The sequence below is a fragment of the Parasteatoda tepidariorum genome, chromosome 4 (assembly GCF_982258835.1).
Source record: "Parasteatoda tepidariorum strain Cologne lab strain chromosome 4, Ptep-v5.0, whole genome shotgun sequence".
NCBI classification, from domain to species: domain Eukaryota; kingdom Metazoa; phylum Arthropoda; class Arachnida; order Araneae; family Theridiidae; genus Parasteatoda; species Parasteatoda tepidariorum.
The window spans coordinates 97619237-97691325 of NC_141758.1; the positions used below are offsets into that span (position 1 = coordinate 97619237).

General features: G+C 31.9%; 1 protein-coding gene and 2 long non-coding RNA genes across 3 annotated transcripts; all 3 read right to left on the minus strand.

Annotated features, from left to right (window-relative positions):
- Window positions 1–806: 806 nt before the first annotated feature.
- LOC147812062 (uncharacterized) lies at window positions 807–5576 on the minus strand. Its single transcript, XR_015432887.1, has 3 exons — window positions 5530–5576; window positions 3312–3370; window positions 807–882 (listed from the first exon to the last, which is right to left on the minus strand). It is a non-coding gene; the product is annotated as an uncharacterized LOC147812062 (long non-coding RNA).
- A 6869-nt stretch (window positions 5577–12445) lies between these two features.
- Window positions 12446–30653, minus strand: LOC107439262 (uncharacterized). Its single transcript, XM_087162315.1, has 5 exons — window positions 30292–30653; window positions 24683–24825; window positions 17070–17233; window positions 15886–15984; window positions 12446–12583 (listed from the first exon to the last, which is right to left on the minus strand). Exons 1-5 carry the CDS (start codon window positions 30339–30341, stop codon window positions 12446–12448), a joined length of 594 nt encoding a protein of 197 aa, XP_087018441.1. The 5' UTR covers window positions 30342–30653.
- Window positions 30654–60858: 30205 nt separating this feature from the next.
- Window positions 60859–68881, minus strand: LOC139425784 (uncharacterized). Its single transcript, XR_011636928.1, has 2 exons — window positions 68799–68881; window positions 60859–61104 (listed from the first exon to the last, which is right to left on the minus strand). It is a non-coding gene; the product is annotated as an uncharacterized LOC139425784 (long non-coding RNA).
- Between the last annotated feature and the right edge of the window lie 3208 nt (window positions 68882–72089).

The following is a 72089-nucleotide window of genomic DNA, read 5'->3' on the forward strand; positions in this document are numbered from 1 at the left end:
GCTACAGAGAGTTCGAAATTACAAGGCTTGAACATTAAAAGTCGTAAATCCAGAAAAAAATGGGTCGGCTGTTTAACGACGGTTAGAAAATTAGATAAAACATTAAAGCTGTGAAGGCTCAGCGGATAAAGCGCTGGCTCCAAAAATTCCCCGATGATTTGCTGATACAAATTCTACCTCCAGCTCACACCACAACCACAGTGGTGACTTCAAATACCCATATTTGGTACAGAACTGATTTAGTTCGTATATTCCATAAAGAAAGCGTGTTCCCATACTGTAAATATCAAATTTGATGACATATTTACTTTGTTACTCATACGAAGAAAAACCTGTATCGGTTTAGTAAAAAAACCCATTTTGACTACGGATTTTCTTCGTAAATTTTTAGGGAGAAAATTTTGCTCTTGTATTGTAAAAAATCGTTATGATTACGGATCTACTTTGCAATTTTTATCGCAAAAACGTAAAAATTTATTTTTGGATGTTAACAAAAAATATCGTTGAGACTACGGATCTACTTTGTGCAGACAATCCAGCTCTAAAAAAAAACCAAAAACAATCCAGCTACAGTTTTGAAAAGGCTAATTTTCCGTGGTATTTTGTAGAAAACCTTGTGGTAATTTTTTTGAGGCTAATCAATTTACTTTCTGGCAGTTGATTGAATACGCGAATGTTCTAAGTAGGGGGAATGTTCTTCACTTCAAAAGGAGAGTATTCCAGATCGAAATTCAACTTTCTACGTTCTTGATGACCAAGAGAGGATTTGAAGAAAAAAAAAGAAAGTATAAATGTTTGTGATATACCTGTATTCTAGGAACTGACGTCACTTTCGATAAGATGAATTGATTGAATGTAATCGTCAGGGATATGTTATTATACCTGAAAAATATTTCGAGCTTTTTAAAAAAAATTATTAGTTTTTCAAAAAGAGATTTAATTTTTAATAAACAATGTCCTATTATATGATAATAGTACACAAAACTACTTTATAGATATATGAGAGTCCCATATTGATTTTTTCTGAACCCAAACAGAATTACTGTAAAAAGGGCAACATTTTGAAGTAAAAGAATAAAAAAAGTTGCACAGTATTTATGCTACTCATATGATAATTTCTACTAGTAGCTTCCTCTTTAGCTTTAAAATTTTGCAGTTATATAAAGTCAAATTAAAAAATGAGAGAGAGAGGGAATAATTATATTACTAAAATATTATATAGAACAATGTATTTTTTTTAGAAATATATATATATATATATATATATATATATATATATATATATATATATATATATATATATATATATAATCGCAGTGTTTTTGGGCTACAAAATGATTGAATCTGCTACTCTTGGAGCTCCCATTCGCTACTTTTTAATCTTAAATTCTGGCAAGAATGAGTCAAATGCAGAAAGCATTCCGCGTGTTAGAATTTAAAACAATTGTCATTCTGTTATCACAGAGAAGATTTCATCAGCGTTTCAAACAAGAGTCTCCAAATAGAAGCAACATACGCAGATGGTATAAGATAGGGGTGTCAAACTCGCGGCCCGAGTTGAACATTTTTGCGGCCCAGTCAATATATCCGACGCAAAGTAAAAATAAAATAGAAATGTGAATTGGAAAGGTAACTAGCATATAAAATGATAATATACTTTATTGATAAACTATACGGATAATTTTAAATTGTACGCGCGAAAATGTAAAATTCTAATTGGCTTGCGGCACCTGCCATTCCAGGGATACTGCATCGTATCAAAAATACGCAGAAAAAATTTCAAATCTTAGAACAGAATTTGAAACAAGGTTTAAGGATTTTAATTCTTTGGAAGGCAAATTTTGTATGTTTTCTTCAATTTTCTCAATAAATATAGACTCAGTATCCAGTAATATGCAAATGGAAGAGTCAGTGAGACTCAAATTTGAAGGCAAAATTCATTGAAGTGGGTAAGCCAGAATTTTACAAATACTTACCGCAAGGTTTGAAAATGCTCGAAAATTGGCATAAGAAATTATTTACATGTTTAGAAGTACTTATCAGTGCGAGTAATTATTTTCTGTTATGAATAGAAATAAATCTCCTGTCCGAAACCGTATTAATAACGCTCACGTTGGGTCAATTTTGAAAGTATTGACCCAATATTGACTCGAAATGAAAAAATATTGACTCGGGCCAATAAAATTTCTCCCGAAATAGGAAAGATAGTAGCAGAGAAGAGATGTCAAATATCAAACAATAATTTAACTTTATGTATGTTTATTACAATGTACTATTTAAAATAAAAATATTTGTTTCTATAAACATTGATTTTTTTTTGCCGCCCATCTAAAGTTAAGCATTGCTTATTTGGCCCAAGTTAGCTTTTGAGTTTGACATCCCTGGTATAGGATGTTTGAAGAAACTGGATGTTTGTGCAGAAGGAAAACTATAAAATAATGTATGGCGTGAAAGGGACTGCCGCATAGAAGTTATCCGTGAAATCAAGGGAAGTCGCATAGAAAATATGCGACGCATGTATACAAAGTTTTGAAGTTTTTTTAACATTCTGAGTAAATTTCATATATAAAATTTTTTTTATGAATAGTTAAAGCAGTTTGTAATCGCTATATTTATTTTGAATTACCATGAAATAAAATATTATATGGAGCAACGTATTTTTTTTCTCAATATAATTTCTATTAATAAAATAATTGCTCGGGTTAATTTTCAAAGAAGTTCATAAAAGAGGTATCAATAACTTAAAGGGTCCATTCATATGTTTGCAATCATTGTCAAAAAGTGAGGACAACGGAATAGATTAGGGGGCTTAAGAATAAATATTCAAGCAAAGGGAAAAAAACGTGAATTACTATTGAAATCTGATGATCACTATTGAACTACATTTCTATGTTCCTTTCAATTGCGCTTATTTTATAATAGCTTCAATAGAACCGGCAATCTATTTACTCCCGTAAATATTTAATTTATTAAGTCCGATCGTTGAGACACGGTTCCCAGCAGATCACCGAAGTCACGCATCACTGGCTACGGTCAGTGTGCGGGTGGGTGACCACTTGGATCAGTCTGTGTAGGGACCGAGGGTGTACGGTAATGGTCCTCGTTAAACTGTTCTACCATAAAGTGCTCGACTTCGAGTGCAGGTCGTCGGGCTACCGAAGCAAGGGGGTCAAAATTGTGATGGCAGGTCTTCGGATCATCCTCAGGGATATTTCCTAGACCATCGCCAATAGCCCATTGTGCAGCTCTAGTGCGACGTAAATGAGCTACAACTACAACAACAACATCTAATTTATTAAAAAAAAGCCTACCTGCAATACATTCCATCCAGATCTGCATTCTCGAGTGAGTCAGCTTTCGAGGAGTTACACTGAAACGGAGATATTAATTTAAAGAAAAAAATAATAGCAGTAGAATAAGATTATTGCGAATGTGAATTCCTGAAATTTACAATACTTTGACGATTATTTTATGCAAATAATTCAGTTTATTATGTTATTCAATCATAGCCCTTCCGATGTATGTTTTAAAATCTTTGTTAAGGCTGTTTTTCGAGGACTCCGCCGTAATATGAAATGATGCTGTTTTTACAGCTGGTGTGAGTTTGCAACTGTTACTTATCAAGGTCCGGACAGTTAGGTCAAGTTTAGCCTGTCTAAAGCCAGCGCTGTCTACGCTTATTTCGAAAATGGCGCGAATTGTCGATATAGAGAAAAGCCGCATTTTTGTGAAGATGAAAAGCGTTTGTGATCTACTCATTTTTCAATGCTTAAAAACTTACTTCAATTCTGCACTACCTGGGTTCATAAAATTCTGCAAAAACTTAGTACAAATCTGTGATTTTGATAATTTTCATCTAAGTGGGAAAATATCGTCAAGTTGGCGATTTTTAAAAAAGGTTTAATAACTTATAAAATATAAATTATTTGTCTGTTCAAAAGTCGAGATAATTCTTCACAGCAAGATTTAAATAATAATCATCATGTTGATAAAATCATCATGTTGATAAAATCATCATGTTGATTCTAGTGCAGGGCACATAAACTATGGCTTTTTATTTTTCTTGGAGACTTCGAAATACTGAGCTAATGCTGAAATAGAAGAAATATACGCTATAGTAGTCGTGAATTGACGTATAAGTATTTGCATTTCGATAATATCAGACAAAAACAATATTGAAGAAGGCAGTGTTAAAAGACATCGTCCATTTTGAACTATAATACTGCTTTTTTTGTTGCTTCATATCAATAAAATTTATTAAATTGAATTGGATTGTACGAATCTCCGTTAGCATTTCGATTTATTTTTATGCGCGCATTTTTGTATAAGCAAGTTTACAAAGCATTTCCAAATTTTTTTCTTACTTCATATTTTTTTGTAATACTTTCATTTACACATGTTTATTTTATTCTATAATATGAAAGATTCTACATTAAACCAGAACAGAAATTATTAAGGAATTAGTAAAATTATATTAAAATAAAATTCAAAATAAAAAATAATATTTTTAAAAACCACGTTTTTGTAGTGGAGAATAATAATTTAAAAAAAATTTGAAAAACGAAAAACGTGGGGCGCATGAAATACATAACAGTAATGTTATATTAGTGTGTGTATGTGTGCTCTTGAGAATATGTGTATGTATAACTGTAATTGTAATTGTATCTGAATGTGGATGTGGAATATGATTGTGTACATGCATATGTATGTGGATGTACATGTGGCTGTGCATGCGTATGAGTAAGAAAATGTGTATATATACTGTTATGTATTTCATGCGCCCCACTTTTTTCTTTCTTCAATTTTTTTTAATTATTATTCTCCACTACAAAAGCGTAGTTTTTAAAAATATTATTTTTTATTTTGAATTTTTTTATTTTAAATTATAATTTTTTAAATTTTTATTTTATATTTTTTAAAAATTATTACTTTTCATTTATTATTCTTCAATACAAAAAACGTGGTTTTTAAAAATATATATTTTTATTTAGATTATTTTTCTTAGTCAAGAGTAGTCAAGACTACAATAAGACCACTACTAAAATAATAGAACTTTCATTTTAAATTAGGGATACAAAAAGCTTTATAGAAAAACAATACCTTTACGAATTTCATTAGTTTTATGCTGATGACAACTAAAACAATCTGGAAATGAATGAGGAAAAACTGAATCCTACCACGTGATTTTTCAGCCAATAAAAATACTCCGACAGTAAAAATATTTTCACCTGACACGTAAAACTAATTTGAAATAATGGAATCAACAACAAAAGACAATCTCCAAAAATTTTTTTTTTAATTTTAATTTTATTTTACTTTTTATGTCTTTTTTCTCTTCATTTTCATGCATTGTCATCCAATTCTGAACTATGTGCCAAATTTGAAGTTAGTAGCTAGTCGGGAAGTTAGTTTAAAATCGATTACAAAATTCCACCCGGACAGACATACACGAAGGCAAGTTTATATAAACGTGGTAATAATAATAATAAAATAATAAATAAAATCATAGTGCAAAATTTTATACCATACCGTTATTTGACCTTTGTTTATTAGCTCCACTTCATATGTTTTTTCACTGAAATAAAGGAAATAAGAAACAATTTCTTATTAAAAATAAATGTGTTAATTTTATTTTTGTGTTTTTATGCAATTTTGACTTCTGAAAATTGAAAAAAAAAAATTCATTCAGCATTATTTCACGAAAAATAACTGACGAATCTAAACATTTTGTTATAAAAAAAAAATTGTTAAAATGATGGTTATTTTGTTAAATCATATGCTAATAATATAATTAAAAAATACAGAATTACATGTTTTTATCAAACTAAATAGAGTGAATTCTTAGTAATAATAATAATAAAAGCAAATTCAATTGCTTTAGAATTAAAATTCAAAAAATTGGACATGTTTGGAACGCTATTCGTCTTGATGAGAAAATATCATGTAGTTGAAGAAAACAGGACAGTCGCGAAACAAGAAAAAAAAGCGTAGTAAAATAACTAATCCGAAGAAAGTGAAGCGATGAGATATTACTTGATACAAAAATTTCGTTTTCTTCAAAAATATACTTGTATAAAAAATTTTCATATTTATTTTTATTCACTCTTGGCTACTGAAGTTTACTAAGTTTGTTTCTCTCCATTATTTCCAATCTTTTGTTTTATTTTTATAATTTTATGACCGTCGTTGAACAGCCGACCCAATTTTTGGGTTTACGACTTACTAATGTTCAACTCCGTAACCTTGTAATTTTGATCCCAAATCAGAGGACAAGGGAACTTCTGGATCAAGTATCAGGGAGAAATTTGCCATCGTGGAGGACTTTTTGATGAAACTAACCCGCATTTGCGTTACATGGAGAGGAAGACCACGAGAACCTCCCACGGTTAGCCTGACGGCAAGGGCACTTTCTTTTTTCTTTCCTTCCAGACGCGGATACTTACCTATGATAGTAAAACCCTTACCCGTATAATCCGCGTCCGGCCAACCTCAACCCCGGGAACGCGCTTGATCAGTGGCAATTATTTAAAATTCCAAAAGAATGAAGATTACAATTTTGTTCACAAATATACAGAAATATTCATTTGAATATTGTTTAAACAAGAATTTTCTTTATATAAGTATATAGCAAGGGGACTCTAAGCCATGATCCGTCTACCACTGAGGATATTTCAAGTCAGTACTGTACAAGCCGGATGCGGAATTCGTATCGACCAGCCATCGCCGGGATCAAATCCCGGTTCACCTCATTGTCAGGAAAACTCTCTATCCCCTGAGCCATCGCGGCTCTTTTGTTGGCAATTTCACGTCTTATATTTCAAATTCAGGTCTTGAAAATGAGTGACTATTTTTGAGCGCCTGAAACAGGTTGACGCTTTTATCCAATCTGTATATTTTTGAAGCGAATGGAGTTTTTTAATCAAGTTAAATGCGTTATTGCTAACGAAAACTGAAGGAGATAGAAACTGAGGGGGGGGGGGGGAGGAATCAAATCAAAACAAAATACATTTAATCGGGAGGGGTGACACAAATGTTTTCTTAATTTGCACAGCCGTACCCAATGGCCACCGCGATTCTTTTCTTTTCCTCACTTAATTTATTTTCCGTTTTTTTCTGGAAACATATAGTTTGTCTAAAGTAAGAACTCCCCTAGTCACTTAGCTAGTACCGTGGTGGTGACTATGGTAACGAGGTATAACTATTTCAAGTAGGGGTGTGGGGTAACTGTTTAGAACAGGTTCTGGATCGAGTCGGAGAAAGAATAGGAATCTTTTTCTTAAAATGTGTTAGCTCTAGAGTAAAGAGGAGCTACCCTCCCTGAAATATGTTATTTTTGCTTCTATAACAGAAGACAGCAGAAGACTTTGCGGCGGGGGTAGTTCTTACCGTAGACAAACTATACTTAACCGGTGCTGTTTTCATAAATTATGTGGTTCCATCATGATGAGGAGCGTCGAACAAGCAAGTGTTTTATTTTCAAATTCATTTTCGCTTCAATTTTTCTTGACAATAATTGCTTCAGTGAACCGTGATCACATATTAGTGAGATTGTTCTATTCTCCTTTCACAGTATTGTATATAAGAAAAACCTTTCTGACTCAACCGACTCAAGATCTTAGGGACTCAATACGGCACTTTAAATTTACCATTTCGATTTTACGTATCAATTCATCCTGATCTCATCATTTGCATAAATTCGGAATACTCAAATCAAAATTCTTGATGGTCACATCAAAAAATTTGATGGTTTATGCTGGTTTCAGAGTGATTTACGATGGTCCAGCATAACTAGATTGTCGCCATCATCCAACATTTTACATCATGCGTTCATGGTTTTTGATATGCCAACAAGCTTCCCTCATGGAATGATGGAAAATGACGCTTTAATACTATGATGGTTACCCATCAAGAGAAGTTTGATTCTCATTTACCAACAATCCGTGATGGTCCATGATGATTCTAACTATACATTTTCATCATTTTTTAACTGGACTTCTTGTTGGTTCTCAGAAATGTACCACCGAAATAATTTTTTTACCAATCATAAATCAGTCCGAATTCCTACATTGGAACGATGGTTGTTCATGTTAATTCCACCATTTGATTTCTAAGAAACTATGATTAAAATTTTTGATTGTTCAACATGAACGAACAATCAAAACAAGTTGTTATTCTTATGTTGGACCATCATAAATCAGTCCGCATTCCTACATTGGAACGATGGTTGTTCATGTTAATTCCATCATTTGATTTCTAAGAAACTATGATTAAAATTTTTGATTGTTCAACATGAACGAACAATCAAAACAAGTTGTTATTCTTATGTTGGACCATCATAAATCAGTCCGCATTCCTACATTGGAACGATGGTTGTTCATGTTAATTCCACCATTTGATTTCTAAGAAACTATGATTAAAATTTTTGATTGTTCAACATGAACGAACAATCAAAACAAGTTGTTATTCTTATGTTGGACCATCATAAATCAGTCCGAATTCCTACATTGGGGTGATTGTTACTCATGTCGGTTACTATCAAAAAACATAATGATTCATGAAGGAATTATTGATGGTTAACATCATGATTATATTGTTTCATCAATGGAAAACAATAAAATTTTTTGACTTGGATAGGCAAGCCCGGGAAAGAGTTTCTTTCTCATTCTGTGAATCTTGAAGTGGTTAAAAGAAATACCAATAATCAGTTGTTTAATATTCATTAAACAAATATTGTTTGTTTTTATATCCATTTCCAAGCAATATGTAATTTCTTAAATAATTGATACAAAAATTAAGATTGCTAATTAGTAATACTTACAAACAAGGTTTTTTGCCACACTGATCTCCGCAGCCTTCTTCAAACATTTCCGAATACCGATTCATATCTATACAAGATATAAAATATACAGAATGCTTCTAAAATTTTTAGACTAAATATGTATATCTACCACTAAAAAAATATAAATCCCATTCACCAGTATATAAGACATGTTAACTCAATTCTATGTTGGAGTACCTTTTCAGAGATGAAGGTTGACATTGTCTATATCTACTCTCCCCACATTGGTGACCCGGATGACCCGAACGCGATGTGAACACGCCAACTACGATTTGAACAAACCTACTTCGATGGATGGTCCACATAGATCAATTGACTTGCTACTTGTGGCTGCGACATTATCCACCACCTCGCACTATTGCTACTCAGTCTCGATTACACACAACGTACAAAGTATGTACTTGACTGCTAAAGACAACACAGGAGTGACCACGGCAGTGAAATTAATACACCTCTCACAATCAGCATTTAAAAAGTACGGTGATCTTAATACAGCTTTCCCGGCTTCTCCCAAAACAGCGACCATCTAGTGGCATCCGTTCATCGAATTTAGTCACAGATAAAATTCTGGTGGGGGAGTACTGTAGTGTGTCTACTATTATAAAAAAGTAATTCCTATTCACTAGTATATAAGACATGTTAATTCGGTTCTATGGTAGGGTACCTTTAAATAGATAAAGGATGACATTGTCGATATCTACTTCCCCGACACTACTCTTCCAATCTGAGAAATAAGGCATTCATAAGAATAAAAAATTCATAAAAGTGGAGTCACAATAGCCAGAATTAGGACAATAAAAAAAATTATACATTATTTTACTTGCTCACGACTAATACATTTTCTGGGTGAGACTTTCTACTAGTTTTTGATAGGTATTGACTTATAGGCTTTCACCACAGTTCAAGTTAAGGCAAACAGTGATGATGTTCGATTTAGCTGACTACGTAATCTGCGAGCTAATTCGATCAAAATATGTTCCACGAGACTCTGGGAAAGTCTAGTCTTTCAAAACTAATTTTTCAGAACCGACAATGAGCAAACGTCCCATTTGTTTGAGCGTAAGATTACTAACGTTCGACTCCATACCTTTTTAATTTTGAATTTAATCCAGAAGACAAGGGAAGAAATTCACCTCCGTGAAAGACTTTTTGAAGGATCTAATCCGCATTTGCGTTAAGTGAGGAGGAAAACCACGAAAACCTCTCACGGATAATACGATGGCAAGGGAACTCGAACCCATGATCGGCCTATTTCTGACGATGTTTTACGTCAGCACTGTAGTCAGTACGAGCCGGGTGTAGAATTCTTATCGACCAGCCATCACTGGGATTCGAACCTGATGCATCTCATTGGTAGGTGAACGCTCTATCACCTGATCCTCCAAGGCTCTTGAATACTAATGTTTTTTATTTTATAACCGTCGGTTAACAGCCAATCCAATTTTATAGGATTGCGACTAATAATGTTCATCTCCGTAGCAATTTTGAACTCAATCCAGAAGACAAAGGAACTCCTGGATGGAGTAATGGGAGAAATTTGCCTTCGTGGAGGACTTTTTTTGTTGATAGAGCTAACCCGCATTTGTGTTACATGAAGGGGAAGACCACGAGAACCTTCCTCTGTTAGCCTGACATCAAGGGGACTCTAACCCATGATCCGTCCACCACTGAGAATATTTCATGTCAGTATTGTGGTCGATGCAAGTTGGATACAAAATTCATATCGACTGGGATTCGAACCCGGTTCGTCTCATTGGAAGGCGAACGCTCTATCCTCTGAGCCATTTCAGCTCTGAATACTAATTCCGTCAAACCATGACCTGCTCTAGTCTTAATACTGGAATGGACCTGCCGTCCTGCTAGTAAAGAAATAGGCATTCCCAGAAATATCACCATACTATTGGGAGAAAACCATTGTCCATAATGTGCACATACAGCTCAGTTTATGTATTCCACCACTAGAAACTAAGCTAACCATGATAAACTTTTTGAGGAACTTTAACCAGGAGGTACTATAGTGTCCAGAAATTTTAGCTAGATTGTGTACAACTACGAAAGATGCTCTAAGTCTTGGCCATGCTCATGGATAGACGTATGTATAGACACTGTATGGAATGGATGGCATTACGTGCACAACGTATAGCATTAAAATCGCAAAAAGATTCGTTAAAAACTGAGCAAGATATAAGTAGTTAAGGTAGTTCTTTTATGCTGCTCATGCGCAGAAAAAATTTAATTTTTTTTGGTCTTCATTTTTCAGTGAATTTTATTTGGCAACTAATAAAAAAAAAGTTTGATTTGAATACCTTAAAAATTTTGAAGCAATTTTCTAAGTAGGTTTTGTACTTTTTAAAAGAATGCTCAGAAACATTAGGGGATTTTACAAAAATTTTATTTCGTGTAAAATCCCTTTTTATTTCATAAAACAAAATTTAATAACTGATGATAATACTATACAATAATGGCCCGGAAGCCAAAATGCGTTAGTATAAGGAAAGAAAACATGAGAAAGAAAACATACATTTATGAGGGACTAAAAACATACTTTAATTCTTTCTTAACGTATTTTTTATTTTATTTTATTATTTTCTTTGCAGTTATTTGTTTGTTGATGTGTTGATGGGAAATTGTCAAAATTTCATTGGACAAAAAGAAGGAAAGAATTTCTTGCACCTTTTAGAAACATATATTGGTGTCAAAAATACAACACCTCCATTAAAATTTAAATAAACTAACTAACCAGAAAGAGGTCAAAATTTTTGGTTGAAGATGAATTCTATTTAGTGATGAAATATCGATGCAATTTTCTTTCAAGGTATAAAAGTAGAATTATAAATTACAGAGGAGACTTTTTAACAGCATTTTTTTATTAAAATTTATTTTCTTGTCAGTTTTAGTATCGATTATGCTTTGGTTTTCTAATAGTAAAGTAGGAGAACTACTGATCTGTGAAAATAAATCATAATGCAATTGTAAAAGTATATGAAGTATTCAATTTTCCATAATCTTGAAACTAGTGCAGTATTCTAATTATTATTTCTACAGTAACACCTAATAATGTGTAATACCTAACGTCTAATAGTGTGATAAGTCATGTTATACATGCGGAAAACTTCTAACTACTTTGTAAGGATAATACAATAATAAATGGAATATTGCGTTTTTGAAATATTTTAATAGAAGAGTATGAAAAGTCACGTTATACGCGAGAACAACTTCTAACCACTTTGTAAGGATAATACAATAAGAAGTAGAATATTGTCTTAATGGATTATTTTAATAGATTAATTAACCCGTGTCCTACATTTCTTTTCTACGGTTTTGAAACCATGCTATTAATAAATTGTTAGCATTAGTTTTGTTCTCATGGTTTTTTAACGATACTAGTTGTAAACGGTTTCAAGCATGTAAAGGTAAAAAATGTTTTTTAATCTAAACTTGACGGTTAATTAGATGGACAGATAGCTGCCAGTTATTTTAGAATAAAAATTCTAAGATTGTAAAGTATATTCCATAACAGCTCTATTTAGAAATCTGTTATGTTATAACATATCACTTACTTATTCCTAACTAATAAATATTTGAAAAAAAGTACATGTACCACATTTAAACAAGCATGAAAGCAAAAATTAATAAAATACTTATACATCTGCAAATTCTCTCCTTGTGAGGTAAGGGAAAGTCAATAGGAATGCAATAATTGGCCAATTTTAATGCATCCAAAACACACTTGAACATGCACTCCTGTAACATAAACAAAACAGACTTGCATTATCATTTGTTTATGGCATTATTGTTATTTGAAAGTATTTATAACAATTTCTAGTTTCTTTTAACTTACGGCAAAGCTAACTACAGTCCATGACCAAATTATTAGACATACTATAAGAATCTATGTAAAATCTTAACTATCATGTGATACTATACAGATTTATTGCTTTTACACGATTGAAACCGGTTTGTACTTGTTTACGTTCGTGTATCAATTTGTGAAATTAGAGGATATATAATATAAATTCGACAATTGGATAAATTAGACGACATATTATATAAATATAGAACATTTATTATACCAGGTATTACATTAGAATAATTATAATAATTAGATCAAATTATTAGACGCACTGTAGTGTTTTACTAATTGCATGTTTTGCACGAGTTTATAGGCAATACTTTTATATTTTAACATACATGTAGTGGATTTTTATAAAGAAGAATTTTTATATACTTCCAATTTGCATTTATTTTCAACGTATCGCATTACAATGTTAACCAATTAATACACGAATATAAACAAGTGTAAACCTCTTTTATCCGCGTAATAACACTAAAGTTGTAAAGTATTGCCTGATAATTAAGATTTTACATAGAATCTTACAGCGCATCTAATAATTTGGCCAAAGACTGTAACTATATCGGTTTTAAGTTAAATTTTTTTAAAGGCTAGTTATCATTTTTCAATGTTATTTATTATATTATAGTTAAAAGATTACGAAAGTTCAGATGGCAAAAATGGGCTCTAGTAAAATGAAAATAAAGTCTCATCTCATTTAGTAATCCAGTCAGAGCAGTCGTTGGGAAAGATAGTTCAAAGTTGCAATGAGACAATAATTTTTGAATCGATGACAGCCTGCTCACGTCAGGGAAGACTTTCCTTCAGTTTTTGATTGGTGGCCATTGGAATTGACTTCCAGGCTTCGATCGAAACTGAAGTGAGTGCACGCAGTGAGGATGGTTGATTTGGGTGGCTGCGCAATCTGCATTCCAGTTCCAGAAGATCTGAGAGGGCCAGTCCAGTTTTTGAACACTTATTTCGTCAAACCACATCTGTGTAAACCTCGATGTGTGGAATGGAGCAGTTATTCTGCTTGAAGAGATATGAACCTTCCCCGAAGTATTGTCACTGAGTTTGAAGTGCAGCATTGTCCAGAATGTCCACATACATCTCAGAGTTCATGTTTCCAACGGACTTAGCCCAAACCTTAAGAAACACCTCTAAAACATTAAGCTTCCACCACTGTAACAAACGGGCGTCCGGATACTTTTGGCAAGATAGTGTATTACTGTTGTATCCAAGTGGAGTCGTAGAGCGACCTCGTGACTTCTATAGTTACAGTGGTCTGTGGTAAGACGATATCTTCCACAAACAGTATGCCCTGGTACCACAAGGAAATTGTACATTTTCAATTGTACCCATAAGATTAGATCGAACAGATTATTAAGTAAATCATGGTAACCGAGTTTGGAAACCGTCAGAAATAAAAAAAATAGTGCGTGGAGTCCCTCCGCGCGGAAGAAGTTAAACTTCGCAACCTGCGACGTTAATTGTAGAGGAATCAGCAGTCGTAGAAGGATCACTAAGTCTATTCAACGACTCTTTTTCCTGCTCCACTCGCTTCCGTGCTCAGTAATAACGGTAATATTGTGTATTTTTCCCTCGTGAACCTCTTGAACCAGTGGAAGTGCTTGTGGTTGCCTCATCGTCTCGCCCTGGAAAATGTATTTGTATTAATAATGTATGTGAATGCGTCATAATGTAATTTCAGAAGAGAAACAATCAATTGATATTCACAAGAGACGTACCGTGACATAACCTTAAATCCGTCGCATTGTCCGTGGGATTGTTTTCACTCATTTTTTGCAATTGTTATCCACTAAATTTGAAAATAAAAAATACTACCCTATTAAATTATATGTGTATCAAAACAAACTAAAAAACATATTTATAGAAAAAAAATACTTTTATGACTTTTATTATTTTTATGCTAGTGAGAACCAAAACAATATGGAAATGAATGAGGGAAAACTGGATCCTACCACGTGATTTCCCGGCTAATAAAAATGCAGCGTTAAACGTTTAACGCAACCTTGTTGGAAGTCGCATAAGAAGTATGACTTCAAAAAGATTGCTAACATTTCGTACAGGAGATAGTGGTTTGTTTCCGTCTCGCATGATGCTGGACATTCCATAGAAAAACTAGTAAACTGTGATAAATGGCTTGTATGTTTTTAGTTTTAAAATAGAGATAATTATATTTACATAAGGAGATTTGCATAAATCGTGCAATAATTCTGCAATAGTTTATTTCTATCCCCTTCGGATTTGTTAAACCTAGTTTGATTTCATAATGATATACAATCTCTGCTGAAGTTAACAAAGAGATAGCTATTGGAGTATTTACCCACGCTTTAAAGAGTATAGTTTCGTCTAAACTGCAATAAATGGTTTCAGATGTATGTATATATTTGTTAAACAAACTAATTTCATTAAGAAATATTTTATGCATATATTCAAAATGAATTATTCTAAAATTATGTTGTATCGTGAAATTAACTTGACTGACACTTATGTGGATCGTATCTAACTGTAATTATAAATTTTAGTGATACTGAATAACAAAAGTGATGGAGGATACTTTATACCAATTATTTTTGGTGTAGCTGTAGTTGTCGTATGCCATTAAGGCAAATTGGTGCGAATGTTCTTGTTTTCCTGTGGCGCCATCTATGGCCTAGAATACAACTTCTACCCCTCTCAAATGTCGCTCCCGTTTATGGGGCGGACCCATTCATGCATCCATTCATTCATCCACACATCTCAAATTTGATCTGAACTAGAGAACGTACCCCCAGAGGTATTGATTTATTAAGGGATCATGCAAGACTTTATGATCCGACAGATTTAACGTGCACCAGTCACTATACACGGGGAGTCTTCGGCCGGCTAGATTCAAACTCCCGTTCTCATGAACGTGAGTCCAGCATCCTACCAGCAAGGCCATCCCGGCCCTCTTAGTGAAGTGAGACACCTAAATCTATCAGTTATGTATAGCGTTCCATTATGCCACTTTGGAGTAAAGTAGTTACCACCATTTTTGTTGTTGTCGCACACTAAAACTTTTTACTGTGTACATTTATCTCCAAACTTGGATAGAAAAAATGTTATATGGTTAACCAAATTTCAGAAACTTGTTTCCATTTTCAAAATTAAAAAAAAGAGTATTATGAATATTTCATTTAAAAATTAGGGTTTAAAAATAATGTACCTGAAAATCAAGAGGACCGGTCCCATTTCTCTGCATCCATGAAGACAAATAGTCCGTGCATTTTGTGTCATAGGGAGATGGTAACAGGCTGGTTTGAATCTTCGGGAAAAAATAATCAGATAAATATATATGCATGATATATATTTTATTGAAAATAATACTCGGTCTAACACTAGCTCTGTTTCTAACGGCTAAGTGGGGATATCGACAATGTCAACTTACATCTATGGAAAGGTACCCCAACATTGAATCAATTAAACATGTCTTATATACTAGTGAACTTTGGAATTTTATTTTTGTTCTGGTAGACACACTACAGTACTTCCCCACCTGAATTTTAGCCGTGATAGAATTCGATGAATGGATACCACTAGTTGATTCACTGCTTCTTTGTGAGAAGCCGGGAGAGCTGTATTAACATCACCTTACTTTGTAAATGCTAATCGTACTTTTGAGTGCTGAGCGTGAGAACTGTATCTATTTGAGCTGGCATGACCAGCTCGTGGATCAGCGATGTCGGTCAGCTTTTTAAGTGTCTCACTACTGGCCGCTAAAATAGCTTGCATGTTGGATGGGAGTCAGTTCATCCATAATGTTTTAACAATGTTGTCTGTAATGTTTTTATGTGAATATAGAGGACTTTGTGACTCGACAGATTAAACGTGCATCGATCATCATTTACTACACAGGGAGTATTCGGCCGGCGGGGATCGAACCCGCTACCCCTTGAACATGGGCTCAGTGCCTTATCAACTAGGCTATCCCAGCCCTACTATTTACTCTGGTGTTGTCATTAGGTTAAAATGCCCAGTTCGCATTCGCTGTTTGGTATTTCCTACACTGATGCTTTCTTCAGCCAAACTTCAATAGTCCGGTATTTTAAACATTGATGTTTTCCCAATTTTACCCCAAACGAATATTGTTATAATAATTGCAAAATGCACCCGTCTTATAGCAATTTGTGTTTATAAAAATTGCTTTATTGAATGAAGAAAATAATACATTTTCCTTGATTGATAATTTAGTAACATTTTTTTAAAAGATAAAAATGCGTTCTAATGAGTCCTTATGGCATTAACCATCAAAAATGGGACCATTTTTAATAACCACCTCAAATGGGAATGCTTCAAATGATATTAAACTTGTTATTTTGAGGCAAATTACTATCTACCTCTTTTACTTACCTCTTTCTTAATGTTGTATTCATACTTATTCCCACCGTACAAAATATCTCCGGAATGGAATGGATTTACTATCTTCCTTCTGTCATGAACTGCGATTATAAGTCCTGGCTTCAAAATCGTATTCCCATAGTCTGCAACTTCGGTTAAAAGTAGCATTTCTATCTCTAAATGAAAAGAATAAGTAATATATGAATGATATCAAGACCATGCAACCGGTTTTCCAAAAACAACACTGAGACCAAAAATAACACAAATAGGTTTTCCGAAAATAACAATAACAAAAATAACTATAAAAATAAACTCACCAACTTAAAGCATAACAAAAGTAAAAGTGAAAAAAAATTCTAAAATAAATTATCAAACAGCAGCGGTCGCCATAGCAACACCTGCAATGACGACGCATGCGCACTGTTTACTATTACTCTTGAACACAGTTGAAAAATGTGATGCATCACACCCGACTTAGGCGAGATCATGTCTTTGTATAAATGCAAAAAAAAATTTTTTTTTCCCTAGTGTAATCAACGATATATAAAATAAACTATAAAAACGGAAACAGGTAAAACTGATACATTCTATTTAGTAAATTAAAAATTTTTCTCCACAAGTTTCGAAATAAGTTTCAAAGTTTATTAAAAGCTCTTTCATGAGAATTAATTATCACCAGAATTTCCAACGATATTCTGCATTCCGAGATCAAAATTAACAGACACCTTATCTCTGTTATAGTTATCTGGCGTGCAACGGAAAACATATTATAATTTTATAGTTTTTATAGTTTTTTCATTTAGCAGGGTCATCTGTTCATGAATTTTGGTAACATAAATTCATTGTTTCCTGAATTGCTTCGTGCGCCACTGATATATTAATTATGAATTTGGTTTACGAGTAATCTGATTCGACAAATCCATAATTGGCACTTCTCATCAATACACAGTGGGCCAGAACACCATGATCTTTGGCCAAAAGTCAAAAATTTAATTTCAACTAATATATGTTTAGGCAACTTTAATATCGCCCAAATTAAGTTCATAATATTCATAATCATTCCAGACATTATAATTTACTTTTTGAACCGATAAGAGTACAATTTAGTGAAAAATATGTTAAATTTTTTTTTAAATGTAACTTTTAAATTTAAATTTCAGAAATATATGTAGGAATTTCACCTTACTGTTACATTTTTATCAAAGTAATTAGTCTGAAATTATAGTACAATTTTTCAATTTGTTGGATTAGTTAATACTCTTGACAAACTTATAGTTTATGTCTTATCATTTGACATTTTACAGCGTTTGAATGACTTTCGAAAATTAGTTCCAAAAAGTTACACGAAGTAATTAGCTAAACTTTTCTTTTGTTGTCTTTTTTGATGTTTCTTACTTCGAATAAACCTGCCCCATTTTGCCCATTTGCAAAGGTGGACTAACTATAGCGAAAAAACAGGTTTAAAAAATTATTATTGGGAGTTGAAAAAATTTAAATTCTTGGAACACCTTTCCCTTCCACGACATCCCAGAGTTCCGCGGAACACCATTTGGGAACTTCTGCTACAGAGAATACCGCCCTTGTGGTTCCATCCACCGAAATTCTTTAGGGTATTTCTAAATCACAAAATGAAAAAATGCGTTTAAAAGAAAAATTATGTTTTTTTTTTCTCCATGTTTTCGCTTCATTTTGTAATTAAGTCGCGTTATTTTGCAATATTACTTCGGAAATATAATTAACTCTTCATTTTTAATCTAAAATTACGAAAATTATTATATTTTCATTGCTATATTTAATTATTTAAACGTACTATATATGTATATTTTTTTTGCTGGCCATATTTCAGCCACCATATTGTTTTATTTGTTGGTATTTTTAGTGTAATTCAAAATTTCAAATATAAATTCAATTTACCTGCGCATGAAAACCCTAAATAACCACCAAATTTTGAAACAAATTTTATCGAAATGCTAATTTTGGCCCCGAAACTTGAATGCTGGCCCACTGTATTTCTCAACGGGCAAACAAGAACGCCGCTGACCGTAGTATCTTTTTCTTTTCGTATTTGTCACTTATTTTGTCTTTCTTTGGAATAATTAATTTTATTTTTTTGCAAGAAAGTATTCATTAAATATGCAGAGTGACCTTAATAACTCATGGCAATTAGAAATCTTAGTGAAGTGCAGTCAATTTTTTCATTTATGCTATTTTTGTACAGATCTCAGACATTTTCACGTCGCATATTTAATATTTTCAATCGTTTTCCATCTATGCAAAAGCTATTGCATAAACAGTGACACTTAAATTTGATTAATTGAAAGTCATACAAATATAGCTAGTCAATATATCAAATTATAATCAGGGATAGAACCTTAATTTGCACCAAAAAATATTCAGATTACAATAAAAGTCCACAAGTTTTGAGCTATCTAAAATAGGCACCCATTCTCTAAACTCACCAGACGTTAAATGAAAAACGCAGAATGAAAAATTGACCACAGTAACTTTTGACCTAATTATCAAACCTTCACGTTCTTGGACTCAATTTTAATGGTTTGAGGGAGTAACTTCAAATATGCTAATTAATTAGAGCAGACGATATTTCAAGTTACAAAATCAGACACAAAAACGTACTTTCTCTGAATAAACAAATCTTTTTTTTTAACGAATTCAACAATCATAGTTGGCAATATGGTCCCCATAGTTCGGCCAGGAGAGTAGCCAAAGTTTGGACCCCTTAATGTTAATTTTATTTTTTGCGTATTTCTCAATATCTGGAGCACTTTTTATGTGAATCGAAACCATTTTGCACACAAGTGTAAAACTCGTTTATCCGAGGAAATTCCATTGAAAATATAACTTTCAGTGAATATTTATTATATTTTTATTATTTTATTTCAAAGTAGTAAGTAGTAGTTTTACAACATTAAAAAAAATATAATTTAACGTAAAAAAAATTCAAAATTTGAGGTAAATCGTTCGAATAGCTCCTGAGAAATTGAATTTGGAAGAAGTATTCCTTTTTAAATTCTAGTTTTCTGAAACTATTCAATCGCTTTAACTCAAATTTTGTGTTTTGCCATTTAAAGTTGCATTTTTTAAAATGATGTAAAAATTTATACACTTTACCATTCAAATGTTTTGTGGCCTATATTAAACAAAACAATGAAAAAAATATTACTGAAAGTTATAATTTGCATGGAATTATCTTTGGATAAACGAATTTCATAATTGTGAGCAAAAATTATACAATTCGCTTGAGAAGTTCTTGAGAAAAACGATTTGGATAAAAAACGAGGAAAATGAAATTAGCAGAATGGGGTCCAAACTTCAGACAGCTCTCGTACCTTAACTATTGGCTGCATATTTCCCAGATTAAGGCTTTTAAGAGGCAGAACTCAGAATTCGTCTAAAAAAGGTATATTTATTCAGTGAAAATTAAGTTTTTGCCAATGATTTCATAACTAATTAATTATCATATATAAAGTCACCCCCTGAACTACTAAGACTGATTCCTAGAGAGTGAAGATCCGATCTTTAGATCAAAAGTTGTTCAGGGTATTCCGTTTTATATTTTGCGCACTGAACAAGAAGAAATAGATACTGATTGAAAGATTGCAATTGATAAGTTGACTGACAAATTATGAGGGATTTAATCTGTTTTCCTCCTTCAAGTCTGGCGAGAATGGGAGCTTACCCAAGTCAAATTTCATGACGGTTCCATCAAATCATTTTGATGGTTCATGTTACTTTCAATGCGATTCATGATGATCCTACATCGTTTGATGGTCACCATCATCCAACATTTTCCATTATGCTTTCATGACTTTTGATATGCCAGCAAACATCCATCATTCCGTGATGGAAAATGCTACTATGAACGTTAATCATCAAGAGAAGTTTGATTTTCATGGACCAACAAACTATGATGGTTCCAGCTATGCATTTCTACGATAGTTTAATGGGATTTCTTGTTAGTTCTTAGGAATATACCATCAAAACAATTTTTCATACTGACTCATCATAAATCAGTCCAAATTCCTACAATAGGATGATGGTTGTTCATGTTCGTTCCATCATTTGATTTCTAAGAAACTATGATGGAAATTTCTGATGGTTTAACAAGAGCAAACCATCGAAACAAGTTGCTATTCTTATGTTGAACCGTCATAAATCAGTCCGATTTCCTACATTGGTTACTTATGTTCGTTGCCATCAAAAATGTAAAGGGTCATGAATCATGACCCATTACATTTTTCCTACATTCCATCATGACTCATGATAGAATTATGGATGGTTTCCATCAAGATTATGTTGATAAATCAATGGAAAACTATAGAGTTGAAATACTGAGGTAGTGAGAGTAGAATAACCCCTGACCAGTGGACAAGATGAAGTCACATGACTGCAGAGTACACTTGAGACCGCTTTTATTCCCGTTCATTCGTTTAGCATTGCGATAGTCTGAGGAAATTAACTGTCTGACTTTTTAATTCAGAAATAAGCATTTCAGAAATAAGCATGGTACAAAAGTCTTGAGTATTTTGCTGCAAGGAGAAGTTTTCTAGGAGCTGTCCGATAACTTTTTACAAGAAAGGGCGACATTTTTTTTTCACTTTTTCTATTTTAAAATTGAGTTAAAAATTTTTCCGATACTCAGTCATGCTCTGATAACCATGTTTTACTTTCTTTAATAATCAATTACGTTCGTTTTTGTTCACCTTTTTTTATATTTAACACTAGTTTTTATTGTTTCTTAAACTTATAATGTTTAAGTATCTTTCAATATATACTTTATTTTTAGCTGAAAAAGCTGCAAGCTTTGTTGGTTTCCTTGGCAAGATACTTTAGCGCCAAGGAACAGTTAAGGAAACTTTCGATTTTGTTTTAGTTCTCAGTAAATGTCGATAACATTTTTATATATTCTAAATATTATGTATGTCTTTACCTCTTGATTAGCAGAATTCAATATTTGCCTTGTTCTGAATTGTTTCCCATTAATATATACATTTAAATAAAAAAAATATGGTACATAAGAAGTTGTTTTTAAATTACATAGGAATGCTTAAAAAACAAATTATTTGTACATTCTTATCTGTTTGATGAAGGAATAAAATCTATGAAATATTTGTAGTATTTAATTTTAAAAAAGTGTATAGTAGTCTTAGTGTTATTTTTTAATAAAATTGCATAATTCTATTACTATACATAAAATGAATACAAAATTATGTACTATTTAGAAAATAAATTAAGGAATATTTATCATAATCATTAAGTATTTGTTTCTCTTCTTTTTATTTAAAAATAGTTGCTATATTGGAAATATTTTTACTAGTATATTAAAGTGTAGAATTAGTTTGAATTAGCACAACAAATTAAGAAAACATAACATAGAAATGGCTAAGTTGTATAGGAGTAAATTAGTGCAGTGTATCAGAATGTATGGAATAAACTGGAATGAATGTATGGAATAAAATGGATTGGTATGGAATAAACTGTTCAGACGGCCAATGCTAACAGCTGGTTGTGGTGCAAGGATTTAACATCCTGAACCTTTCTTGTAAAATTTCAACTGTTTAACCTTTGTATAGATTGTATAGATTTCATTTGCGGGCTGACTAAAAGATATATTTCTAAATGGGTTAACTATTTTTAAAAAAATTACATTTTTTAAGGAGGGGCATTGTAATTTTCTTTAATGTCTATAAAATGAGATTTTTTAATTACTATTTAAGTTACTGGTTTTCTGTATAAAAATCATTAAATATATTTTTACTTATAACTCATAAATAGTTGTATAAATTGCGATTTCTACCACAATAAAAGTAGGGTTTTTTAATTATAATTATTAGTTTGAATCTACATTTAGTACAAAGTAAAAATTCTTATTGTTTGCTCTTTTATTTAATTATTTTTTGTTTAAATTTCGAAAGCTTTTCTACTAGTCACTTTGTATGTACAATTCAATTTTCCTTGTAATTTATGGAATTAGATTGTACATTAAATACGATGTGAAATTTCTAATTATACTCTTTTATTATTTTCTTTTATTAGTTCAATGCTTTTAATCTTATACTTTTCTCTATTCGGCCTTGAAAATCTTTATATTAGAATAAATATTTCATTTCATATTTAGACAAATTGTTGAGTATTACGTTAAAATGTAACAGTAGTTTATTTTTGAAAATATAAATTTTAAGTGTCAAGAAAAGAAGAAGTTAAAATGCTAAATTAATAACGTTAATAATCTTAATTGTATAAATAATTTAATGTATTCAATATATAAATAAATTTCTAAGCGTAGTAAATAAAATTTATCAAAAATATGTCTTCTAACTATCCTAATATACTAAAAACGGGGGATTTTTTTTCTCGAAGCTATTTTTCCCGAAATTTAATATTACCTCTGGAGCAGTCTCTTGGTGAGCATAAATAAAAATGATAAAAGTGTTGCAACATTAACGTATCTTATACGCATTAAAAAAATTTTTCTTATTTTATTTTTAAGCATCAAACTTTTTTCAGACAATCTGTTACTTTTTACAATTTATTTTATCTTACAGTGATAAAACTTTTAAAACGTAAGGATTAAATTTATTTTTTAAACGAACTTATGTATCATTAAAAAAGAAAGGCAACATTTTCAAATTGACATTTTAAGCCCTGGTAGGTGTTAAAAAATTGTGATCTTTATATCAAAGTCATTATTATTTTTTTTTTAAAAAATAACTAAATGTTGGATTATACGGTTATTATACATATATATTGTTACATTTTTTCTTAAAAAATAGGTCTTTGTAATAAAAACATTTAAAAATTTTTTTTCGGAATACAATAATAAATATAAGTGGCGCAGAATATCGTTTCTTATTTTTATATAATGAATAAATTTTAAAGAATAGTGATAAGGGTAAAGACGAGAACTAATTAAATTTTCTAATAAAGGTAGTATTTTCATTAAAAATTATTTGTTAAAAAAAAAACTCCCTATGTTTTAAAAACCAATTTAATATTCCTAAAGAAATGTGATAAATGAAAATATTTTTTCTCTCTCTTTCAAACGCATCGGTAATATCGAAATAAAGCAGGTTAAAAATTATGCGCGCCGACATTTGTGATACTGCGACTATAGCACTCTTTCCATCACGTGACTCCCGATCTTTGCTTGGTATCTGTGGCGTGTCTTTTCGGAAGGAATGAAGACCACCCTTCGCACGAAGTCGAGCACTTTACGGTAGCACAGTTTAACGAGCACCAATACCGCACACCCTCGGTCCCTATGCAGACTGATCCAAGTGGTCACCCACCCGCACACTGACCGCAGCCAGTGATGCTTGACTTCGGTGATCTGCTGGGAACCGTGTCTTAACGATCAGTCCACTGCGTTACTTGCTTTCTCTACCTACTATCTCAGCTGTATGAGAAAAACCATCAAAATTTTGACTTGGGTATTTTTTAGCGCAAGAAATCTGTTTACTTTTATTATACCGGCTGCATATATTTGAGCAAAAGAAGTTTTCTGCCATTAAGAATATCTTTTCACTTCAGTTTTTTTATTAAATATATTTAATATCAAGTTAAAAAAGAAATGATAAAAACGTTTTTTTCCCGAGATTTGTACTTACTTGCAGACCTGAGTATATGTTTGACTCGAGCTTTTGAATTTCCAACTGCAGAATTAAAAGTGTAGCAGCTGGTGGGACGATCATCAGTTAAACCTTGCCTAGAATTAAGGGTTTCAAACGCTCTTTTTTCCGGTTTTAAGAATCTAAAAAGGAAAAAAATAAATATGTCATCATTTAAGGGTTCTCCAATAATATACTTGGTAATGTGTCTTAGATATTTGGTGCATTAGATAAATTAAAAATTTATCTAACACACGCGACAATATAAGAAATCACCTATCAAATTATCACTATAACCGTTTCTAAATTCTAAAAATATTGAGTTTTTAAATTTGAAGAAGCTAAATAAAAACAAATAAATCGGCTACCATTTAATAGCCAGTTAAAAAGATTTTTCTAATACAAATAATTTTTTGCAGTATAATTCTTCTCATACATCAAGAGGCAAGTTCTTTTGATATATATATATATATATATATATATATATATATATATATATATATATATATATATATATATATATATATATATATATATACACACACAAATATAAATATAAAACAGGAGCTGAGAAACGGAAGTTACAGATAAATCAAAAAAAGAAAGAAATGTGCAAAAATCGAAATTTTTTTCAAATTAGAACATAAAAACGAGAATGAAAACTATATTCAGCAAGAGGACGGTAATCACGAGGCGGAAAGAAATTTAGAGCATATTAAGTTTGAGAAATATGTTGACGTGGGTTTGTGGTCAGAATTGCTAAATAATGATTTTATTAATGACATCCTCTCACATGAAATGACTGACTTTCAAAATAAAGATCCGAAAAATATATATTCAGTTTCAATAAAGAAATACAAAGAACAAAACAGAGCATTTTCAAATAGGTATTTCATTAAGAAAATGAAAAATGGTCAATCACTGGAAAGATCTTGGTCATGTTATTCAACCAGGGTTGGTACTGTTCTTTGTTTGACTTGCAAACTTTTTTTTTCTAAAACCCCTTCTCAATACACAGCCGGGTTTTCTGATTGGAAACACACAGGAACTTGTTAGAAAATCATGAAAATTCTAATAAACATAAGAAATCAATGCTAGTGTGGTTGACACGAAAGGAAAATAGATCTGTCTTAGACAAACAGCTTCAGTAGCAATTAAGAAATGAAACATAATATTATCACTATGTCCTAAAACGGGTTATTGCACTGGTCAAATTTTTAAGTATTTAAGGCTTAGCATTTAGAGGTTCCGAGGAAGTATTTGGTTCTCCACAAATAGTAATTTTATGGGTGCTCTGGAGCTATTGACAGAGTTTGATCCATTCATTCGTGAACACATTGAACAACGAGAGCCGCGACCAAAACCAATAATATCGTACTTATCAAAAACAGTATATGAGGAAAGAATTGACATTATGGGCCGACAGATAATTAAACAAATTATAACAAAAATAAATAACGACGACACAAAGTACTATTCAATTGTGATGGATTCCACTCCAGATCTATCTCACAATGATCAACTTGCTATCATATTACGATATTTCTAGGGAAAATATATGAAAGATGTCATTCCTTCATTAAAATTAGTAGTCATACTGGCTTACATTTATTTAATATTCTACAAGACTTTTCAGAAACAAATGGACTACTACTGGACAATTGTAGGGGACAATCTCATGACAACACTGCTAATATGGTGGGTCACTGCAATGGTGTACAAGGACTACTAAAACAAAATAATAAATCCGCGGATTATGTACCATATGCTGCGCATTCCCTTAATCTAGTTGGTGAAGAATCTATTAAGGTTGCAACCAAAATCTTGAACTTTTTTGGAGTAGTGTAAAAAATATACGCTTTCTTTTCCACTTCGACCTGTAGGTGGGAACTGTTAAATCGCGAAACAAAACTTAAATTTACGTTAAAAAGTTTAAGCCAGATCAGATGATCTTTTAACTACGATGCTGTCAAAACTTGAAAAATAATTATGATGACATTATGAAAATTTTCGAGGAATAGAAAGTTGATTTCCGGAAAGAGGCACGAAATTTATTCAATAAAATGGCGAAACTCGATACTGCAATTTTGATTATTTTTTGGAAAAAATTATGGGGAGATATAATTTAATTAATTAAAACATACAGAGCCCTAATTTATATATTTGTGAAGGCAGCAAGCTAATTGTGCCATTAAAAGACTTCGTGAACAACATAAGGCACCAATCAGATCAAAAGCTAAAGGAGTACGAAGAGAAAGCTGAAAAAATTAAGTACTTGGGAATAGACTACAATGACATAAACAAGACACGTATTACTCCAAAATTTTTAGATGAGTCTACTGATAAATTCTCAGCATACGGAGCAGAAAAATTTAAAGGAGACACGCTAAACGATGCGTTCGATAAGCTGATTATGGATTTAAATAAAAGGATGCTTACGGGTGGAAAGGAGGATATACTTGGCGTCTATGAGATGTACAGCAAGAAATTCAAATTTTTAATGGATTTGCAAGACAAAAATATGGAAAACATAGATCCGTACGTAATACTGTTGATTATTATCCAGATGCGACGTAGACGAGCATTTAGTGAATGAGTGCATTCAGTTCTTATTTAGTTCAGTCTAAGCCAGAGTCTCACAGCTCTTGCAGTGAAATTTTTATGCTAATTTATGAAAAGAAACCTGTTGATGTTTTCCCAAATTGCTATAATATCTTAAAGATTTTTTTAACTTTGCCAATCAGTAGCTGCGAAGCGGAGCACATTTTTTTTCCAGGATGTCATATATGGGTCAATCTCACAAAAACAGTCATTTTCATGTCCCCAGTATATTTTATGCTTGTTTTACAACTTACGAAAAAAAAATTTCGGGGAAAGTGTTCTTCAGAATACAGGCTAACAAAAGAATAAAAATAAAATTATAAATTTTTATTTTTTATTTATTTTAGGTAATTAAAATTTACCAATATGTCATTCCCTTACTTGTCCCCAAAAAAGAAAAAATTGTTTCCGAGGTTAAAGAAAAAAAAATATACAAATTCATGCTTTATATTTCAGAATATTGAAATATAAAATTCAGAAAATCAATTTTAAATTTAATTTCTGATAAAAATATTAACACAGCACTATTTTAAACTTTGTCCCTAGTGCTTCGCGTCATTCCCTCACAACAATGTTCTTATCACCTGCAATCTTCTTGAAATAAAAATATTTTAATAAAAACTTCAGCAGTTAACAACTGGCATCATAGAACAAAATTGCAGTATGTTTCCATCTTCAACTTGAGTAGTTTTGCTGTGGAATAAATTTGAATGAATCAAATCTGGTGAAATTTTTTACATTTGTCATTCCCTCATGTCATTTTTTAGAGTAAAATAAAATACAACTTCATCGAGAAAGTGGATAATTGTTGCTTAATTGTATGAATATAATTGTATGTGATTGACTTCAGAAATTAATTAGGCCTAACTGTTATTTTTAAATTTTATTAAATTTGTCATTCCCTCACTTGTGTATAAAGGGAGGGAATGATGCTGAAGTGAGGGAATGATTCAAGATGAGTATATTATTACATTTTTTTTGTTCAATCGTGCCAGTAAATTTTATTTCCCAAACCTTTATAAACTATTAAATATATCAAACTAAATTATAAAAAATATTAGATATACTTAGTATGTTATCATTTTCAAACTTTAGGTAGATGTAACTTAGATAAAAACATGTATTAAAATGAAATATCATTCCCTCACTATTAGTGTCATTCCCTCACTTTTTAAATAGTGAAATTAATTAATTTATTTATTAATTAATTTTTAAAAATTAATTAATAAATTAATTTATTAAAGTAATTAACTTATTTATTAGTTTAATTAATTAATTATTAATTATTACAAATTAATTAATTACAAATAAATTAATTTAAAAATTTATTAATTTAAATATTAAATATAATTTATAGGATATATACTTTCTTTATAATGCCATTACATATTTCTATTAATATAAAACGTTTCAGAGCTTTTTATTCACTTTACTTTTTTGGTATTTTATGAACTGAAAAATGACAGTTTTCGGGAGAATGACCCATATACTTATCTACATCACTATAGAAAACAGTTTTTTTTGACAAAATGGTTATTAGGGCCCCTAAATAGTTTCAGTCCCACAAATTCACGATCCGCCCATGGTTCTCATTCCTTGTGTAAAGGAGAGACTCTACTTTTCGGTTGAATAAAATGAATCCTTATAGTTTCGACTTCAACCCTCCTAAATACAATAGCACTGTATGAAAGTTTGATGGCATATTTAAGTTCGTGATAAGACATGAAGGCTTATTTGCGAGTTGGGCTGGAATATATCAAAACATCGGGGAATTTTAACGTTGGATAGTAACTCTAAATCTTTAATTCAGTTTTATTTTGCATTTCATCTGGAAGTTCTGCTTCCCAACCTTGAGATTCCAAGTTTGCTGCACAATAAGCTTGGAAGTGACTGTCACAGAGCATAAGAATCTAAGAGGATCGAACATTTTAATCACAGTTGGAAGAATATTTCTTTTTGTCGCATTCTTCTTTGATTCTTTAATTGAATGCATATTCCAAAAAGGAGTATCTTCGTTCTTATTACCTATAAATTTCTTTTTTAACGATCTAATAATAAGAAAATTAATAATAATAATTAAGAAACTCTTTTTAGTGTTTTTTAGGGATGACGAAACTTGTGAAAGATGTAATATTTTAACAAAAATGATAGCATGTTGAGCAAATGACAAAAAATAATCTGTAAAATTTCACTTGTGAATCTGTTGATCAAGGAAATTTATTGATTGAAAAACCTGCAAATTTCATCCTTGACGACCTATTACTGTTTACTCGCATGTTTTTCTTTCGATTCTAACAATTGCAAAACGTGACTAAAACATACTTTTAGTATGGGATTGAGTTTTAGTTACATTTAGCAAAAAATATCTTCAATATTTTTTAAGGGAAGGTTATTATTTTAAGCAGGTGAGAGATGTAATAGTTCATGAAAAGGAAAGGAAGAAAAACAATGAAATGCTAAGCCAGACGACAAATAATCAGTTAAAGTTAATTTTTGAATTTGCTGACTGATGGAATTTATAGGTTGGAAAACGTACAAATATCATCTTTGATGACCTAATATTGCGTACCAGCATGTTTTCTTTTCGTTTCCAACGATTTCGAAAAGTGACTAAAACATACCTTCAGTATTAAATAACGTTTTAGCTACATACACCAAAAAATAATTAAAAGTGTATTTTTAATTTTCTTTTTAGGGATGATGATTTCTTTACGCTGGTAAGAGACGCTATATTTCAATAAAATGAAAAAGGAGGTAAAATATCAAGTTAGTGACACAAAAAAAATCTGTTGAAAATGATTTTTTTTTTGACTGATGAAATTTACAGATTTTGTGTGGAGAGAAAAGTTATAGACAATGTCAACATTCATCAATGGAAAGGTACCCCTTCATAGAATCGAGTTAACATGTCTTATATACTAGTGGATTGCAATTGTAATTTTGTGGTGGTAGACACACAACATTGAGTAACCCACAAAATTCATTTTTGACGAAGGAATACTACTTACTGGCATTCTTTTCTTTCGTTTCCAATGATTTCGAAACATGAGTAAAACATGGTCTCAGTGTGAGAAAAAGTTTCAGCTACATTCCAGACTTCTTTTGTTTCCAACTTTTCTAATACTTCAGGAGATAAACAATTCTATTTGAAAAAATATATAATCAAAAAAAGATGCATCAGATTTTAAATTTCATGAGACATATGCATGGTGTTTTCAGTAGAAATGTAAACAATAACAATCTCGAGCTGTATGCCTGCTCCAGTTCCGGTTAGAAAGTTTGCAGCTGCTTACTAAATGTTATTCTGCGAGGCGATATTTTCAAACGGATAATTTTGTTTTCAATAAAAGAAATAAATTAGATCATTTCTGAGTTCAAATCTGTCGTATTTCATAAGATACTAATGTTATTATGCAATTCTGGTGAGTTTGAAGTGAAAATTTGTTTTAGTTATTCATCAAAGATATATTGTTAAAAAGCGTGACATGATTGCTATATTTTGAATAACTTGCTTTTTTGGCAGTCTTGATTTGGCCTCTTTCCATATGTTTATTACTGCTTGTTCGTGTTGAAAGCTGTGCAGCATCATACGTTAGTGTTAGCATACTGTTCGAGGAATCAAGATTAACTTTAGTAATAAGTATTCAAATACTACATTTGGTAGAATCTTAAAACACAATGATCATGTTGTGAGCCAAATGACTTTAAAATATATTGGAAACAGTAACCCGGAAGCATAAGTAGCATACAGCTTGCAGCGCTCCCGAGTATCGAGAACACCATCCATAGATAACAATAACGCAAATACTTATTTTCGGAATTTATTGTTCCGATAATATTTTAAAATAGAAATTGCAAAACTGTACTTGGTATTTAAAAATCTACCCGAATATGGAATTTTCAATTTTTATTGCTCAGAGCTTAGAAGAAATTTGAGTCCGCTAACAGACCCTTCGCTGTATATTTTATCTTAGTAAATATTTTTTTAAAAAATAGTTATTACTCATTTAAATAAAAAGAAAAGCATTTTGAATATGTTTGGTATTTTCTTAATATAAAGTTAGGGGGTAAGTCAGCATCTTGTATTTATTTATAATATTAAAAACTAGAAATAATTTACATTTTAAAAACTAAAATTCAAAAAATAGAGGACTAATGCAATTCTAACACTAACACTTACAATAATATTAATATTCTAATAATTCTCTAGTTCTCGTTCTCAATTTGTACGCTCGTAGTTTTGCCTCACATATTTGTTTGAATTAATTTATTTAAATTTTTTACAGGAATTTAATTGCGCTGACTTCTTTTGTCGAAACACAAAAGCAGCCCTTAGATTTATCAACGTGATCTCGAACATAAAGCTCCATTAAAATAGTTGAATATTTAGTCTAAAATTACTTTTTGAGTGAAATCTATCTAAAAAAATTAATTTTCCAGTGCTTTGGATGTTGTTTTCAAGCTGCTGATCATGCTTAATGAGATTAATCAGGTATCTCACCATGCTAAATCTTCTGTTGTTCGAGGCTGCCACCTTTTAATCATTATTGCTCTTTTTTTAATTTTAACACTGATGATATGGAGTATGATTCCCTATGAAACGGGCTGCGTCATGTGCGCAACTGAAGTCGCGTTCTTGATCATAGATGGCGCCACTGAATAAACAAGAAACACGTTCTATGATGTAAAAATTCACTTGACTTCAAGCAGGCTTGCTGGTTTTTCCAAGGGGCATAAGTAACAACAACAACAAATTTAACACGGTAACTGATTACTGATTTTTAGATTGTTCCAGACATGTGCTTATGCTAACCTCAATAAGCAAGGTTTTTGAATACGGCTCATTGTAGAAAATTAAAAACCTATTTTAATGTTTTTTGTATTAAATATTTTACATCTGACTTTGACGTCGAAAAAAAAAACATCACACTAACATCGATTCTAGGATGCTATTTCAAATCGGGAATCATCAGAAAGATTTAAATACACCATCTTTTCAAAAGTATTCGGACACCCTGCTGTGCAGACTCAGAGAGAATTCAACAAGATATGATGTTGACTCTCACTTTGCATCCATGGCAGTTTGCACTTATCTGGGGTGACCTTCCAGTAATTTCTGATGGGTATGATCACAACAATCGATTCTAAAGTTTCAGCAGTTTAAGTGAGTGCAGGATGCTTGGTTTAGTTGTCTGCATAATCTACGCTTTAATTTACCCCAAGAGAGTTGCATGATATTTAGATTGGGGGTCAGAGAGGAAAGTGTGTTTGAAGAAGTGTATAATTTGTCTAAAGTAAGAACTCCCTTAGCCATTCGACTGGACCCGTGGCGATATAGTAATGAGGCATAATTATTTCAAGTGGGAGTGTGGGGTCATTGTTTAGGACTGGTTTTGGCTCGGATAAGTGAGAGAAAGGGAATCTTTTGCTTCGGTCAACTGTTGTTAGCTCTAGAGTGAAGAGAAGCTATCCTTCCTGAAAAGCGCTGTTCTTATTTTCATAGCTGCAGACCGTCTCAAGACGGGGGGGGGGAGTTCTTAACATAGACAAACTGTGTCTGGAAGAAAGAAAGAGAGCGTATATCTGGCCACTAATATAAGGATGCTTCCCATAAATGAGTGTTATTTACTTAGTTCCTGTGGGCGAAAATATGAACTCTGCAATGGACATGAACTCTGAGCAAATGAACATGAAACATGAACACTAATCCTTATGGGAACACTGAACCTTATATTCGGGAAGGTCTATTTCCAATCCAGCAGAATAACTGCTTCAATTAATTGTTCAAAAACAAAACTGTCGTTGACAAAACTCCCGATTTGAATCCCGTAAAACAGTTTTGGAATGAATTAGACATTACGCAGACTACCAAATAGATCATTTTTACTGATAGAACTCACTTCACCCGAGTCATAATTCCTGATGGTCCCATCAGACAATTTCGATGGTTTATCTGTGGTTTTGTTTCAATGTGATTCATGATGATCCAACATCATTTGATTGCCACCATCATCCAACATTGTCCATTATGCATTCGTGTTTTTTGGTATGTGCCAACAATTCCATGATTCCACTCTAATACTAAAATGGTTAACCGTCATGAGTATTTTAATTCTCATGGACCAACAGTCCATGATTATCCGTGATGATTCCTGCTATACATTTTCATAATGTTTAATTGGAATTCTTGTTGGTTCTTAGGAATATACCATCAAAATAATTTGGGTTTTTTAATGTTGGACCATCATAAATCAGTTCGTTCGAATTCCTACATCGAGGTGATGATTCTTCAAGACCGTTTCAACATTTGACTTCTAAAAAACTATTATAGAAATTTCTGATGGCTCAACGTGACCAAACCATCTCAACAAGTTGCTATTCTTATATTGGACCGTCATAAATCAGTCCGAAATCCTACATTCTGGGGATTTTTACTCATGTTGGTTACTATTAAAAATGATTCATGATGGAATTATTGATGCTTATCATAGAAATTATGCTGGTTAATCAATGGAAAACCATGAAAAAAACTTTGACTTAGGCATGGACATGCGTCCATGCCCAATGGAAGTCATGGTAGTCCATGGAAGTCAATATCTATGGCCACCTATCAAAAACTTTCTCAAACTCTCCCCAGTTGTGCACAGACTGCTGTCGATGTAAAATGAGAACAAACAACATACTATTATATGACTCAGATACTTTTAACCACTGGATTTCTTAATATATGTTTGGCTAGATAATGTAATAAGCGAACTTAAATATCGCAAACTATGAACACTAGCTTTAACAAGATATTTCCGTTTTGAAGAAAACTTAATTTTAAGAAGGATTAAACGTATGAATATTTACCACTTTGAATTTGTTAAAAGTGTCTTTGCATAGTTTGGGAAATTTTTTACAGGCAGCGTCTGCTTGAAGACCATAATTAAGGTAGCTGTCATTCATCTTGCATATTTCACTGTTCCGAAACCTTTAAGAAATAGAAATAATAAAACAAAGTTCGTGATTATGAAAAAGTTTAATATTGAAAAACTAATATTATTTTTCACATGTCTAAAACGAATGTCTCAATTTGATAATGCGGAAAACAGCAAGACAAAATAAAAACTTTAAGAGAAACATTCAGTGATTTTCAGTTCAATAAAAAGTGCTTGTTTCACTCTGTTCGGATACCTTATATATATATATATATATATATATATATATATATATATATATATATATATATATATATATATATATATATATATATAGTTGCAAGTGAATAGAATAATTCAAAATGTAGGGAAAAAATGGAAGAAAAATTACAGAATTTTGAAAAAAAAGGGAAATATAAAGATAATAATAATAAAAATCCGATGAAAAAAAAAATCCGAAAAGGGAGGGGGGAATTAATAAAAATCCGGAAAAATAAAAGATATAATCTTTTCATCAACTCACACAATTATGTCCGCAAAAAGAAGTGCTTCTAATATTGTATCAATATTGGCAAAGCAAAATATATTAATACAATCGTGTGAGGGGCAATGAAAAAAGATTTTGGGAAAAATAAATCAGAAAATAAAATGAAAGAAAAAACAGAATAAAACATATAACGAAATCTGTAAGGTGAGTAGCGAATTCAAATGAACTTACATGAACGGGAAATTTTTCAAGAATAATTTGAAATAGTTTCGTATCAAGATTGCCAGATTACAAAATATGAAAACAGAAGCTCATATTTAGGCAAAAGCGTAAATAGAGGGGTTTTATTTTAAAGTGCGTTTTTACTGCCGTACTGAAGTGCGTTTGGTTTGTTAGTTACAAGGGTTGGGCCCAAAAAGGAAATTCGCAAGGTAATATTATACTGGAAAATTTACAGAAGTTCACATTAATAATTTTAGAATATTAACTTTCATTTAAGAAAAAAAATATAAAGTGGAAAAGAGCAAGAAACATGAATTGTTGTTTTGCACATAATTTTAGACACCGATTTTCCCGAAAAGGATCTGCATATGTTAAAAATTACATAAGCTAACGAAGAAGTTTTTTAGTAAATTTATTTACAATAAAATACAATTAACTCAATAATTTTATATCGAATTCAATTACTTTAGTTGGGTATCCAGTTTTTTAATGAAATTTTGAAGGAGTTTGTCTATTTGGTTTTTGGACAAAGGAGGAATTTATCTATTTTATATTTTATTTAAGAAAAAAAAAATATAAAATGGAAAAGAGCAAGAAACATGAATTGTTGTTTTGCACATAATTTTAGACACTGATTTTCTCGGAATGGATCTGCACATGTTAAAAATTACATAAGCTAACGAAGAAGTTTTTTAGTAAATTTATTTACAATAAAATACAATTAACTCTATAATTTTATATCGAATTCAGTTACTTTAGTTGGGTATCCAGTTTTTTAATGAAATTTTGAAGGAGTTTGTCTATTTGGTTTTTGGACAAAGGAGGAGTTTATCTATTTTATATTTTATTTAAGAAAAAAAATATAAAATGGAAAAGAGCAAGAAACATGAATTGTTGTTTTGCACATAATTTTAGCCACCGATTTTCCCGGAATGGATCTGCACATGTTAAAAATTACATAAGCTAACGAAGAAGTTTTTTTGTAAATTTATTTACAATAAAATACAATTAACTCAATAATTTTATATCGAATTCAATTACTTTAGTTGGGTATCCAGTTTTTTAATGAAATTTTGTAGGAGTTTGTCAATTTGTTTTTTGGACAAATAAACATTACTACATATTCTTTTAATTCTATTCATTTGTTTAAAAATGGTATTTAAATAGATGTTCTTAAAAACATTAGAATTCCAAGTAATTAAATTATTCATATTAAAGTTAAAATATTTCCTTTATCGTATAAATCAGCAAATCAGATATTTTCTTCTTTTATAATACCCAAATCCAAAAAATTATCATCATGATTACGAACCAAGATTCATTCCTCGGGATAAATATTATTTAATAAAATAGTATAATCATGAAAATTAAAGATAATTAAATCATCAATGAATCTAAAAAGAAATTTAATATTAAGAATATAATTTTTTTTTATAATAGTGCAAAAATAAGTTATTTAAGAGAGATGAAAAATTAGATCCCTTCAAAATTTTTTCCAGTAATCAAAAACGCAATTAAGAATATTTTTTAAAATCATAGTAATAATTCAAAAGGGTATCTTTTAGTTTAGAAAGGGGAATGCTTGTTGAAGCCGGTATGCTTATTGTACTAGTAGCGCCACCTACATTAATTAGAACAAAAAGTAGGTTCTACAGAGATAGACCAATGCGCTGTTTATAATAAACGCATTAATTAAAAACCCGCTATTCATTCTTTTTGTTGATATTTATCTAAAAATCCGATGAATATTATTTTCATGAGCTCGGAATAGGAAATACGCAAAACTGCAAATGCAAATCAAAAGACAAAATATTAATATGGTGAAGTCGAATCGCAGCATGGCTTGTGAATATAGTGTTGCGCATTAAATATAGATCAAAGCATCCATTGGATTACTTATGCAGTCATTCATCTGGTAATATATTCTAAATATTTATCCCGAAGAAGGGGTAAGTAGACTTTATAGTTATTTGAACCATTTAAGACATGAAACATGGCAAAAGAATTTAAACTCCAAAAAGAAAAAACAAAATTGTCTTCTGTAAGAAGAGCGGTAACTGGTTATTTGAAAAAAAAAATAGAAGGTAGTTTATGAGTAGAAGAATTTGATTTTGATGAATTATCTGAAAATTTAGAGTTATTAAAAATAAAAGAAACGGAGTTGAAAAAGATAAACTCTACAGTTGAAAATCTTATTGAAGATGAAACTGAATTAAATAACTAACTAAATAAGGCGAGCGAGTATGAAGAAAATATTATATTATGGAAATTTTGCGGTGAGAAAAAACTAAAAGAGCATACGAGAAATGAGTCAGTTTTTTCTGCTCCAAACTTCGAGAATAATGCGAGGGAAACTATAAATTTCCGAAACTTTCCTTACCTTTTCTCAGCTGTAATATTACGGAGTGGTTAACTCTTAGAAATTTATTTAAAGCTACCTTAACTAAAAATGAATCGTTATCAAACGCGCAAAAGCAACAGTATTTAAAAACATCTTTCAAAGGTGATGCCTCGCGAATCGTTCAATCTATCGCAATTTCAGATAATAATTTTGAAATAGCTTGGAATTTGTTAGACGAAAAGTATTCAAAAACGAGAGAACAAACTTTCGCTTATATTAAACGCTTTTTAAATCTTCCGAATATTCATAATTCGCTACATCTTTATTGAATTCGGTTGATAATGTAAATGAAATTGTTAGCCAAAAAATGGATGCTTTCATGTTGTGACACTTTAATGCTGTATTTAATTTTGCAAAAGTTAGATACTTCCACCAAATTGTGGTGGGAGAGCCAATTAAATAATACTGAAATACCCAAACTCAAGGATTTAATGTAATTTTTAAAAAGTTATGCTAGAACTCTTCAAAACAGCAAAAGTTCGTTCAATAAATTTCAAAAATCTATTAATGCTAAAGTTATTTTTTTTGTTTCGCTTTCTATATGTGTAAATAATATGTGTATAATGTGTAATAATGTGTATATATAAGATAATCATTACATTTCAAATTGTTCGAAATTTTGTAATTTACCCGCTCAGCAGAAGATTGATTTCGTTAAAAATAATAATCTTTGTTACAACTGTTTATCAGGAATTCACACTTTAAAAAATGTAAACCTTCTAACACCTGTTTTAAGTGTCATAGCAGACAACACTGCTCTTTGCATAGAGATGAGAAACCGAAACCCTTCTTTCTCTCTTCAAGTGCACAAGAATTTATTCCCCGAGCTGATGAACAGAAATCAATGACGCCACCACCCGCGCCTATTGACGAAGTTTCATCTACAGTTTGTGCGAATTATACGAATAGTGAGCAATTAGGCGATAACATAAATCAAAAAAATTCTTCAGTTCTTTCATGCACAGCTATAGTCATGGTCATTAATTCTCAAAACGGTTTAATTAACTGTCGAATCCTTTTAGACTCTGGATTTGAGAAAAACTTTATTACACGTGAATATGTCAGCAAGTTAAAATTAAAAATAAATCCCTCTCAAATATCTATTTCTTGTTTAGGAAGTTGTAATACTTCGAGTAATGGGCAAGTTGATTTATTATTTTCGCCTCATTTTAATGATATTTTAAGATTCTCGACATCCGCATATGTAATCGATAAATTTTACGAAAAAATACCGAACTCTTCCATGCCAATTGATTTGTCTAGGAAATATCAAGATCTCGTACTAGCTGACCGATATTCTGTGCGGATATTGATATTCTATGCGGCGTAAATGTATTCTTTACATTAATTAACGGAGAAGTAATAAAACGCGATGAAAATCTCCCTTTCGCAGTATGCTCTAAACTAGGATTGACAATTTTCGGAGCCATTGAATGCGCTATACCCAAACAGTTTTCAGTTAATAATTTTAATATTAATACTGATGACTTAGAAAATTCTGGGAATTGGAACAAATTCCTTCAGCACAACCGCTAACAAAGGAAGAAAACCTTTGTGAAACACATTTTGTGGAAAATGTTATGCGTAATAAAGAAGTCAGATATTCCGCCAGACTCCCATTTAAACCAAATAAGGGAATTTTGGGAAATTCAAACGCCTCCTCTCTTAAACTGCTTTTTAGTCTAGAAAAAAGGCTTTTAAAAACACCTGATATTTATTTGCAGTACAAAAACTTTATGGCAAATTACCTTGCTCTTGGGCACATGTGGGAAACTAATGATCTAAATTTAAATAGCCAAAATGAATACTATTTTATCCCGCATCATCACGTAATTAATGATTCTAGTCCAACCACAAAATTGAGGGTTGTTTTTAACGCTAGTGCGAAACCTACATCAGGGGTACCACTGAATGAAACGCTATTAGTAGATGAGAAATGAGAGTTCTACGTCACGGATCCACGGATCCGAGGGATCTGTAGGGGGCGTGGTCGAATGCGGGATCCGTAAGGGCTCGGTGGGGGTTGGGGTGATCCATCAAATGTGACAGCAACTATAGTTGAGGGTGTTTTTTTTTTCTAATCTTTATTTTGTAATTAAATCTCTTTAATTATTACTTTTCATTTAATTTTCTAATTTTTTTTACAATTTTTTTTTAAATCTTTATTTTTAAATTATTTTTTTTGAAATCTGTTTTGTTTTTAATTAAATTTTTAATTAGTTGTTTTGTTGCTTTACCAGCCTCTTCGTCATACATGCATGTTATAACAGGTAGATTCAAGATAAATCAAGAATAATCTTGCATTATTCCGCAATGTTTTTCTCCGCAAGAGGCGCTGCATTTTTATTTAGTTTCAAAATTTACCGCTAGAGGCTCTGTGTTCAACCAATCAGAAAGGAGTATTTCAATGACATCACTATTTTTTCAACCAATGAGCGTATGACTTTCAAAAACCAATCAAAAATTAGAGAAAATAGTATAAAAATAAATGTTCTTACCCAAATCGTCATTTATAATTTGTTTTCTGCCTTAGTGCCTTTTAAATATTCGTAACGGAGGAATGGCTAACATGAAGCGAATAGCTGATCACATCGAAGTAAGTATCTTTTAATTTTTTTTATTTTATAATATGCATATATTTCTGTACTATTTTATAATATGCATATATTTCTGTACTATTTTATAATCCAATAAATGTTTTTGATTTTTTTTAGAACAATCAAGGATCTTTCCACGAAAGTAGTATTCCTTCCAATATGTTTATTTTAGTAGAAGATGTCTTTATATCCACTACTATTTACCGTGATCGAATTCTCGTTAATGTGAGACGATATAAGAAACATGGAGAAAAGTACTATCCATCGAAAGAGCGGGTGACTCTAACACCTTACCAGTTCATCCACTTGGTCAACAGCTCATTTCTCAGAGAAAAGTTGGCAGAAAAGAAGAAAGATCATCCATTGTACGAGTATTTCCTCAGCTTACCACGTCTAGTCGATCCAGTGACCGTTCATTCTGATAAAAGTGTTGGTATTCAAGACAAGGAGAAGTGCTACAATATAGTGATGATTGAATTTGATGAAGCAGTCCTCCTCAAGAAAATTACTACTTGTCGAAATGGAAATACCTACACGAAATGCATATCTTTGAATGATGACCAATGGGACAAAATATTTTCCCTTGGAGATTTTCTACTAGATAATCTATTTCACTTAAAGTATAACCAACTGGACTTTAGGAAAATGTTTGAAGATCTATTAGAACATCCAGCACCATCAGCAGCTCCTGAAGACGATGGGACTATCACCAAAAAATTAAGACACCTCCTGAAGACTGGAATTTACAAATTGCTAGCATATCAAACAGGCTTATTGAATCCTATGGAAGTAAGCGCTTCAGAACTTTCAACTAGTTTTATACTCGCAAAACTACCCAGAATGTAATGCGTAAAACGTAATGTATGTTCCGATTGGTTAAAAATGATATCATTATTTTAGTTCAGTAAAATATTTTCTGATTGGCAGAAAATGACGAAATTTCTGACTCCACCCCCATGGAACATTCGAGAATGATCTAATGAAACAAGACCGAACAAGATGTGAGCGAAACATTTCAATGCACTTCGTCTTTCTAGACCACCCAGAAGTGATGCATGCTTTATCTTGAAGACGCGTACTTCATATTCATGTTAAATCCTGGCTGTTTGACGTCATGCATTCCTGTTTTGATTGAATCGAAGAAATGACATCACTCCACCCTACGAAAACATGTCTTATCTTGCAAAATTGCTTTCAAGTTTGAAAGATTACTATCATGTTTCATCTTACAGACTGATTATTACCTGATTCATGTTCAATCCTGATTGTATGACATCGGGTTTCATTTTTGTGTCCTTCAAATATCATTTGTATCAACAAAAAAAATAATAATTAAAAATATTTAATTACAAAATAAAGATAAAAAAATATTTACAAAATCCAAAAAATTTATTAAAATAAAGATTAAACAAAGTAACTGAAAAGAGATAAATAAAAATTAAATTAGAAAGTAATAATTAAAAATTAAATTAAGAAGTAATAATTAAAAAATATAATAAAAAGTAATAATATATAAAAAAAAGATTTTATTACAAAATGAAGATTAAGAAGAAAAAAAAATACCCTTAACTATAGTTGCTGTCACTTTTGATGGATCACCCCAACCCCTTCAAGTGTGTGACTCCTCCCCCCTCCCCCCACCGAGTCCTTACGGATCCCGCATTCGACCACGCCCCCTACAGATCCCTCGGATCCGTGGATCCGTGGCGTAGAATTCTCATTTCTCATCTACTGCTATTAAATAGTCCTAAAGTACAAGACGATCTTTTCGCTATTCTTCTAAGGCTTAGATGTTACAATATCGCGATGACACGCGATTTGCAAAATATGTATCGACAAATAGAGATTCATAGTGAAGATTTCAAAAAATTCTATGGAGTGATGATCCCATGAAACCAGATAGGGAATATCGCTTGTGTACCGTAACATATGGTACCGCGCAGTCCAGTTATTTGAAAATGTGAGTTTTAAAGCAATTAGTCATCGATGAAGGATTGGGTGTTTCTGGAGTAGCTAATTTAATCTAACATAATTTTTTATATAGATGACGGTTTGTTTGGAGCAGAAAGTGCTGACGAAGTCATTGTATTAATAAGTGAATTTATTGAGCTGTTGAGAAAAGGAAAATTCAAGCTTCACAAATGGTGTACCAATAGTCTTTCTGTTTTGGAATTTTTCCTACAAGTCTTGACAATACACCGCGTAGGAATGCTGACTCTAAATTTTTTAAGGAGTTAGGTTTGAGATGGGACCCAAAACATGATGAGTTTACCTAAAACACTTCCTTTTGTGCTGATTTTAAGGATGAAAATCCTATTAAAAGATCCATCTTGCCCTGTGTGTCAAAACTCTTTGATCCACTGGGATGGTTATCCCCTATTATCTTAACTGCAAACATTTTTATTCGGGGATTGTGGAAGCTTCAGTTGGCTTGGGATGAACCAGTGCTCCAGGATATTAAAGAGCTGTGGATTAAATATCGAGAAGATATTTCCCAAGTTATGATAACTGTATCCAGAAAAGTTCTTCCATATTCGGCATCTGGAGTAGAACTTTGTTTCTGTGATTCGTCGGAAAAGGCGCACGCTGCAGTCATATATTTAAAATCAACTAATATAACATTTGCACGTGTTAGTCTCCTTACATCAAAAACTCGTGTTGCAACATTGAAAACGGTATCAATACCACGCCTTGAACTTTCTTTTGCTGTTTCATTAGTCCATCTTTCGCAAACAGTCCTAAGGTCATTGCAAGTTGAAATTGACGCAATACATGCTTTTACTGACTCAACTATAGTTCTTGCATGGTTGAAATCTGAGCCATCGCGTTGGCAAATTTTTGTTGCCAATCGTGTTTCCGAAATTCTGTCTATTCTTCGAGTTCAGCATTGGAATCATATCAGGTCTGATCAGAACTATGCTGATTGCGCTAGTAGAGGACTTCCACCAAATGAGCTAGTTAATTTTGATTTAAGGTGGTCAGGTTCGCATTGGATGAAAAGTGGTAAATATCTCATTTGGAGGATATCCCTCTCTCAAAGAAGAACGCAAAAAGACATCGTGTTTGATTGAAGCAACTCCTATTGACTTTCCTCTCATTTACAATGTTTCATCATATGTTAAGTTAAGAAAAATTATAGCTTGGTTACTCAGCTTCATAATGAACTGTAAGTCTCCGAACAATCATATAAATGGTTATTAAACTAATCGTGAGATAAAACTAGCCAGAAACGTTTTGGTCAAAATAGTTCAAAAACAAGAATTTCCATACGAATATCAGCAGCTAAAAAAATAACACAAACCAGTTTCTTCGAGTAGTCCTCCTCCTTGAGTTCGTTTTTGGATGAAGATGGCGGTAGGTTATAAAATACACAATCATCGAATGAAAGAAAACATCCTATTCTCCTACCGAAAGAATCATCACTTAACAAATCTAATTAAAATTCACTATCATGAATCTTTCTTGCAATCTGGAACACTTTTATTATCAGTTATTCGTAAAGAATTTTGGATAGTAAATTCTAGATCAGTAATAAGAAAGCAAATCTGGAAATGAATAAATTGCTTTCGATTAAATGAAAAAAACCGCAACGCAGATAATGGCTAAGTTACCACCTTTAAGAGTAACTACTTCAAGAGTATTTTCCAAGATTGGTCTGGATTATGCAGGGCCATTTTTTGTGAAACCGCAATCGGGATGTGGAGTCAAATCAATTAAAATGTACCTTTGTTTTTTTTTTAGTATTTCGCAACAATAGCTGAGCTCATCGAAGTTGTTGGAAATTTATCCGCTGAATCATTTATTGCAGCTCTTAAAAGATTTGTTGCGAGAAGAGAAAAACCAAATAAATTATTTTTAGACTGTGGTTCAAATTATGTTGCTGCAAATAAGAAATGAATCGAGTGGTCAAATCTCTTCAAAAGGAAGAATCCTCCCAATTTTGCAGAACAAATTAAATGGCACTTTAACCCACCTTCAGCACCTCACTTTGGAGGAATTTCGGAAGTTGCGGCGAAATCCGCAAAATCCCATTTGAAAAAAATAATAGATGATTATAAATTGACCCCTGAAGATTTTTTAACTCTTATTGCTCAAATCGAATCCTGTTTGAACTCTCGTCCTTTGTGGCCTGTGTCGGATAATCCCGTTAAACTATCAGCACTTACCACAGGACATTTCCTCGTAGGAATCTCTCTTTCAGAAGAGAGATTTCTGGAGAATACCAGAAGAGAGATTTCTGGACAGAAACATATCCCCTTTAAAACGTTGCTAGTTGACTCAAAAAAATTTCCAGGATTTTTAGAAAAGATGGGTATTCATCAAGTTAGGCTGGTATCAAGTTAGGGAATATATTCATTAGAGTTTATTTCCAGCTTACAGCAACTCCTCAAATGGTTGCGAGTCCAGCCTAACTTGAAAATTAATGATTTAGTTCTCATTAAAGAGGATAACATTCCACCTTTAAATTGGGGCGTGTACAAGTAGTTTTCCCTAATGCTGACGCTAAGGTATGAGTCGTCAGTGTCAAAACTGAGACTGGAATAAAATACTCATTCACAAACTGTCAGTTTCACCTATTGACTGATTAATTCTCTTTATTTTAGACTTTTATTTTTATTTTTTTGCTTTGTGTTATAGTTATCCGGTTTATACCGAGGAATCTATACATCTGCTTATGATAAATATTTTTAATTTCATGCATCTTGTATTAGTTTTCTGTAATTACCTTATATTAGATGCATATAAATAAATTTTATTTTTGTCAATTTATGTGTAAATTTTGAAACTATGTTTCAAGGGGAACCGGTAGGTTGAAGCTGGCATGTAGTAGCGCTACCTACATTAATTAGCACAAAAAGTTACTTCTTAGTTGGTTTCATTGCGTCTACATAGATAGACCAATGCGTTGTTTGTATTGGGAGTACAAATTAGCTCGGTCCATTTTTAAAAGATTTATTAATGTTATATAGTGACAGATGGTTTCAGAGAGGTTAAACATCTGTCAATATTATTCTGTTTATATCACTTTGAGTTTCATACAAAAACCCTTCTTTTTACTTCTTTGAATATGTCAAATTTTGTGGTAAAGAAGCATCATTTGCGGGAGGTTTTATGTATCTGCTTTAATTGGAAGAAAAGTGTAGCTGAAGCGCATCGAATGCTTGTTGAAGTGTATGATGACAATGCTCCAACTGATAAATCATGTAGGTAATGGTTTCGATGTTTCAAGAATGGTGTTGTATACTATGAGGTGCTACAACCTGGCTATTCCATTACGGGCGATTGGTATAGGCTACAATTGATTCGTTTGAGCAGTGCATTACGTGGAAAACGGCCGGAATACGAGAAAAGACATGACAAAGTTATTCTTCTGCATAATTGTTACGTCACTCTCATAAGATGACGTCATTCATTTAAAGTGTAAATATTAACTAAAACGATTTTTTAGCCTGTGTATATATGAAAAGTGTGAGTGGTAACAAAAAGAATGTTGTGCTAGATGTGTTCTACGAAAATAAAATGGTTGCTTTTGTAAATATGTGTACGCAGGTATTTCTTGTAAATTTAAGTTGTTTCATCGCTGGATAGATCGGGTAGATTTATCGGAAGCACGAAACAATAATAATGGTCCGCCTGATGTCTCAAAAGTCGTAAAAAATTATTTGGAAACTCTCAAATGGGATATTTTACCGCAGCCGCTATATTTGCTGGGCATTGCTCTTTTTGATTACTGGTTGCTCTAACGGATGTAGCATGATTTGGCAGGTCACCAGCTCACTTCTTTAACAGAAATCGAAAATTGGCTCCTAACTTAGATCGCTTCAAAAGACGAGACATTTTTTCGATATGGAATTCGAAAATTGCCTGAGAGATGGACAATACTTTGATTAATCTGTTCATTCATTTTTTTCAGAAATAAATGCATTTTTGACCACAAAAAAACGGACCGAACTAATTTGTACTCCCACTAAAAAAACGCATTAATTAAAAATCAGCTATTTATTCTTTTTGTTGACATTTATCTAAAAATCCGATCAACATAATGTTCATGAGCTCGTAATACGAACCACGCAAAACCGCAACTGCAAATCAAAAGACAAAATAATAATAATGCCGATGAAAAGATCCTGGAAATCAAAAATCGCAATAGAATTTATTTTATTGCGCTTAATAAATTCTAAAATCGGTTGATTATTTGTGATAAACCAAGAAAAACTTTCTTTAATAATATTGTTAATTTTATTTAAACAGTTAAGAAAAATGGTACCAGGTTTAGTTAAGTATTAAACCCATATGTGATTGTTCTAAATTTTATAGGAATTTTATGAAATTTCGGACTACAAGGAAATTTTTTATTGCTAATATCTCTTTATGTAAGGCTAAAAAAATTTTAATGACAATATTATTATTTAAATTACTAAATTTAAAATTTTTACTTTTTTAACTCTGTATTTAAAAGTTCAACATAGATTGCATAATTATTGTTAGCTTTAACTTTGGATGTATATAACATGGCGTGGTACTAATTATCTGGTGAAAGCAACAGGAAAGATTATAATACTTACGAATCGACATTGCAGAATGAAATTGCCGGTAACTCTACGTAGTTTGGATTAGTAGAGAGTTCTTTCTGTTCAGTATCATATGATAGATAAATCATCGAAAATTGGTACATTTGATACAGGAAACCGACCAAACATGATACAAATATGACGAGTGTGAAAAATCTTCTTTTCAGAGATGATGTCGTTGCCATTTCAGCGAAACTTAAAATATAAGATTCCACAAACACATATTGAATCTTTTCTTTTAAAGAGGCCATATTTACGTACTTTTTTTATAGTTGTTATTATTCAATATCTGAAAGAGAAGACACATGAATGATAAAAATAAAGATTTATGTTTAAAAAAAATTGTTCAACTTTGCTTTTTAACTTTCGTAGTTAATTTATTTTGGAAATTATTCCAATGTTTTGCTTTAAATAGGGAATGATAAAAATGATACTTAATAAATGCAAACAGGACCTGACCACTCTTTTTACTACAGTCCTTGACCCAATTATTAGATGCGCTATAAGGTTATATAGCATCCTTTCCTCAGCAGCAAAATAACTTGGGCCCTCATTGGTCCAATATTCATGAATATTGGCTGAGTAAGGGTTCAAAGGGCTGTTACTGTACTGATATTGGCCCTATATAGAATTCAAGCCTGACGGCAAGATGACTAACCCATGATCCGTCTACCACTCAGGATATTTTTCGTTAGTTCTGTGATCAGTGCAAGCCGGATGCGGAATTCATATCGACCAGTCATAGCTGGGATTCGAACCCGGGACACCTCATTGGAAGGTGAACACTCTAACCCCTGAGCCATCGTGATTCTTGCAACAGACATTGTGCAGACTTGGTCCGACACTAAGAGAAAGAGATGGCCATCTGTGTTAAATGTGGTGATCCCGGGGTTTTAAAGCATTGCAAACGCATTCAACGAAACGAATTTAATAACAAAACAAGGAATGATGTTAGAATCCAAATTGCAATTAATCCTTGTGTGGAAATAAGTAGTTTCCATTTATAAACTTTAGTGTTTGAGTTTATTTTTTAGATTCGTTTCCAGGAAGGAAGTGAAGGGAATTCAAGAAACAAGCATTCAATCAATGTGACGTACGAAATCGTTATCTATAAAAGAACGAACAATTTCTTCTTTCATGCCGGTGGAGAGGGATGAGCCGCCAACTCATCTTTTGAATCTTTGGCCTATTGTATGATGATCCGATATTTATATTTGTATATTCAATTAGAATTTTAGATTTAAGTTAACCATTGAAAGTAATAATAAATGTGTTCCAGTTTATTTGTGTACGTCATGATTTTTAGCAAACTCTGCTTTGTGAGTTAAATCCACAAAGGTTATGGGCCTTTGCCCACCTCAACGCTATTTGCCAACGTCAACGCCTTTGCCCACCTCAATGCTATTTGCAAACGTCAACGCCTTTGCCCACGTCAACGATATAGATTAAGAGGAAATTCTATCTGGGAGCTGAAAGATTTATTTTAATAGCAGGAAGAAACCAAGTTTTGAATATGGAAGGAAATTCCGAATCAACGAACTTAGCCTTTCCCAAACTTGGAGCATTCAACTACGATAGTTGGAAGTGTGACATGAGAGTGGCTCTGATGGATCGTGGAAGTTGGGAATTCGTCGGTGGAGCTGAATCACCATCACCACCTGTAGACACTGCTCCAGAATCAGTTAAACAGAATTTCGAGATAAGGAAAGCTAGAGCTTATTCTACAATATATCAAGGTGTTGAACGTCAATTTTTAAAGTTGATTCAGTCTACGACAGATGGAAGAAAAGCTTGGGACATTCTAAAAGAAAATTTTGAACCTAAATCAAGAGCAAGAATTGCTGGCCTGGTAGATGAATTTTACGAATTGAAATTTCAGCCAAATGAAGAGGTGATTGGAATATTCTGTCAACGAATTCGAGATAAAAGTGCACAGATTAAAGAAGCTGGATTCGAGATTCCCGAACTATTAGTTTGTTTCCAGATAATAAGAAAACTTCCGGAAGAATATGACAATTTAGTACAGATCTTATATCGCTTAAAGGATTCGGAATTTACAATAAATAATATTGAGAGTCAATTGATCAGCGAATCCGGAAGAATCCAACTAAAAGCTTGAGAGTTACAAATGATTACTTAGCTAAAACAGACATAAAATCATCAAGAGAAAGGAATTTGTTGAAGCACGAAGACATTCCACACAGCGGAAGCGGTCTGGGCCGGAGAAGTACACAAGAAACTGGATACAGACGAAACTTGAAGAGCAAAGGATATCGACCTAAAGGTATGGGGCCGTGTTTCAACTGCAATAAACAAGGTCATTATTCAAGAGATTGCAGAGCAAGCAAAACTGCAAATAAGATGCAAGATCGTCAAAGTGTGAGGCAAAATCCAGCTACTGGTCTTTTCTATACGGATATTGAAATTAACGAAGAAGTTGCCTCGGTCGACAGCACGGAACTGGATTTAGAAGAATGGCTTATTGACTCAGCAGCAACATCCCATTTCACGAACAGACGAGAATGGTTCGAGACGTTTAGACCTCTGAAGAAAGCAAAAGTACTCGTCGGGGATAAGAACAGTACATCAGAAGTAGAAGGGGTAGGTGACATAATTTTTTATGTTAAAGATAACGACAGATTCGTAAAGCTTATATTAAAGAACGTATACTATGCTCCAAATCTACGACGCAACTTAATAGCTGGATCTAATATTGATATAACGGGATATAAAATTGTTTGGCAAAATTCAAAAATGATAATCTACGATAACCGTAGCAGATATTTCTTCAGTGTACCTAGAATAGATAAACTGTACATTGTGAAAGGATTACTTGACAAACGTAAATCTGAAATACTTAAAAATGAAATTAACACTGCATTAGACGTAACACTGTGTCATAGGAGATTTGCTCACCTAAATGACAGTCTTGTTAAGCACATGAGTAATAACAATGTTGTAAAAGGAATTGAGCAACTTAAAGGTAAATCTGAAACCTGCATCACTTGCAAAGTGACAAAGTCTACCCGAGCATCTTTTAAAAGGAATTATCAACGTCTAACAAATAAAGTACTGGATAAGGTGCATATGGATTTGTGGGGACCTTCTCCAACACCTTCAATGGGTGGAAGTCGATATTTTTTGTCGATAATAGATGATTTTTCCAGAAAAGTGGAAGTTTTTACTGTAGAGAAGAAAACAGAAGTTTTTAAATGTTTCAAAACATATCTCGTAAAATCTGAAAGAGAATTAAACTGCAAATTGAAGTCAGTCCGAACAGACAACGGAATGGAATTTTGTCACGCCGAGTTTGAAGATTATTTAAACAATCTGGGAATTCGAATAGAGCGAACTTCAACTTATTCACCAGAACAAAGCGGGATTGCAGAAAAATTCAACCGTGACGCAGTTGAAGCTGTTCGAGCATCACTTCACGATAGTGGACTAAATGACCGATTTTGGGCTGAAGCTCTATATATGTACGTTCATGTACGAAACCGAAGTGAACACAAATTAACAAATGGATTAACACCTTTTGAAATTTGGAATGGCTACAAACCATCAGTTCGACATCTAAGAATATTTGGTTCCTTGGCATTTGTTAACGTACCCAAGGTAAAACGCAACAAATTGAACAAGACATCAAAACTAGGAATCTTAGTTGGCTACGCAACAAGAACGAAGGGTTATAGGATCTATATTCCAGAAGAAAGAAGAGTAGTAGAAACTATTCATGCTAGTTTTGACGAGACGAAAAATGGAGTAGAGACATTATTTGGGAAGAATAAGAAGTGTGAATACGTAAGATACAAAGACAGCTACCAAGAACAAGTGTTAGACAATAACGAAGAAACTGTTACAAAGAAAAAAGAAATGCTACCAATAAAAATTGAAGAGTGGAAAAGAGTTGAAGCACCAAGAAAATTAAGTTCAAGAATAGATGTTTACTATTACCCACCTTCAAGCAAAGAGAGACTTCGATCAACTATGGACGTAGAACGATTTTGTGCTAAGAACGGATTAAAGTTCCAACCAGAACTATTTTCATTTAAGTCGACAAGTCCAAAGCAAGAAGATAGCGGAGATTCATCGACGGATTGTGTAGTTCAAGATTTCGAAGATATTTTTGAAGACGAAGTATACAACTTGGAATCGCCTAGAACGTACGAGGAAACCCAAGAATCAGCCGACAAGGATAAGTGGAATAAATCCATGGAAGATGAAATTCAAATGATGAAAAATCGTAAAGTATGGGATTTAGTTGAACCTCCAGAAAGTGCCAAAATCATCGGAAGCAGATGGGTGTATAATGTGAAGCGAGATGATAAAAACCAGATAAAGAAGTTCAAGTCCCGGCTGGTAGCTCAAGGATTTAAACAGGTAAAAGGAAAAGACTTTTCTGACATTTTTTCACCTGTAGTAAATTTTTCAATTATACGATTTCTATTCATTTTATTAGTAAGTTGTTTATGCTGGAAATGTGCACAACTGGATATTAAAAGTGCTTATTTATACGGTAATTTAAGTGAAACTTTATATATGTCTCAACCGAAAGGATTTGAAGGTAAAGAATATATGGTTTGTAAATTAAATAAAGCTATATATGGTTTAAAACAAAGTGGACGACAGTGGAATATTGAGTTAGATAAAACTTTAGGACAACTAGGTTTTGAAAAACTACTTTGTAATTGTGTTTATAAATTAAAATCTAAAGTTATTCTTTTGGTGTATGTCGACGACATAGTATTATTTGGGGAAGACCAAAACAAAATTGATGAAGCTGTTGATTTACTTAAAAGTAAATTAGAAATTCAAGATTTAGGCAAATTGAAATATTTGTTAGGTGTAAACTTTGAAACCGTAAATGATAGGGTTTATTTACATCAAGTAACTTATATTGAAAAGTTAATGAAGAAATTTGAAGAATTACCTAAAACTTTTGTAAATTTGCCTTTAAAACCTGGAATTAAATTACCACCTAAAGTTAACGAAGAAGAAATTTTTGAAACAGATTTAATGAAAAAATTCCCATATAGAACTTTGATTGGTTGTCTTTCTTTTATAGCTAATAGAAGTAGACCTGATATTGCTTTCTCAGTTAATATTTTATCGCAATATTGTAATGGTTATTCTTATCAACATTGGAATATAGTTGTTGATTTATTAAATTATGTGTTTAATACGAAAGATTTAAAAATTAACTTGTCAAGTGTAAATCAAAATAACTTAGTAGCTTTTTCTGATGCTAATTGGGGATGCCATTTAACCAACAGATATTCATCAAGTGGACATATAATATATTTTGGTGGTGTACCGTTCACTTGGAAAACAAGTAAACAAAAGTGTGTAGCTCTTAGTTCTATGGAATCAGCATTTATCTCACTTATAGAATCTGTTAAAGAAATTATTTGGTTTTCAAGAGTTTTAAATGAATTGAATGTATTAGAAAATATGGAAGTACCAATTTAACTCTGTGACAACAAAGCTGCAATTTATTTTTCCAAAAATTCGATTGAAAATGTGAAAACTAAGCACATAGACGTAAGATATCAGTTTATTAGAAATATGTTAGAAGAAAACTTATTTAAATTGGAGTACATCTGTAGTAAAGACAACTTAGCAGATTTTCTCACGAAACCTTTAAGTAAAGAAAAATTTCAGTATTTTATTGATAAAGTTTATAATGGGGCCGAATGTGGAAATAAGTAGTTTCCATTTATAAACTTTAGTGTTTGAGTTTATTTTTTAGATTCGTTTCCAGGAAGGAAGTGAAGGGAATTCAAGAAACAAGCATTCAATCAATGTGACGTACGAAATCGTTATCTATAAAAGAACGAACAATTTCTTCTTTCATGCCGGTGGAGAGGGATGAGCCGCCAACTCATCTTTTGAGTCTTTGGCCGATTGTATGATGATCCGATATTTATATTTGTATATTCAATTAGAATTTTAGATTTAAGTTAACCATTGAAAGTAATAATAAATGTGTTCCAGTTTATTTGTGTACGTCATGATTTTTAGCAAACTCTGCTTTGTGAGTTAAATCCACACCTTCTAAGTTACTGGGCAGAGCGCCTTCTGGTGGATTTTACAGATTTTTAAGATTAGAAATATTATTTAAAATCTGATCAACCTACTGATCAGGGTGAGTATTATCATACGGGTTTTCCCATGAGCTTAGCTACTGGACAACCTCTAAGAGAGAGGAGAGGTAAGGTTGCAGGCAGACAGTTTCCTACGCCTGCTTTTCCTCTGGGTTTTAGCTTTAAGACAATTAAAAACCAAATTATTAATAACATTCTTTGGACATAAGATAACAGAATCACTACCTTCCTTTTAGGCAATTTTGGGCAGAATTATTACAAACCAATCCTATGTGGTGTCGTCTTCTTGTTGTAAAGGATAGGTTCTAAGTAAAGAGTGTCTCGAAGGCATCAGTAACTTGAAAATAAAATTATAAAACTTTTACTATCGAGTATTATATACATTTATTATTCACTATACTTTTACTATCCTCTTTTACCCATTGGCAAAATGAATGTTGTTTTGGGTTTGATAGCTTGGGCACCTTATTTGGACGTCATCACACTTTTTAACTGTCCTCAAGAGTTAAAGTAAACAGTGCGCATGCGTCGTTATTGCTTGCTTTGCTATGGTAACCGCTGCTGTTTGATAATTTTTTTAGAATTTTCTTTTTCACTTTTAATTTTGTTATGCATTAAGTTGATGAGTTTATTTTTGAGATATGGAATCAGAGACATCCCATAAATAGTTCTTGAACTGTGATCATATGATACTCACTTTTTTTTTTTGAAGAGGGTTTTAGTTCAGTTTTTTTAGTCCGCAGCACGGCTCCTCTTTAATATGTAATAACTCTCGGGTGTAATAACTCTTAATATGCAATAACTCTTATATGTAATAACTCTTAATAAGCATAATTCCATGCTACTGATTTGCTAAAACTCAAAGTAATTCACAAAATGCAACAAATGGCAAATTACAATTTCTGAAGAAAAAGAAATAGACATTAACCGTTCTTCTCTCAGGGGCTAGTAAACGAAGTGAACAGGGGAAGGAGCCTCCTAGATTTTTAAAAAGACTCCAGGCAGTTAAATAATTTAGGTGCATTTAACTTTGAATTTTTCTAGTTTAGCTTTTCAGTGTTCAATTATTTTTTATAAATGTAGCAATTTTTGTTGCAATGAACAAAAAAGAAAAGAAATTTAAAAAAATCCAAATGCTAACAAAATTACTAAAAATATAAGCCAAAAATATTTAAAACTAAAATTTATTTTCGATGTTAAAATGTTCTGTTGCAATGAACATAAAAGAAAAGAAATTTAAAAATAATACAAATGCTAACTAAATTACTAAAAATGTAAACCAAAAATTCATTTTCTATGTTACAATGCTCTGTTACAATGAACACAAAAGAAAAGAAATTAAAAAAAAATACAAATGTTAACAAAATTGCAAAAAATATAAACCAAATATATTTAAAGCTAAAATTTATTTTCATTGTTACAATGTTCTGTTGCAATGAACGCAAAAGAAAGGAAATTTTTAATAAAATACAAAAGCTAACAAAATTATTAAAAATATAAACCAAAAATATTTAAAACTAAAATTCATTTTAAGTGAAAAAAATAATAATAATATAATGCAGACCAATATAACTTACTTTAACACTTACCACAAACAGTCATCGCAATATTTAACCTATGATGTTTCTTTTTTGGAAAAAAAAGGCATGATGAACATTTCATGGGCTTTATTCATGGAAAATGTACTTTTTATAATAAATTTATTTAAATGATTTTTTTGCTTTAAATGATATTTTGAATTGCCATTGAAAATATGAAAGAAATACATAGTTCAAATGATGATTATCCTGCTCATTCAAAAAGTTAAATAAAAGTGAAAGCCTTTTACTTAAACTGGTTCCTTTCATAAAATAAAGAGATCGCAAATATATTATAAATGTGCATATTATAGACTAAAAGTGTTAACAAAAAATAGTTTTGTTATAAAATATAATAATAACACAGTGCTGGCCTATATTACATGACATAAATATTTACCACCCTGAGGCATTGCATTTTGATGGACTTTTCATGTATTATGATAATTTCTTATTGTGCGAAAATCAATGGTTCTTTATTATCCAAATATCTTTTTATCGCTTATATTGTCCATAATTTTATATACTATTTAATGTAGTCATTTAAAAAAAATACATAAAATCACGTTTCGAGAAAAGTAATGGCTATTCAATTGAATACTTTTGTTAAATAAAACTTTTTTATGTATTTGTTTTAACAATTTATTTTGTTTATGGAAATTCCATTCAATTTATTTATTTCAAATCTTTGGTACATTAATTACAATCCTATTCCAAATTATTAGACGCATTATAAGATTCTATGTAAAATCTTAGTTATCGGGGGATACTGTACAGCTTTATTTTTTTTACACGACTGAAACCGGTTTGCACTTGCTTACGTTCGTGTATCAATTGTAAGGGGGAAGTTGTAAGAAGAAAAAAAAAGAAATCTGGATCAGGGAAAGTTTGAGCTATGGAACGTAATTGAACCGAAATATGATTGATTTTGTTTCTCATATATACAAAAAAAAAACCTACTCAACGAAGAACCATGTCACCTCCCATATCACATATTTTAAAAATCTGTATCGTTTTCCAATACTTTATTATTACAAATCAAGCATTTGTGTTTGAATCCTTATTTATCTGCACAAAACAAATAAACATAGAAAGCATTTGTGTGTTGAAAGATTATTCATCTGAACTAAATAAATAAACATGGCGGTGGAAGATAACAACACGAAACATATTTCAAAACCGCAAACATAATCTTTTATAGCATTTTCAGCAAAGAGGCGTTCTTTTTAAAATTAGAATACAATAAATGAAGTGAATGCTCTTTCCATTTCTCAATCATATCTGTATTAAAGTGAAAAAAGCTTTTAGTTGTATTTTTGATTCCAAAATTCTATAGAACCGCCATTATTATTCAAGAAATTTGACTTAATTATGCAAATTGTTCAAATGGCAAAATTTTATAGCATTTAAAATTGTTGACACAATAACAAAAAAGAAAGCTTTTATATTGCAAAAAAAAGATAATTCAGCAGTATTCAGGCAATTAAGAACCATCGAACGACCATCGTGATGTTTAACTAAGTTTTCACATAACATTATATGGGTCTCACACTATATAACTATAATGTTTTATATTAAAATGAAATTCTAGTAAATATTATATAGGTTTCACACTATATAACTACAATGTTTTATATTAAAATGAAATTCTAGTAAATATTATATAGGTCTCACACTATATAACTATAATGTTTTATATTAAAATGAAATTCTAGTAAGTATAATTTTGTCCACATTATATAAATATTTATACTTATATTTTCGTGCCGTGCAAATTATGGGAACACTATTAGGTAAAAAGTTTTCAGTTTCATGTGACACTATCAATATATAGATAACCATCATAATTTTTCTAATTCTTTCATAAGTTTCGACTGGCAACGTTAAAATTCTTTTAAACTTATTTACGAGAGAAAACTTTTTTGTGGCTTTTTGCTTTACATTTTTTCTGACTTTCAACGTAATCTATCTTATTATATAAAACGCTAATACGCATGTATCAATAAAATCGATGATATTTCTTTTCTCGCGTTGGCAACAGTTTTCATTTTTAATTGATGGGCTTCGGCGCGCAAGAGCACGTAGTGAGCATCATATGGCTAATCTATGTTACATAAAACGCTAATACTTTTTAATTGATAGGCTTCGGCACGCAAGAGCACGTAGTGAGCATCATATGGCTAATCTATATTATATAAGACGCTAATACGTTTCAATTTATAGACTTCGGCGCGCAAGAGCACGTAGTGAGCATCATATGGATAATCTATATTATATAAAACGCTAATACTTTTTAATTGATAGGCTTCGGCGCGCAAGAGCACGTAACGTAGTGAGCATCATATGTCTAATCGGGTGAATTCTCACCGAATTATCAGAAAAATTCTCACAATATTATCTTTATCGAAGCCGATGCTTTACATCCGGCGTTCAGTACTATTTCATATTGTTTTACAACACATGGTTTTAGCCCTCTGGTGGGAAAGACTGTAAAACAAAACATACAACAGTTACTTTTCTCTACCACTGAAATTTAGAATAGTGTGATTAAGAAAACTATGTGAACTGTTTGCAATTTCAAATTAACATTGAAATGCACAAGTTTAGATTTTTCTACAGTGAAAAGTTTTCGGAACTTCTGTGTTCAAAAAAGTATACAAAAGCTAGACGTTAAGAACGTATCCAATGAGCGAGAAAAGCGAGACGTATCGGATTGCGAAACAATCCGAAATGAACTGCGAAAGCAGTTCCGAGGGTTGGCGAGCGCCAGTGAGCAGGGGGCGAAGCCTCCTAGTTAGAATATTAATTTGCTAACCCTAATATGTATGCTTTGTTCTTAAAAAAGTGTGTTCTTCAATTTCTTTCGCCAAAACTAGTAAAAAAGCCACAGTTAAAGCAATTTATATTTGAGGCAAACCTATAATTTTAAGTTTTTTGTTTCTAGTTTTTGCCTTAAATAATTACCTGTCTTTTAGAACAGACAAATAGCTTAAATTTTTTTTCAAATTATAAAACTTTTACAAGAAAAGAAAAAAAAGTTATCAAAAATTAAAAATTTACAAAAATCTAAAAAAATTATTAATAAAAAATATATATGAATTCTGAAAAAATATATATATAATCTTTTCATCAGCTCACACGATTACATCCGCAAAAAAGAGTTAACACAGATTAACTTTAATAACCCCTCAACTTACTAACTAATTCACTTTTTCATATTAAAGATAAGCGTACAAATTGAGGTAAACTGGGATCAAGAAGTAATCAAAACGCTTTTAATAGTGACAAATCAAATGTAAATTTTATTTCTAATATGGAAAATGATTTTAATAAACATTGTAATATTAAACCAATTAAAGATTTTGTTTTCTCCCTAAAGAATAATGATGAATATAAGATTCAAGATATTACTATTTACTTTTCTTTTTTTGATTTACACTTCAAAATTCTTTGCTTCGATCTTGTAAAAACTAAAATGAGTATAACTTCCCCAAATAAAAATAAAAAGTTAGATAATTTATATTTCGTTATTAACGTTCAGAACCTTATATTTCGATAAGATCAAATTTCATACTATTTTTTAAAATTTAAAAAATTCATTTCCATTAAAAGATTTTAGCATAATTAAAAGCTTTAAATACAATAAATCTCTTAGCAAGGCAAACATTTAGGGAGGAAAATTTATTATCCGATTATTATTGTTACTGTGAAGAAGAGAAATATTTTGGTTTTGTTGATAAACATTGTAAACATATTATTATTGGTAATTTAAACATTATGGAAAACTTAGAACTTAGGGATTAAATGATAAAAGGCTCAAAATTTACCATACATCAATTAATAAAATTCTAAAATACTTTTATAATGATCTCAATAGTTTTTGTTTAAAGATATTAAATAGATTCCTTTTACCTTTAGGCATGCTAACAGAATGGAAATGGGGTATTAATTATTACTTTAAAAATTTAGTTTTCAATAATAAGGATAATAACAGTGACAATTTAACAAATTTTTTGAAAATTGTTTTATCAAGCAACTACAAATAAGAAGAAAAATGTAATTACCTCCATAGACAAAGCTAAGAATAATTATGCAATCTTCTGTAAAAAATTCTATGTTCAACTTTTAAATACGGAGTTTAAAAATAGTACAAATTTTAAGTAATCTTAGTAATTTAAATAATAATATTGTCATTAAAAACATTTTAGCTTTATACAAGAGGTTAAAAATTAAAATTAGCAATATACAATTTCGTCACTTAATTAATTGTCCTAAATTTCATAAAATTCCTATAAAATTTAAAACAATCCCACGTGAGTTTAATACTTAATTAAATAAACCTGGATCCATTTTCTCCAACTTAAATAAAAATTTTAACAATATTATTCAAGAAGTTTTTTCCTGGATTATCACTAATAATCAGCATTTCAGACAGACCCCGTGAAAAGGCTGAGGCAGAATTTTGACTTGCTGTGGGTCATGACTGTCTTGCGCACCACGTCCACCGCAGTGGTATTCTCACGAGTCCGAATTGCCCACTCTTTAGGAAATTCGAAATAATGGTACTTGATGGGATGTTCACGGAAACTCCGAATTGAACAGATATTGCAGTGCTATGCATCTGCTAATGAGTCATTGACTTTTTCCTCTTATCTATGTTTATTCTTCTTGTTAAGAGTTAGTCAATTTCTGCCATTGGAAATAAAAATAAAAATTAAAAAAAAAATTGTCAGGTTAGTTGCTTAGCAATGGAGAAACACTAGGTATTTTTCCCTTGTCGATTACGCGGTAAGATTATGGTTATATTAAATTTCTCCTCCTGCGATATGGCGATAGCTTTTGGCCTCTTTTTGAGACGACTCCAAATACATATAACTTCTTAGCATTCCAATTTTTGATCCAATATTTTCGAAATTTTCTCTACACCTTTCCTATCTTGAGAGTCAGAAATCCAAATGTGTAAAGAAAAAAATCATATATGTTTATTCAGAGAAAGTACGTTTTTGTGTTTGATTTTGCAACTTAATTAATAGCTAGATCTAATTATTTAGGCCAATTAAAGTCACTCCGTGAAACCATTAAGATTGACATTTAATTTGAGAAAATCCATTCTAGTACAAACGTTACTCAGGGTGATATCTTTTTTTATTTTGCACATTGTATTTGCAACTTATACACAGCAAATAAAACTTATTAGTTAAATTTTTTTTCGTTTTACTATTTTTGTATGTATATATATATATATATATATATATATATATATATATATATATATATATATATATATATATATATATATATATATATATATATATATATATATATATATATATATATATATATATATGTAGGGCATACTGAGCATTGACACTTAACTAGACCTTGTACTTCGAACATTTGCCAAAGCGACTATGTGATTGTCAACATTCACAGGTGGAAGTCAAGAAGTCAACAACCACAAACTTCGGCCATTCACTGTCATACACTCTGTCTCTAATGTGATATTTACAAAAATTGTAATGTTTCGATTATGCTTTTTAAAATTTATTTCATACGAATTTTATGTATGAATTGAGTTAGATAAGTTGAGTTCAATTTAAAATTAAAAATTAGGGCTGTTATACATTTTAGAATATTGAGATTTTCAGCTATATTGGTGACTACGTTTGAAAGTAGATTCGATTTCTTAGGGAGCTTATCACGAGCTTATCCTTTCATTAGTTGTGAGAAAGCAAAGGAGAAGGACAGAGAAATGAAAGACATTGAAAAGCTTGGGAGAGATTGGTAAAAAGAAATAATCTCTTTCTTAGACATTAACATTCGCTTAAAGTGTTGTATATTTGAATTTAAGAATTATGTGTGCAACATACAGGGTTATTCATAATTCCCTCCTCCTGTAAATGCCATTTTTTCTCTACTACAACTAACTTCAGTGGTACAAGTAACTGCCATCTTCCGGCAACTGCCAAGATTAAAACTTTCGGAATAATTCATTGCTTTTTGCCATATTCGTCTTCCTTTTTTTACTATAACGGTTTGAAACCCCGGAGGGAATTATGAATAACCCTGTATAATTAATCTAAATAATACGTATGTTGTAGATATATGTAAGATTAATATTAATTATCCAAGAAAATAGTTTTGGTACTTGAAGAAATTATTATTTGTTGAAGATGATATTGAATGACGTAGTTTTCAGTTGCCCATCCGATATTTGACGTCAGCAAGAGATTATTTATCAAAAATCATATTGCTTAGTAAAGAATCATAAATGATAATGAATAAAAGTGCTTTATTTTGAAATTCATGTGGAGCTCCAATGTAAATATTAATCTTAATTTTTATTACAAAATTGACATTATCGAAAAGGGCCCGGTAGTTGCGGCTGCCGGATTAAGCGCACGCGGGGGCCCTGGGCCATTCAAATTTTTTGGGGCCCTTAGATTAATTTTTTTTCCTCGTATATTTTTTATTTATTCAAATACAAAAGTATTTATATATCTTTTCATTTAAGAAAGTATATTTAAAATGAATATAAATAATAATAAATTAAATTTAACTTTATTTTGTTAAATTAGAACTAAAAAATTATCATATCTTAAAAAACATTGATAAATCTTATAATACATAGACTATAATAATACTTATAAATAGTAACTAAAATAAGTAATAAATAAACATGATTAACATTATGTAAAAAAAAATTATCGTATTTTATTGATATATATTTGAAATTGTTTTTTCTTATAATTCAGGGTGCCAGGACTTCTTGCCGTAATTTGATCCGGATTCTTTTATAGTGTAGATTTCTTTTTAACAAATTTCATGATGTGAATGTAGATGAATTCAGATAGTTTGTATAATAAATCTGAGACTTCTATGATAGAGGATCCAATCCAAATGCCCAAGAATCCACCGATGTTGCTAAACAACTCCATTGGCTAGAAATATCAATACAAAATTAATCTTACAATGTATTGTATTCATTAAACAAGAACGAGAAAGTAATATATATGTACATATATATATATATATATATATATATATATATATATATATATATATATATATATATATATATATTATATATATATATATATATATATATATATATATATATATATATATATATATTAGAATTAGTACAAAATTTATGGATACAAATGGGTACTTATTGAATTCTACGGTAGGTAGGTACTTTATTTACGTCACACCAGAGCTGCGCAATTGGTTTTTGGTGACGGTATGGTAAACATCCCTCAGGATGATCCGAAGACACGCCATTGCTGACAGCCGAGATTCTCGCAGAATATCATATTTGTCATGTCAACAATAAAAGAGAAACGAAGTTTCTGAATAAATGAGTTTATTTAAAAACATCAGTAATAAAGAATGTCACAAACAGAGTGACGAAAAGAAAGAATACAAAATGATCTGCTTCAACAGAAGCTTAAATACAGATAGCAGGTGACGTCATGATCCACGCAAGAACGACCAACAGCAAATGAAAATAAACTGGCCGATCCCCGCAGACCATGACGTCACCGACGCAAGTTGAATGCATGAGATCGACGACGGAAAATCGAACCTCATACCTTTTAACTTCTATTATTTGTCTAACATGCGGCCCCCTCTCATGCCTTCAACTTTTACAAAAAAACACACATATACAGTTTATCAAAATCCTCAATAAACTAAAGAAATATTTAATTTCCTTAAACTAATACTTAAGCTGTTTCAGTCCTGAAACCACCCAAAAGATTAAACTTTCACAAATACTTTTGAACAGAAATTTTCCACTTCTAACTTGGTTAAAGGTTTTGTAAAAATGTCCGCTAAGTTAAATTTACTCCTAACGTGCTTAACAGCAAAAAATTTATCATAAATTAAATTTCTTAAAAAATGATACCTAACGTCGATGTGTTTCGTTCGACTATTTTCAATAGGTGAATGAGAAAAATCAATTGCCGATTGATTGTCACTAAATATAATACAATCACTTAAATTTATGTCTTCTAAATTCAATTCTCTACACTCATCTATTATTCGCTTAATCCATATTACCTCTTTGGCAGCGTCAGTTAAAGTCACATATTCTGATTCCATTGTAGATAGACTCACACATTTTTGTTTGAAAGTTTTCCAGAATATCGGAGTTTTATCTAAAAACAATATTATACCACCTACTGATATTCTGTCATCCCTGTTAGCAGCGAAATCTGAGTCACAGTAACAATTAACATTTAATTCTTCAATATTTGACAATTTTAAGAAATAATCTTGAGTATTTTGAACATAACCTAATAATCTTAATAAAGTATTCCAGTGTTTTAAACCTGGGTTTTCTTGAAATTGTGACAATATATTTACCGCATAGGATATATCCGGTCTTGTGCGATTAGCTATATAAGCCAAACAACCCAAAATGCTCCGAAACGGCAATTTCGCCATTTCATCCACTTCGTTTTTAGAAGATGGACAGTCAGCTTTTGATAATAAGTTACCCTTAGTAATCGGCAACGATGACAAAGGAAATTTAAAGCTAGAAAACATTTTACAAACTTTTTGGATGTAACTCTTTTGATGTATTAACATCTCACCATCTTTTTGAACAAATTCAACACCTAACAACTTACGAGTATTACCCAAAATTTTTAAATCAAAATTATCACCTAAAAGTTTAATAACACTGTCTACTTCATTTTTTGTTTTAGCAAAAATAATTATATCATCTACATAAATTATAAGAATTACATTTTTATATACATATGTACAATTACACCACTTCAATCTTACAAACTTTAAATTTTCAAGTGTATTATCAAGTTCAAAAAACCACTCTCGACCACTTTGTTTGAGTCCATAAATAGCTTTCTTTAAATGACAGACGTGGTCTTGCTTATTTAAATGAACAAAACCTTGAGGTTGATACATAAAAACATCCTCATTCAAATTTGCGTAAAGGTAAGCACACTTTATATCTAATTGGGAATGATACCATCCTAGCATACAAACTAATATTGTGAAAAACATTCTTACAAGAACAAAATTAACCACAGGACTAAATACTTCATCATAACTTTCACCTCTTATTTGTTTAAATCCCTGGACGACTAAACGTGCTTTGTATCTTACAATTTCCCCCTTTTCATTTACTTTAGTTGTATCAACCCAACGGCTTCCCAAAATTCTTTTATTTTTAGGAGTTGGTACCAAATCCCAAACTTTTCTTTCTTTCATAGTGTTAATCTCGTCAGACATGGCTAATTCCCAATTTTTAACTTGAGGAGATTTTAAACAGTCTTTATAGTTTTTAGGAATTTTTATTTCAATATGATTTGCTTCATGTTTTATATTATGATTAACCTGAAAATTTGAAACTTTACCCGAAAAAGCATTTTTCCCACTGAAATTAAATAAATCCCTATCATACTTAATATTATTGCTGTTGCAATAATTTTCTACATCATTATAGGATCTTAATCTCATATTTACTCCTTCAATGTTATAATAAATATCAGTTCGACTATTATCTGGACGGGGTACAGCTTTTCTAATCCATGAAATGTTTTTACACGGAATTAAATCGGGTTTTAAGCTTGAATTACCTAAGTCTTCATCTGAAGAACTTCCGCCCAAATCGGGACGTTCCGGTATAAAACTAGCAAAATTGCGTTTAATGAATTTGGTGCCCAGTACAGCTTCCACACCAATTACACTTTCGTCAAAACGAACATTTATTGTTTCTACAAGTTTCCTTTCGTTTTTAATCCAAATTCTATAACCCTTCGTATGCATTGCATATCCTAACATAATCCCTTCTTTAGCTCTCATTTGAAGTTTATTACGCAACTGTTTTGGTTGACACACAAATGCTAAACAACCAAATGTTTTCAAATGAGTGACTGATGGTTTTCTTCCACTATACAATTCAAAGGGAGTTTTAATTTGGTTTTTATGACAAATTCTATTAAAAGTGTAAGTAAAACATAGTAAAGCTTCAGCCCAAAAAGCATCTCCTAATTTACTAGATTTTAGCATAGCTTTTACATTATCTAAGGCAGTTAAATTATAGCGTTCACTAACACCGTTTTGCTCTGGCGTATAAGCGTTAGTACGCTCAGCTCTTATACCTTCATTTTCAAGAAAATCACTAAATTCTTTATGGCAAAATTCCATACCATTATCAGTTCTAACATTTACAATTTTACAGTTTAAAAATCTTTCTGTTCGCTTTTGAAATCTTATGAAACAATCAAAAACATCAGATTTCCTTTTAATGGGAAAAGTAGTAACTTTTCTCGAAAAATCGTCAGTGATAGAAAGAAAGTACCGACTTCCACCATGTGAAATGACAGGCATTGGACCACATACGTCCATATGTAAAAGTTCCAAAGGTTTCTTAGACCTTATACTTAAAATTGGTTTAAACGAAATTCTTTTAGATTTAGCTAGTTTACATTCTATACAATTATTATCTGAAAATTTGAGATTAGGTAATCCTTTCACACTAGAATTTTTACTTGTTTGAATTATATAATCACAATTTATGTGGCAGTACCTTAAATGCCAGATGTCTAAATCATTTGTCTGAACAGATACGTTAAACAATTGCTCATTCGCGTCACTAACGCTTCTGTCAATAACTAAATCTTTATCAGGCTTAGTATAGGCATTTGGTTTAAAATAATACAAGCCATTAAATCTTTTACAATATAAAATCTTCTCATTTACCCGATTATACACAGAAATACAATTTTTGACACCCACAAAATAACCTCCAGCTTTCTCTATTACAGAACCAGAAATAAGATTTCTTCTAAGTTTAGGAGAATACATGACATTTTGTAAAGTTACTCTGTGCATTTTACCATTTAACTTATTAAAAAATTGCACCTTTCCAATACCTAAAATTGGGCTCTCAATGTCACCTATGGCTAAAGACATAGAAGCATTTTCTACAGTTTCATATTCAAAGAATAAATCCAAATTATTACAAAAATGTGTTGAAGCGGCAGTGTCAAAAAGCCAACTTTCTTTCTCAATTTCATGACTCACATTGCCAACATTTGCTTCAACGATATAAAGACTATTATCTAAAACATTTGTAGTTACATTACAGAAAGAATTATCACCTGCATTTTGTTTAAATTTACTCTTTATATTCTTTGAATTACACCTTAATTTTTGCTTACAATCTGATATTAAATGACCATATTTGTTACAACGATAACAAGGCCCTATCTTAGATTTATCACTAGTTTGATAGATTATCACTATCTTAGATTTATCACTATCTTAGATTTAGATCTAGTTTTGGATTTGGACTTAATATTAGCAGATTCTAAATTTCCCTTACTATTAGAAGAACCAGATCTAAACTTATTGGTTATGCTTAACTTTTCATTAAAACTTGAATTAACATTATAAGCAATATCACTAACATTATTTAAATCAAAATTAAGTTGCTTAAGTCTACTCTCCTCCAAACGTAATTCGTCTAAAATGTTCTTAAATTTAAATTTAGTGTCCTCCCATCTATAAATAATCTGAACTATACCTTGAAAGTCCTTGGGTAAGTATCTTATAAGTTGGAATCCTTGGTATAGGTCGTCAACAGGATGTCCTGCTTCTTTCAATTGAGAAACCAGGTTCTTTAATCTTGCAGCGAATATTCCAACCTCTTCTCCTGGGGTGTATTTCAGGTCGAAGAACTGGTCTAGGAGTTGAATAACTCTCGCTCTCGTAGTCGGCTCAAAATGTTGTTTTAAAATTTCCCAAGCTTCAGCACCATCCATTGTCGCCGAGATCAGACTTCGGTATTCAGGTTCCACACTAAGAAATATTGACGTGTACGCTTTGTCCCGTCTCCAGAGGTATTCTTGACTTTCTTTTCGACTTGCTTCTGAAGGTAGGGCAGGCTCAGTTTTGGAGATAAAACTCCACACTCCTCGGTCCATAAGGATTACTTTCATATTTTCTTTCCACGTACTCCAATTTGACGAATTTAGGAAATCTATATGCAGGCTCGAAGATTCCATGATGAAACAATTATAACTCAAAAGGTTCTTTAAAAGCAAAAGGGTGTATCACTGCTCGTACTATACTAGATACCAAACTTCGTAATCCTTAGCAGTAGCCATCAAATTTGGATGTGCCGACTTCAAATTCCGGTCTAAAATTCTTTAAATAAATTCTTACTGTTAGTTTTGTCAACTGGAGAAAAATTCTTTAGAAGCATCATATTTTCTTAAATGTGGTATTATTTTTCAAATCCACAGCATCTTGAAGTACTCCATAGCAAACTTATGGTTTAAGCTGACGATTCACTTTGCAAATTTGGCGGGCGGGAGCGGCCCCCATCTTTAAGATTCTCCATTTGAAGTTGAGAAAGACTCAGCTAAATCCAGGCTAATGCAAAACTAGATATTCAGGACGATAGAACATGAATCCCGGTTATGCCATAAACTCGGCCCATAACCTTGACAGCCGAGATTCTCGCAGAATATCATATTTGTCATGTCAACAATAAAAGAGAAACGAAGTTTCTGAATAAATGAGTTTATTTAAAAACATCAGTAATAAAGAATGTCACAAACAGAGTGACGAAAAGAAAGAATACAAAATGATCTGCTTCAACAGAAGCTTAAATACAGATAGCAGGTGACGTCATGATCCACGCAAGAACGACCAACAGCAAATGAAAATAAACTGGCCGATCCCCGCAGACCATGACGTCACCGACGCAAGTTGAATGCATGAGATCGACGACGGAAAATCGAACCTCATACCTTTTAACTTCTATTATTTGTCTAACATGCGGCCCCCTCTCATGCCTTCAACTTTTACAAAAAAACACACATATACAGTTTATCAAAATCCTCAATAAACTAAAGAAATATTTAATTTCCTTAAACTAATACTTAAGCTGTTTCAGTCCTGAAACCACCCAAAAGATTAAACTTTCACAAATACTTTTGAACAGAAATTTTCCACTTCTAACTTGGTTAAAGGTTTTGTAAAAATGTCCGCTAAGTTAAATTTACTCCTAACGTGCTTAACAGCAAAAAATTTATCATAAATTAAATTTCTTAAAAAATGATACCTTACAATTGCAATTTTGATCCTCTGCAGAGAGAATGACTCCGTTGCTTTGGTAACTCGATGACCTGCTGGCGAGACCGATCACTTTACGGTAGAATAGTTTTATGTGGATCGATAATGCGCACCCTCGATCCCTTCGCAGGCTGATCAAAGAGGTCACCCACCCGCTTATTGACCACAGGTAGTAATTCATGACTTCGGTGTTCTACTGGGAGCCGTGTCTTTACGATCCGTCCACCAATTCTTTGGAATTGAATGGATATTAATTAAATGTGTTTCAAATATTGTATTTTTGTCCAGTATATTACAGTTGTATTACAAAAGTTTAGATGAAATATTTACCTCATGCGCCAAAATGAATTTACCTGTATACATTATTGGCGAACAATTCCAAACTATTCAAAAACATTTTTCTACTTGTATTTTATTAAAAGGAATTTGATAAGAACGTTGCTTCAAGAGTTCAAGTAGATCCTCATATAAATACGAAAGATGTAGCGTTGTCAGACGTAGCACCATTGATGTGAAAGAAAAATGTTTGTACTCTTTAAATGTTTTAAATTGCATTAGTTTTAAAATAGCTTTTTTTTCATATACTTAAACACGATAATTCTTTTAATTTTAAACCGACTAAACTAGAAATTTTAAATCAGGCATGTATTTTAGTCATTAATATTGATAAAAAATTAGTCTTCTCTTAATGCTGTTAAATTAATGACCATACACTCTTTAAAGAAAATTCCAACTCCGACAAAAAAAGTTTAAGAAACAAAACAAACGTAACTTATTCATAAGACCAATTTATTTAGCAAAAAATAAGAAAAAGAAAAGATGGTAAGATACCATTCATAAAAATTTCGATTTTTGCTTCCTGGAGGAATTATAAAAAAAATTTTCAATAGAAAAACTTAATGTTACATGGTTGGTATGATGGTTAATGTATTAAGTGTCTTGTGTCCTCTATGCAATATTGAGTATCAGAATATTGAGATGTTCTAGGGGAAGATGACACCACTCAGCATGCAAAGCTCTCCACAGTTCCGGTATAAGTTCCGTCAACAATCTTCGTCAACAAGCGTCGGTCAAGCCTGTCATGTCCCAATACTTACTTCAGAGGATTCAAGTCAGGCTTAAATGCTGGCCATTTAACGCGGGTGATGCTCTCAGCTTAAAAGGATTCGTTCTGGGTATTTAAAAGGTGAGGAAAGGCGTTTACAGCCATAAACACAAATTCAGAGCCTATTGCACCCCTAAGCAGACGTACATATTATTCCGGAATTTGTCCTGTCATGGTTTTGGTTTGAACATGAGACCTGCTCTGGAGACCAGTGTAATTCAACCCCCAAATAAGTAATCCAGCACCAACATGGCGGTGTCATTCAATGGACTCATATTACTGGTAACAGGTATCTTGCGTTTTCCACACGAAAGTTCAATGTGAATCAGACAGTGGCTAAACCTGTACTCCTAGGAAAATAGCAGGAAATTCCAGTTTTTACAAATTGTTTTATTTAAAACAAACTTGACTTACCAGCACTTTTGGAACAAAGTGGATAATTCTGATCTCTGCATTTCTGAATGACACTCCGAGATATATCCATTGAGTGCTGTAAATCGAAAGCATAATGAATATTGCTTCACTAAATATATTTCGAAAATAAAATGCTACATTGAAACTCGTCTAATTCTAATTACTAGAAACCACATTCTAGTTATTTATAAAATTTTTCTTAAGGCAACCCCAATTGTTTCCCCAATTACTACCCAGATATTGTGGGTCGTCAATCTCTCATCGTAGTAGGTGGGCCAATGTTGCTCTCACAGTAAGAAGGACAGGTACTATAGGTAAGTTATTTATTTACGTTGCACCAAAGCTGCACTATGGGCCACGGTCTGGGAAACAGCTCAGAGGATAGTTCGAAGACATGCCATCGCAATTTTGATCCTCTGAAGAATGAATGGCTCCTTTGCTTTGGTATTCCAACGACTTGCGCGCAAAGGTAAGCACTATACGGTAGAGCAGTTCCTGGAACCTTATGATTTAGAGACCTCTTTTGAGGTTAACCAGCGTGAATGGGCGCAGACATCGCAAGTGTTACTGGAGGAACTAAACAGATTTGTTAACGAACATCGGAGTTAACGTGCCAAGCATTATGGCAATAATAAAGATGATGAATTTGGCAATAGATTTTTCGAGCACAATTTCACATCAAAACGAGGTGTCATCAGTTCATTAAGAGACGACAGCTAGAAGCCGAAAGAGAGTTGAAAGAAGTCTTCATGTCTAAGAGGAAGAAACCAAAGTTACGTGAGGAGGCGATAAAAATGACGAAGAAACTCATAGGTTCAAGAAGAGGAAACGTGATGGTGAAGTTAGCCGATGGAAAGACTCCGGAAAAGGTGGAAGAGGTGATTCAGAGTAAAATTTACTTCTCTGGAACTTAAACTTAAGGTAAGAGAGCTTAAAAGAACTCAGGAAGGAGAACTCGTGATTGAATCCGGACTCCTGACAAGAAAGAGAGAACTATTCTAGAAGAGTAGATAGAAGAGAAATGCCCTTGAGGATGGATTAATTTGTGAAGCACCTACCTAGATGAAACTCCCAAATCATCATATTTGGGTCTTACGAAACAATAACAAAAGAAAGCTGCACCATTAATCTCTGAGTTAATAATGTAAACTTTAAAGAAGGTGAATTCGAAATAGCTTTCCTAATCAAGACTAAGAAATGTGTTCACTGGGTAATCTTTTCGAAGTTGGGGATTTTCGTATAGTGTGCATTGCGAGAGAATGCCAACATGAAGACTTCTGCTCGAGCTATGAAGATTGCAGGGCGAAAAAACTATGCGTCTATTGTCACGACAAGAATGCAAAGTCTGGATCGCGAGTGAGAACCGGCTATATAGCACTATGGAAAGTCTGTACCCCATACCAACGAAATATAACCATATTACAAAAAAGAACAAGTTAATAGTCCTTATTTTTTTAACGGTAGTGTTGCTCATCTTACGTTGCCTGGTGAGCACCTTGCGGCCAAAGTCACGAAAGTGAGCAACATTACCCACGCCACACATACCCATTCATGAGATGGACCATATTCACACAACAGAGCATTGAGAGAAACATTCATGCCCTGAGCGGGATTCAAACTCGCAGCCACTGCCTTCGCAGTCAGGCTAACCCCTCTACCACTTTCCCGCACAGTTCCTGAACTAATCTCAACATGGCTGTTTTGTAAGCCGTCGATGTCAACTCACATGTCATCTGACAAATGAACTCTACGGTTCTGGTTACTGTGCCTTTACGTATCTAATATAGGTAATGGTATTGAAGCAAACTGGGGCTGTAATCAAACTGAATCTCTTTGACGCCGGTTAAATACTGTGTTCGTACTCACGTATCATCGAGTGAATGCCATTTAAGTATGGGGCTCGTACAAGCACAACAACGCATGAATGCAACAAAATGCAATGCTAGTACATATAGGACATCGAGTGGATGCTGCTCAAATACGGCACTCGTGCAGGAAAAACATTGCATGAATGCTGCCTAAATACGTTGCTCGTACATATAGATCATCGAGTGGATGCTGCTTAAATACGGTATTCGTACACGCAAGATATTGCTTGGGTACTAGCTAAATACGGTGCCCGGAACGAAAAGGCTAACATAAATGTTGAATCATACATTGAAAGGGCATTGTGCAAAAATCACTCTCAATTTATATTTTTGACATCCACATCAAAAATGAAAGCAAAACCATTGTTGTTATTGAGAGACGCAAATTAATATTTAGCACCCACCCCTATATTAAGGAAAGAAAGCTTTCTCGAAATAATGAAAATCACAGTGCAAGAAGGAACACTCAGAAAACATTAAAACAGGTTTAGTCGGAAGTTGAAACACTCAACTATTTCTGATAACCATCTACAAACTTTTCTCTGTTTTCACCGGCAATAAAACCTGTCTTGTTGTTGATTACCTGTACCTTTATGTGCCATATTTTTTAAACCTACGATGGCGTTTTTGTTTCCTGGGTAAAATAGTAATGAATACCATTCATTGAATGTTGAAAAAAGCATTAAAGAATCATTTATTTACTCTTAAGAGAAGTTACACAGAAGTTACATACAAAGTGAAATGAATTAAAAACAGCTTACGTATTATAAAGTTCAGGATAAAGTATTTTTCTTTCTTGATATCCAAACTTTAAGTACTATAAAAAATTTAAAAAATATATTAATCCGCCGTTTATAAAATACAATCATTACATTGGTTATATTTTAAAACTATCAGTGTTTAACTCTTTAGATTTCTAATTTTGAAAGCAACCGAGAAGGAAGGAAACTTCTGGAACAAGCATTGGAACAAACTAATCTCAGTCGAACACTTTTTGGCAGAACTAAGCCACATTTGTTTTATATGGAAGGGAAAACTATGAAAGTTTCTAATGGGTAGCCGGTAGACAAAGATATTTTAACTCATGATCCGTCTACCACTAGTTATATTTTACGACCGCATTGCGATCGGTGTGAGCAGGAAGCAAAATTCGTATTGACCAGTCATCGCTGGGATTCGAATTTGAGTCACTTCACTGGGAGACGATCACTCCTCAGATGGCAAAATAAGGTTTATTTTCACTCTGCAAAAACCTTTTAAATTAAACCTAAAAAGGTTTGTTATGCTGTTTACGTGGATACCTTCTAACCTTTAAACGAGATCTGGGACAGTTTGCTCTATTCCACGCCCTAATTACCCTAACCCTATTACCCTAATCCAAAACCTTGGAAAACAACCTTCAATATAAAAACCTTAAATCGAG

Excerpts from the sequence above, each read along its gene's own strand:
- LOC107439262 (XM_087162315.1), bottom strand. The coding sequence starts at position 30,341 with ATGTTTTACTCATGTTTCGAAATCATTGGAAACGAAAGAAAAGAATGC. Across the intron at positions 24,826-30,291 it reads AACGAAAGAAAAGAATGCCA|ATTCTTAAAACCGGAAAAAA; the intron begins GTAAGTAGTATT and ends TTTCCTTTTTAG. Across the intron at positions 15,985-17,069 it reads AATACAACATTAAGAAAGAG|ATTCAAACCAGCCTGTTACC; the intron begins GTAAGTAAAAGA and ends TTTTTCCCGAAG.